General features: G+C 42.4%; 1 protein-coding gene across 1 annotated transcript; it reads right to left on the reverse strand.

Annotated features, from left to right (window-relative positions):
- Positions 1-30,941: 30,941 nt before the first annotated feature.
- C23H18orf63 (chromosome 23 C18orf63 homolog) lies at positions 30,942-60,499 on the reverse strand. The gene is made up of 14 exons (XM_069568821.1): positions 60,449-60,499; positions 57,605-57,773; positions 55,554-55,632; positions 52,198-52,254; positions 50,154-50,265; positions 49,402-49,443; positions 47,034-47,110; positions 44,346-44,455; positions 43,355-43,451; positions 43,156-43,241; positions 42,066-42,249; positions 34,050-35,066; positions 33,777-33,863; positions 30,942-32,489 (listed from the first exon to the last, which is right to left on the reverse strand). The coding sequence occupies exons 2-13, from the start codon at positions 57,736-57,738 to the stop codon at positions 33,810-33,812; spliced, it is 2,049 nt and encodes a 682-aa protein (XP_069424922.1). The 5' UTR covers positions 57,739-57,773; positions 60,449-60,499; the 3' UTR covers positions 30,942-32,489; positions 33,777-33,809.
- Positions 60,500-68,266: the final 7,767 nt, after the last annotated feature.

Genomic DNA, 68,266 nt, shown 5'->3' on the forward strand with positions numbered 1-68,266 from the left:
CACTGAGCGTGAAGGGTTTCCCTGCCTGGCCATCACTAGCTGTGGCTCTCGTCATGGAATCCTGCCTCTGGAGGCAATTATGTTTGGAAGAGGGTGTGATTCAACACCCATCTCCTGAGTGTCGGAAGGGCAGGGTGTCCAGCAGTGACTGAACGGTTTCTTAAATATTACCTGACCCAGGGAAGCTGCAGGGACACACTTAGCCATAAACAGAGTGAGGCAAAGCTCTCAGAAGAAGGAATATTGGCAAGCTCACAACAGTGCTTTTCCCAGCTGGCCAAGCCCAAGACTCTCCAAAACAGCAAACGGCCAGGCTCCATCCCAAACTTTCTAAGTCAGACACTATAAGGGCGACACCAGAACCCTCCCCTGACCTTTTTGAAAAGCTTCCCCGTGTGATTCTGACGATCAGCTAGGTTGGTCTGCCAAGCGTTGGTACAGAAAAGCAACCCAGTGCGATGCCTTTACAAACTGGCTGGTCTTTCAGAGTGGTCTCGGTCAGTCCCTTGTGGAGGCTGAGGGCCAACCTTATGCCAGTGAGCTGAGGCAGGTCGGCCCGGTCAGGACGCCCCTCACGAAACTGCCCTTCATTCTGCAGAATGCTCCCCCTCAGCAGAGGAGTCCCCCACTCCAAGGACGCGGACAGAAGCAAAAGCTGCATTTGTGGGAGAGGAAGCCATCAAGGCCTTGCTGTCACACTGAGTTTACTGGGTGTTGCTTCCATAACCGAGGAAATAGGTGACTGGGTACAGAGTGTCACAGGTTCAGGTCCTGTGGAAGTTTTCCTTTACAAGAGGGTTGAGTAAGTATCCAGCAGTTGTTGCTTGCATGGCATGTGACATTGAAACAGACAACACTTTGTACCAGAAGACCCTGGGTAGCTTACTGTCATCACGGGCCCAGAGACTACAGAGAATAGGAGGTGTGTGCAGAGCTTCGACCAAGGAGTCTCCAGGAGGCACCAAAATAAGTGCCTATTAGGGACTTGTCTTGTGGCTCAGCTGGTAAAGAATCCACCTGCAATGCAGGAGATCTGGGTTCAATACCCGGGTTGGGAAGATTCCCCTGGAGAAGGGAAAGGCTGCCCACCCCGGTATTCTGGCTTGGAGAATGCCATGGACTGTATAGTCCATGGGGTTACAAAGAGTTTGGACACGCGACTTTCACTTCACTTGAACTATTACATGGTGTGTGCTAAGTTGCCTCAGTCATTTTGTCTGACTCTGTGACCCCATGGACTGGAGCCCACCAGACTCCTCTATCCATGGAATTCTCCAGGCCAGAATACTGGAGTGGGTAGCCTTTCCCTTCCCCAGGGGATCTTCCCAACCCAGGGATGGAACCCAGGTCTCCCGCATTGCGGCAGATTCTTAACCGTCTGAGCCACCAGGGAAGCCCAAGAATACGAGAGAGGGTAGCCTACCCCTTCTCCAAGGGATCTTCCTGTCTCAGGGACTGAACCTGCCTCTCCTGAGGCTCCTGCCTGGCAGGTGGGTTCTTTACCACTAGCTCCACCTCGGACACTATCATATGGCACACCTGCGCTTGTATCTTGCGGCTGCTGTAACACATCTCCACAAATCCAGTGGCTTAAAGCAACCAAAGCTGATTCTCTTACAGTTCTGGAGGCCAGAAGTGCAGAACCGGTTTTCCTGGGCTGGACTCACAGTCTGATCGGGCTGGCTCTCCTGAGCCGCTGGTACAGCCCTTTCCTCGCTTCCTCCAGCTCTGGGGGCTGCCGCTGCTCCTGGACTCCAGGCCACGCCACCCCCACTCCGCGATCATCGCCTCGCCTCCTCCTCTTCTGGAGTCTGACAGCCTTCTGTGTCCCTCTTAGGGAGGCACTTAGTATCATTTAGGGCAACCAGATAAGCCAAGATAACCTCTCCATCGAAAGGTCCTTAATGTGGTCACATCTGCGAAGCGCCTTTTGTCACCTAAGGAGGCATTCGCAGGTTTCAGGAAAGAGGATGTGGACGTCTCAGGGAGGTCACTGGTCAGCGCTCTGCAATACCGGCCTGAGCAAAGGCCCCAAGGCAGGCACGGAGCAGATTCACTGCCTCCCTAAATGTAGCCAGTCAGCCACAGGGAGTGATGCACACTGTTTGATGAGGAGGATTACGGAGCTGAAGGAGGCCTGGGCGGGGCACGCAGAGACAGGGGCTGCGGGGTTCTGCGGGAGTTGAGTGGACTCCAGACGCGGGTCTGAGAAGGCCCAGCCCAGGGGAGGCAGCGGGGAGGAGGGCAGAGCAAAGGCCTTGCCTCTGCAGGGGTGTGATTGAGGGGCCTGCTCCACTCAGCATGGCCGGGAACCTTTTAGGTCACATGGTTATCAGTGGGTTTCCCCGAGGGTCAGTGAGGAAAGAATCCGCTTGCAATGCCGGGGACGCAGGAGACGTGGGTTCCATCCCTGGGTTGAGAAGATCCCCTGGAAGAGGAAATGGCAACCCACTCCAGTATTCTTGCCTGGAAAATCCCACGGACAGAGGAGCCTGGAGGGCTATAGTCCATGGGGTCGAAAAGAGTCGAACATGCCTGAACGAGTAAGCACACACAAACACACACACTCACACTCACACATACACACACTATCACTGCTTCAACCTGCTCTGAAGATCATTTGTGGCCTGAGCTATCAGGTTCCTGAAAGGAAATACTCGATTTTCACTTGGTTTATTTTGTCCTTTTAACCTACAGCCACACTGCTCTGAGAAAATTTCTCCATATGTGAAGCAGGAGTTCACTCATGCAAACATTGGGAGAGGGGGCAGTTTCTGCGTGCTGCAGCTGTGGCTGTTGAAACAGAGACCAACAGCTTACAAATCACTGGAGCCTGTCCACAAGTCTTCCTGGGGAGGTCGCAGTGAGGGGAGTACTTTTCAAAAGTACCTCAAGACTATGAATAGCCGGTCACGGAACTCAAATGACTGTATTTTAAAAAGAGACATTCTTTTCCTTAAAGCCATACGTGAATAATACTGTTTTTGTCTTGGACCCCAAATAAAGTCTTTTAGGATGAAAGACTCCTTCGAGCTGCTAATGCCTGGAACTGACTTAGACGCTGGTGTCCATGCCCCCCGCCCCGAGTGTGTGGGAATGTGCTCCCCGCAGAGGCTCCCAAAGGGCCGGTGAGCTGTGGGGCCGGCCCGAGGCGCAGAGAAGCCGGGCAGGGTATCGCCAGCTTGGGCCCAGGGGCCGCAGGGCGCGGCCTCGGGGCGCCTCTGCCTCTCGAGTCTGTGTCCTCAGGGAGGAGGCTGGGACCGGCCGCGGGAACGGAGGTTCCCGGCTCCTGCGCTCCCGCCTCACAGGCAGCGCGCCCGCGTGTGGCTGGAGCCCCAAGCCCCGCACCCAGGCCGCCCTCAGCCAGAGAGTGGCCCTGTGGCTGGGCACCAACCGGGGAGCCAGGCCTGGGGCGGCCCTCGTCCAGGCCCAACGCCCGAGACGGGGCCAAGCGGACCCGGGGCCGCGGGGTCGGAAGGAGTGAAGCCACAGGGCCGCTTGGGCCCCATCTGCACCCATCAGGAGCTCAGGGAATCTAACCCGAAAGGCTTGTGAGTGGTTCACAAGACCACGTCTGCTTGGAAGAAGCAAAAGGAACAGACATTTTGCCAGGAACACACCCTGCAGGGCCCCAGGATTTGAAATGCTCTCAGCGGGCCCTGGTTCCCAGGAGGCCTGTCCCGTCCTGGGCTTAACCTCCCCTGACTTCAGAATCGACCTGACCTCCTCCTGAGAGGTGAATTAGCCCCCACCCCCGAGGCCTCGCAGCTTCCGAGGCCCCAGGGGCTCTGCAGGCGCCACTGCCAAAGGCCACAGGGACTCTCATCTTGACCGTGGGGGGCTGCCGGTGACCTCGGACGACCTCTCCCCTTTCTACGGGAAACCTGGGCCCGGAAGTGACGCCGGTCAGGACTGCCTGGGAGCCGAGCTGGTAAAGAATGCACCTGCAGTGCAGGAGACCTGGGTTTGATCCGTGGGTGGGGAAGATCCCCTGGAGAAGGTAACAGCTACCCCCTCCAATGTTCTTGCCTGGAGAATCCCATGGACAGAGGAGCCTGGCCGGCTACTGTCGGTGGGGTCGCAAAGAGTCAGACACCACTGAGCGATTCTCACTCATTCCCTCATTCCCGGAGCAGCTGCACCCCTGCGGCTGTAAGATGGAGGGTTGACGGGCTCTCCATCTCTGGAACCCGGGGTGTCTCCTTCCCTCCAGGGTTCTTCCGTCCCGTCTGTCCCAGTGCTTGGACCAGGGTGACAGTGGAAGGCTGATTCTAGTGCAGAGATCTTCGCCTCAGCGAGTGGAAGGAAATGTTTGCTGTTTCAGTGGTTGTGGACAGTTCTCTAGAGTAAGCCCTTGGCCTGCCTGTGAGCAGCGCTCAGGATAGATCAGTCAGCACTTTACACGTCTTCACCCATGCCGGCTACTGTGGCAGACTTTGATTGACTGGCGGGGTGCGTGTGAAGGGTTATAAACAGCAGACATTTATGCGGTTCTGGAAGTCCATGGTCCAGGCGTGCCTGGTGAGCACCCTCCTGCTGGCGTCCTCTGACTGTGTCCACGTGATGTAGGGGGACGGGAGCTCTCTGGAGTCTCTGATGAGGAGCTAATCTCACCTGTGAGGGCTCCAGCCTCATGGCCTGTGTGTGTGTGTGCACTCAGTCATGGCCAACTCTTTTCGACCCCATGGACTGTAGCCCACCAGGCTCCTCTGTGCATGGGATTCTCCAGGCAAGAACACTGGAGTGGGTTGCCATTTCCTTCTCCAGGGGATCTTCCAACCCAGGGATCAAACCCACATCTCTTGCATTGGCAGGCGGATTCTTTACAGCGACTACCACCTGGGAAGCCCTCATACCCTCTCACCTCCCAAAGGCCCTACCTCCTCACCCCACCACCTTGAAGGTGAAGTGTCAATGTGTGAATTTTCTGGGAACCTCAGACCTTGGTATCCTCTTTCAAACAGCCATCCTGGAAGCCTCTGTCCACATGCAGCTTCCAGGAAGGGGAGGCTTCCTAAGACAAGAGTCACAACAGCGTCTACCGCCTTCCTCTCGCATTGCCAAGGTCAAGGACCCTGGAGGGGAGAGGAGCGCTGGAGGCCAGGGCCCCAGAGGCTAATGGTGAAGGTACTACGTGGAGCTGCATGGAGGCTCAGGTGGCACAGGAGGATGTGGGGGAGGACCCCATCTGCTCCCACAAAGGTGATCCCTGATCCAGGCTCAGATTCAGGTCGCTGAGCTCTGTGTGTGGCTGAGAGGAAGTGGAGTCACTGGACCTAACGGCCCCGGGCATCCAAAGCCTGCAGGACAGTAATGCTCAGGGCTCCTCCACCTGGACAACAGGCACGTCCTGCCTTGTGGACCCCGGAGCCAGGAGCTAACCTGTCTCATTAGACTGGGGCTAATTGTGCATCAGTGCTGTCACCCGAGCCCCTGAGTCAGCACACGCACCCTGCCCCTCCCTACCCCGCTTTCTCTTCTCTTTCTTCTCCTCCTTCTCATTCTACTCCTCACGGCTCCCTGGTGAGGTTGTGGGGACAGGCTGGGGCCCTACAAGCCACAGGGCTCCTTCATCCAGACCCTGGTGGGGCGCCGGGCTGTGCCCACGATTCGGTCTGCCGCTCCCTGAACTGGATATCCTGCACACAGGCCGGGCCACCCTCTGAGAGCTGCTCAGAGAGATTTGGGTCATCAGTTAGATCAAAGAGGCATTATAGTCCAGTGAATGGCCGGCTCTGAATAGATGTGAAAACAGCTTTTGCTGGAGTCCCAGGGTCCCAGAATCCAGGCGTCGCATAGGACCGAAAACAAAACCTTCCAGTACTATAGGACCCCTCGGCTCAGCCGACTGCTGGAATTCTGTCTGGCAACATCCCAGCAGGGTATCCAGTCAACATCCCAGCTCTTTTAATGCCCGGGAGCTCATTACCTTCCGAGGAGGCTCATTTGGTTATTTTAATTGGTATAAAAATTTCTCATATGAGTCAAAGTCAGTTTCCATTTAGCTTCTGCCCATTAACCTCATTTGACCGTGGAGACTGTGCAGAATACATTTTCTTCCTGCTCTACACTCTGTTGGCAAACATTTGAGAAGTTTCCAGAGAGCAGTAGTGGGAACAAGGGGCTCAGACAAACCTCAGAATTCTCAGACGGAATTTGCTGATTTCTGGCTGAGTGACCTTGGGCAAGTGACTTAATCTCACTGGGTTCCAGTCTCTGCCTTGTTAAGTTGGGGGTTAAAAACACACTGAGCACTGAAGAATTGATGCTTTTGAACTGTGTTGCTGGAGAAGACTCTTGAGAGTCCATTGGACAACAAGGAGATCAAACCAGTCAACCCTAAAGGAAATCAACCCTGAATATTCATTGGATAGACTGATGCTAAAGCTCCAAAACTTTGGAGCAAAGATGCCAAATGATGCAAAGAGCCAGCTCGTTGGAAAAGACTCTGATGCTGGGAAAGATTGAGGGCAAGAGGAGAAGCGGGCAACAGAGGATGAGATGGTTGGATGGCATCACTGACTTGATGGAAACTTATAGTAGAGTAGCCCACCAGGCTCCTCTGTCCACGGAATTTTGCAGACAAGAATACTGGAGTGGGGTGCCATTTTCTTCTCCAGGGCATCTTCCCAACCCAGCGATCAAACCCACGTCTCCTGCATTGGCAGGTGGATTCTTTACCACTGAACCACCTGGGAAGCCCTCGCAAACCACACGAATTTATAAAAATCCTCTTTAAAATATTCTTTCTCCAAGATCCTTTTTCCTGTACCAGCTGTTTCACTCCTGCTCTTATTCTTCCACCCCTCATCGCCTCTTTTTTTCCCTCTTATCTCCTCTTAAGCTTGGCCAACAATTCTTTCCTCCCACTCTGCCTCAAAGTTCTGTCACCCTGCACGCTCTGGCCCGGCCAGAGCAAGGCAAGACCACCAGCTGCTCACCCATCCCTCCCTGTAGGGCCCCACCTCGTTCTTCCACGTTTCAGGTCTTAGTTAATGGTTTACACCTCCAGCAGCGCCACTCCCCACCCCTCCCAGCCAGCAGGATTCTAGAGAGCACAGAGCCCCACCTGCCTCTGTGGCCCCACTGCCCAGGCATCGGGCAGCTGGTGGCATGGATGCCTGGGGAGCTCAGCAACACCTGGTCCTCTTCCCTGTGGCCGCACTTCCTATCGTGCCGCTGATCTCTCTGCTACCTAAAGAAACTGGCTGAACCAAAGTTTTGTTCCGAGCCACTGGGAGTTCCTCATTCCTCTTGACCTGCACGCAGGGGTCGTATATTCCCTCCTTTTGGTCTCCTTTTAGTAGGAAGCAGGACAGGGTGGACCAACTTCAAATGGTTGGTAAGCTACCAGTTTTGAAGCAAATGTATGTCAGAGCTTCATGTGTTTCTGTGGGCTTTGCTCCCTGCTTTTGTTGACTTTATCCCAAGCCTCTTGGGCAATTATTTTTGGTTCATTCAGTGAATAGCTTTAAATCAACTTCTTCTGTCCCGAGTGCTTAATTTAGGGCTTGTCTGCATGTAGTATTCAGAGTACTACTGGAAAGTGTCCCTTGTTAATAAATCTTTCTGTTGCTCAGCGGGCACCCTCCTCGTGGGTGCTGTGCAGCCTGTTCGCCTAGGCTGATGGAGAATCCTAAGTGGTTCTCCCCTGGAGAAACTGTTTCTCAGATTCCATTTCCGGGGGTGGTGGGGGGATGGTCTGAAAAATACGGCACTAAGATTTCCATAATATTTAATCCCTCCTGATTAGCATAATTTTCTAATTAGAAAATTAGAGATACCAAGGGAACATTTCATGCAAAGATGGGCTCAATAAAGGACAGAAATGGTATGGACCTAACAGAAGCTGAAGATATTAAGAAGAGGTGGCAAGAATACACAGAAGAACTGTACAAAAAAGATCTTCACAACCCAGATAATCACGATGGTGTGATCACTCACCTAGAGCCAGACATCCTGGAATGTGAAATCAAGTGGGCCTTAGGAAGCATGACTATGAACAAAGCTAGTGGAGGTGATGGAATTCCAGTTGAGCTGTTTCAAATCCTGAAAGATGATGCTGTGAAAGTGCTGCTCTCAATATGCCAGCAAATTTGGAAGACTCAGCAGTGGCCACAGGACTGAAAAGATCAGCTTTCATTCCAATCCCAAAGAAAGGCAATGCCAAAGAATGCTCAAACTACTGCACAATTGCACTCATCTCACATGCTAGTAAAGTAATGCTCAAAATTTTCCAAGCCAGGCTTCAGCAATACGTGAACCATGAACTTCCAGATGTTGAAGCTGGTTTTAGAAAAGGCAGAGGAACCAGAGATCAAATTGCCAACATCCGCTGGATCATCGAAAAGCAAGAGAGTTCCAAAAAAGCATCTATTTCTGCTTTATTGACTATGCCAAAGCCTTTGACTGTGTGGATCACAATAAACTGGAAAATTCTGAAAGAGATGGGCATACCAGACCACCTGACCTGCCTCTTGAGAAACCTGTATGCAGGTCAGGAAGCAACAGTTAGAACTGGACATGGAACAACAGATTGGTTCCAAATAGGAAAAGGAGTACATCAAGGTGGTATATTGTCACCCTGCTTATTTAACTTCTATGCAGAGTACATCATGAGAAACACTGGGCCGGAGGAAGCACAAGCTGGAATCAAGATTTTTGGGAGAAATGTTAATAACTTCAGATATGCAGATGACACCATCCTTATGGCAGAAAGTGAAGAACTAAATAGCCTCTTGATGAAAGTGAAAGAGGAGAGTGAAAAAGTTGGCTAAAACTCAACATTCAGAAAACGAAGATCATGGCATCCGGTCCCATCACTTCATGGGAAATAGATGGGGAAACAGTGGAAACAGTGTCAGACTTTTTTTGGGGGAGCTCCAAAATCACTGCAGATGGTGATTGCAGCCATGAAATTATAAGACACTGCTCCTTGAAAGGAAAGTTATGACCAACCTAGACAGCATATTAAAAATCAGAGACATTACTTTGTCAACAAAAGTCCATCTAGTCAAGGCTATGGTTTTTCCAGTAGTCATGTACGGATGTGAGAGTTGGACTATAAAGAAAGCTGAGCGTTGAAGAATTGATGCTTTTGAACTGTGGTGTTGGAGAAGACTCTTGAGGGTCCCTTGAACAGCAAGGAAATCCAACCAGTCCAGCCTAGGGGAGATCAGTCCTGAGTGTTCATCGGAAGGACTGATGCTAAAGCTGAAACTCTAATACTTTAGCCACCTGATGAGAAGAGCTGACTCATTTCAAAAGACCCTGATGCTGGGAAAGATTGAAGGCAGGAGGAGAAGGGGATGACAGAGGAGGAGATAGTTGGATGGCATCATTGACCCAACGGACATGAGTTTGGATAAACTCCGGGAGTTGGTGATGGACAGGGAGGCCTGGTGTGCTGCAATTCTTGGGGTCGCCAAGAGTCGGACATGACTGAGCGACTGAACTGAACTGAACTGATTAGCGTAAGGCCTTTTAAGTCTCTAAAATATTTTGGTAAACAACGGAGGCGAAGGAGCCAACTACATGTTTTGGGGGTGAAGAAACCCCTTGGGCAGGGCTGCTCACCCTACAGATGAGAACCCAGGCCATGTCCCCCTCGCTTACGTGGGAACAGACTCCTGTGTCCAGGCCCTGATCAGGGGGCCTGTGTGGGGCACCCGGGCTGCTTGGGGTTTTCTAATTCCCTGTCCCTCTGATCAGTTTCTTGTTGCCAGTGTAGCAAATTGCCACCAACTTATTCTGTGAAGCAACACGTATTAGCCACCTGACAGCTCTGGAGAAGTCTGAAATGGGTCCTGTGGGCTACATCAAGGTGTCAGCAGGATCAGGTTCCTTTTAGAGGCTCTCAGAGCCCTGCTCTTTCCAGCCCCTCATTCCCTGGCTCCTTCTTCATCTTCAAAGTCAGAAACATAACCATCCTCACATCTCCTTCTCTGACTCCCCTGTCTCCCTCTTGCCCTTAGAAGAGCTTGCCCTTGTGATTACACTGGATCCACCTGAATATTCTGAGATGATGCCCCAGACTCAAGATCTTCGACTTAATCATGCCTGCAAAGCACTTTATGGCACATAAGGTGATGTAAGTCTTCCCTGGTGGGTCAGCCAGTAAAGAATCTTCCTGCAATGCGGGAGACCTGGGTTCAATCCCTGGGTAGGGAAAATCCCCTGGAGAAAGGCATGGCAAACCATTCCAGTATTCGTGCCTGGAGAATCCCATGGACAGAGGAGCCTGGCGGGCTACAGTCCATGGTGTCACAGAGTCAGACATGACTGAGCAACTTACACACACAGGTGACATACAGGTGGCTCAGGGTAACGACCCCATTTGCCGATACAGGAGACACAAGAGGCCTGGGTTTGACTCCTGGTCAGGAAGATCCCCTGGAGGAGGAAATGGCAACCCAGTCCTGTACTCTTGCCTGGAGGATCCCATGCACAGAGGAGCCTGGAGGGCTACAGTTGCAGAATCGGACACAATTGGGCACACATACACACGCTCACGTTTACAGGGTGACACACTCAGAGTCTCTGTGAACTGGGTTGGTGCCTCTGGCCAGGTCTCCATTCTGGCCTCACCCTGTGCACTGAGGGACGCTGAGGTGAGGCCGGTGTTGGTCCTTCTCATTCCCACCTTTCTTGCCCTGAAGTCCGGCACGGGCGGCGCCGCCTCCACCGGCTGGATGCTTGCTAAGTGTTCACTAACAGTCTGATACAAGGCTTCTCTGGGACCTTGACTTTGCTCCATAGAAGGATGACAGCTCCGTCTTCAGAGGGCCCATACCTCTCCCAGCACCTTCTTTGGTTTTTATCTTTCTTTATTATCAACTTCTTTATTCTTTATTACTTCTTTGTTATCAACTTCTACCTCATGTTCGTATTGTTGGATTGCACGAGAAGCCTCCAGGACTTAGCAGAGGAAAGGGAGGAGAAAGACCACTAATGGCAAGGCAATGTTTCTTTCATTCTCCAAACGCAGCTGTGAGTAGAGTCAGGAGGGGGTTTTGGAACAAGTCGGGCAGCCTGGCACTGGGTTTTTGTAAGCACAGAAATATGCTAGAATTTCACATCGCTTCTGCATCTTTTTCCTCGGTTAGATGTGGCGTTTTAATATCCCTCTCTCTTTCCTTAAAACAGTAACAGCCCTTACATAATTTGGTGGCTGGACAGACAAGATAAGCTCAGCAGTTAGTTGTTTCGGAAGTGTGTATTTTAAGATTAGGAAGCAGGAAAGGAACACGTTGCTCGGGAAACTTGAGACTCTCAACAGGGATAGATGGGCCTGCTTCCATTTTCAAGGTGACCATGCCAAAGCCTAGGAATTTTCTTTAAAACAGAACCCAAAGCAATTCATAGTCTCTCTCTCTGTTTTTAACCTTAAAAGCTTCTTTTTTCTTCCCTTGACTTGTTTGACTTCCATCACTTTCAATACAGTAAGCAGAAAAGATGGGGGTGGGATGGGGCTGGGGATGGCCTTCGGGTCCCCAGACCCAGTTCCAGGACACATGTGCAGGCTTCCTCACACCAACACACCATTCTCAGACTCCAAGTGGACGAATTCAACTCAACTCTGAGGCCCTCTACCCCGAGACAGACTCCAATTCCACAGGCCAAGGCCTTAGCCCCAGAAGGCGGCCTCCACGTCAGATACCAATCTCAAGTCCAGGTTGTTAGCTGCACTTCTGACCCACTGGCTATAAATCAGGGGCTCCCACCACCCCCACCGCAGGTTCCATTCATGTGCTAGAATGGATCCCAGAACTCGGGACACCTGTTTTCTCACTAGATCATTGATTTACTCGTTGTTTAGTTGCTAAATAACAATGCGCAGGCATGAAATTAAAAGACACTTGCTCCTTGAAAGAAATCTATGACCAACTTAGAGAGCGTATTAAAAAGCAGAGGCATTACTTTGCTGACAAAGGTCTGTCTAGTCAAAGCTATGGTTTTTACAGTAGTCATGTATGGATGTGAGAGGTGGACTATAAAGAAAGCTGAGTGCCGAAGAATTGATGCTTTTGAACTGTGGGGTTGGAAAAGACTCTTGAGAGAGTCCCTTGGACAGCAAGGAGATCCAACCAATCCATCCTAAAGGAAATCATCCTAAAGGAAATCAGAGTCTTCATTGCAAGGACTGATGCTGAAGCTGAAACTCCAATATTTTGGGCACCTGATGCGAAGAACTGACTCGTTTGGAAAAGACCCTGATGCTGGGAAAGATTGAAGGTTGGAGGAGAAGGAGACGACAGAGGATGAGATGGTTGGATGGCATCAATGGACATGAGTTTGAGCAAGTTCTGGGAGCTGGTGATGGACAGGGAAGCCTGGCGTGCTGCAGTCCATGGGCTCGCAAAGAGTCGGACACGACTGAGTGACTGAACTGAACCCTACTCAGGCATGATGGCATACATCATTGGCGACTGGTGATTGATTCATCAGCCAGCCCCCTCTCTTCCTGGAAATCGGGGGCGGGACTGAGGGTTCCATTCTCTAATCACATGGTTCTCATGGCAACCAGCCCTGACCCCTGCGTGCGGTTCCCTGATGTGTTTTCAGGAACTAAAGACAAGAGGCCACATATTATCTCATTGCCCTTATTGCTCAGGGAATTCCAAGAGTTTGGGGAGCTGTGAGCCAGGAACTGTGGATGAATGACCAAGTGTAAGTGTCTCGTACTAGTTCTCATCTGAATGGCCAAATACACTTTTCCAGGGATCGAACCTGCCTTTCTTGGGTCTCCTGCAATGCAGGTCTTTACCACCACACCACCTGGGAAGCCTGTATTTCTGCTATAAAGCACAATACTGCCCGCGGGCACTGTGGCACACGCTATGGTTCAAATCTGGTGCTTGTCAACACAACAGTGAGTAAAGAGTGAAGGCAGGCTTAGATGCATTTACAAGCACACGAGGTTACCTGAGGAAGGTGTGCCAGCCCCGTGGTTCTCAGAGGAGCATCACCTGGGAGTTTGTGGGAGATGCAGCTTCCCAGCCCGGAGTCGTACATTCGAGAATCATCCTCCTCTGGGACAGTCAAGAAGTCTAGTCTGCAGGAACCATTGCCATCCCTAGGCCCAGCTTCCACTGTCTGAGTTGAGACGTTCACAGACAGGATCCCTCTCCAGCCTCCATAACCCCTGCAGGTACAGGCAGTTCCACCGTTAGCAATGAAGTCCTTTTGTTGTCCAGTTGCCCAGTCGTGTCCGACTCTTTGCAACCCCATGGACTGCAGCACTTTGAGGTTAGGCATTACTGCCCTCTTTTTTAAAAAGGACACTGACAAACACTTTCACTTATACTGTCTTTCTGTGGCTGCTGGGCCTCCTCAGACCCAGGGATATTTTGACTGTACAACCAAAGAGAGTTACAGCTCCTGCAAGGACATCTTGTGCCATTTCAAAGACTCTGGCCCTCTGAATTATTTTAATGTCACAGAATGAGATGAAAAACTATGAGGAGGTTGGGACTGACCATGTCAGAAAACTAACACAAGTAATCTGCATTTTCTGCACACAAACCTCTACCTGCGTGAGGGGTTTCTTTCCTCTGTTGCTCGCAGGGTGGCAAGCTGCAGAGAGAGACCCCTTGATTCCAGGTTTGTGCCGGGCTTTGTGCTAAGGAAGTGTCCCCTACATTTTACACAAGGAGGCGAACCTGGACTGAAAACCTGGAGAGTTCTAACCTCCCTCGTCTGTAAAAATTACCCAGGTTACCTTTTCTGGAGCCAAGCTACCTTCTCAGGGGAGAGGTGCTGAGAAATACATATTTGAAAAGCATTTAAAAGTGCTTTTTGCAACTGCAAGGCCCTTTCAGTCTTGAATGGTTGCTAATCACTGTTTTCCCCAGGCTCCTAATTTCTTCAGGTGCCAGAGACCTGTGAGATTAAATGAAACCTTAGTAAATACCTTGAGTGCTGCGTGTGTAATGTGGATAATTAACTGTGGTATTTCAAGTTGGGAAATCTGAAGCCATAAAACGTAAACTGGAATCCTCCATCCCAGCCCCCGCTCTCCCTTTGGAGCTCTTATTTATAAGAGACGGAAGTAGCAGCGTTTCTTGAGAACACGCCCAGAGATCTGGGGCTGGGCAAACGTTGGCAAGCCTGAGAAATAAGACAATGTCGCAGGTTACAGTCCTGAAGCGTGTCCCTTCCCCTCGTGCCTCCTGGTGTTGGGTTCTGTCCCTCGAAAGTTCTGGCATGCCTCTGGCAAGCCCCAGCTGGTCCAGGAGCAAGGGCATGACGCTCGTGTGAGCTGTGTGCTCGAGCAGTCCCCAGTGCAAGCTGAACGGTGAGGCAGGGGTGGGAGCCGAGGCAGTATGGAGAAGCCAAGTGCCCGGAGCCTCAGGGAGGGGTGAGAAGCCCGCGGCCAGCGGCTGAGAGCGCCGGCTGTGCAGTCAGCGGGAGGGCAGTACTGCTGAGCTCCTACTGCCCCGCCGTCCACCCGCAGGAGAACCCAGTGCTGTCTGCCGACTCCGGGTCTCATTAACGCATGAGCATCTTTTCATGTGTTCATTAGCCATCTCTATGTCTTCCTTGGAGAAATGTCTGTTTATGTCTTTTCCCCACTTTTTGACTGGGTTGTTTGTTTTCCTGGTATTGAGTTGTATGAGTTGCTTGTACATTTTGGAAATTAATCCTTTGTCAGTTGTTTCAGTTGCTATTATTTTCTTCCATTCTGAGGGTTGTCTTTCCATCTTGCTTATAGTTTCCTTTGCTGTGCAAAAGGCTTTAAGTTTAATCAGGTCCCACTTGTTTACTTTTGTTTTTATTTCCTTCAATAAAACAATAAATTAAAAAATAATGCTTGAGGATTAATGCTTGAAAACACACAATGGTAAAATTTCAAGGTGAATCAAATTGAGTAAGAACTGCTAAGCTGCTTCAGTCCTGTCTGACTCTGTCCGACCCCATAGACGGCAGCCCACCAGGCTCCCCCCATCCCTGGGATTCTCCAGGCAAGAACACTGGAGTGGGTTGCCATTTCCTTCTCCAATGCATGAAAGTGAGAAGTGGAAGTGAAGTTGCTCAGTCGTGTCCAACCCTCAGCGACCCCATGGACTGCAGCCTACCAGACTCCTCCGTCCATGGGATTTTCCAGGCAAGAGTACTGGAGTGGGGTGCCATTGCCTTCTCCACTAAGCCCTATAAAAATATAAAATATGGGCATTTCATCAATATGAAAAGTGAAAGTGATAGTTGCTTAGTCGTGTCTGACTCTGCGACCCCATGGACTGTAGCCCGCTGGGCTCCTCTGTCCCTAGGAGTCTCCAGGTAAGAACACTGGAGTGGGTGGCCTCTCCCTTCTCCAGGGCATTCTCCCAACCCAGGGACTGAACCTGGGTCTCCTGCATTGCAGGCGGATTCTTTACCGTCTGAGCCTCCAGGGAAGCCCGTCATCAGCAGAGCTGGTCCTGGTTTCCCCTCTTGTTTTAGCTCGGCATCTGCGGGATGGCCATGCCCAAGTTCAAGGGGGAAGACGAAACAGAAGAACAGCTGTTCTTTATATGGGCGTCGAGCGGTGCTGATGGTTGGGAGGGCGCTGACACCGGCCTGGCCCGGCCAGTCCCCACCCCCCCTTTTCCCTGTGCTCGCGAGGCCCAATCAGGAGTGCTTCACACTGAGGAATGTGTGTGTGAGTTTCTGAAATCGTGAGAACCAGCAGCCTCTGACCTTAAGCTCCACGTAGAGAGGAAAACGCAATGTTCTCAGCTTGAATTGGGAACGTCCTCACTTGGGGCCTGGCAGGGAGAGCCCGATGGGTGCCAGGCCATGGAAAGGAGCGAGTGCTGTCAAAGGGGGCAGAGGCAGCCACCGTGAGGCCAAGAGGGCTGTGAGCACCGCACAGCCTGGGGCTCGCTCCCCTGTGTCCTGCCTCACCTTCCTGTAGATCCAGGTGCTCTGCCCACCTGAGAGGTTAGATAGGTTCACACAGTTCATCCGTTCACAATTCCTATTACAAGATAGGGTGGAGATGCTGCTGCTGCTGCTAAGTCGCTTCAGTCATGTCCAACTCTGTGCGACCCCATAGATGGCAGTCCACCAGGCTCCCCCGTCCCTGGGACCCTCCAGGCAAGAACACTGGAATGGGTTGCCATTTCCTTCTCCAATGCACGAAAGTGAAAAGTGAAAGTGAAGTTGCTCAGTCATGTCTGACTCTTAGTGACCCCATAGACTGCAGCCTTCCAGGCTCCTCTGCCCATGGGATTTTCCAGGCAAGAGTACTGGAGTAGGGGGCCATTGCCTTCTTCAAGGGTGGAGATAAATAAATGCAAAATGTTCATGGAAGAACTCAGAACTCTTTTAAAGAAGGTTGTTGTATTAGTCAACACTCTCCAGGGAAATAAAACCCATTGGGTACATGTACTTCTCCTGTTAAACACACACATACGCATGCAGATATGGAGATTATGGGGAATTGCATCATGAAATTGTGGAGGCTGAGTAGCCCTGTGATGTGACCCCTGGACTGTAGCCCGCCAGGCTCTTCTGTCCACAGGATTCTCCAGGCAGGAATACTAGAGTGGGTTGCCCTTTCCTTCTTCAGGGGATCTTTCCCAACCATGGATCACTCCTGGGTCTCCTACATTGCAGGCGGATTCCTTACCTCCTGAGCCACCAGGGAAGCCATGAGCAGCTGGTAGCCGCTGGGCCAGCAGCTTAAGGACAGTGACAGACAGGCCTCTGGAGAGAAGCTGAGTTGTTGCCCTGGCTCCCCAGCCTGTAGGACGTGGAGGTTTCCAGTGTTCACTAGAGAGACTAGAGGAATGCATGACATCTGCTCTCGTCAGTCTGTGGCTAAGTCAGGACTTGTGGAACTCAGACTGGAGCCTGGAGGAGAAATACAAGTCAAATGTGAGGGCGATGGCTAGCGTGGAACTTGGTGTGCCAGCAGAGCCCCGGTGTGACCTCAGATGTGGGGTGGAGGCGGCTGACCATTTCCAGTTAAGCGGTGCGGAGAGATTCGGTTTTACGTACCCCAAGAAGAAACAACCATCAAAAGAGAGTTAAAACAACCGTCAAACATCAAGCTGTTCTATCTGAAAGTTGATGCAGGCTGCAGCATGACTCTGCAACCCACTTCACAGCTCATTCTGTAGCCCACTTCCTCTCTCAAAGCATAAAATTCTGAATGATGGGAAAAAAACATGTCCCTTGTGTTCTTCCCTTTAAATATCACTAGATTCCTCAGAATTCGTGACTTTAAGGACTTAAAATAATTCACCCTACCTCTGCCACAGTGTCTTCCCCTACTTTTATCAGCTGCTCCTTTGTTAATTTAAAAGGCAGAGACCTGCACAAGAATATCTATGATCCAACTCAAGGGACTCCGTCTTCTGCAACAAGAGAGCTGACCAGTATCTTAAAACTTACTAGAATTCCAATGTCGTGAGAACTAAGTGGAATAAGTTCTTAGCTGAACTTCCCAGACACTATTACAATTACAAAAGGAAGAAGGTAACGGGGTTAGGAGCTGGCATTAGATATCCGTAGGTACCCACCTGAGTTTGGAGGTTATTTTTATGTTCTAACCACTCATGGAAAGCAAGGCAGAATCTGTAATTCCCAATTCAATACATGATTCTCTTCCTCACTGAAAAAGAGCAGTAAAACACAATGACTGTGCCTGAGACCAGCTTTGTAAAGAGAGATGAATGGAGAGAGAACAGAAAAATGCAACGATTTCCTCCCTCTTGAGAGATGAGAGTTTGAATTTGTCCTTGAGGCTGAACGTGTTTTTCTTCTGGGAAGCCACCGCAATGTGGAAAGACCCTCTTCTGAGAAAGGAGATATTTGAAGCCATGTGGCTCTGGCTCCAACCCCTCTGCATAGTAAAATGAAGGTTGTAATTATTGTGGCCAGTCACATTTCTGCAGATTGTGATCCTTTAGAGTAATTTTCTTTCCCAAATATGAATTTATACTGCAACATATTGTTCAGTTGCTAAGTCGTGTCCTACTCTTTGTGACCCCATGAACTACAGCACACCAGGCTCCGCTGTCCTTCACTATTTCCCAGAGTTTGCTCAATCTCATGTCCATTGTGTCAATAATGCCATCCAACCATCTCATCCTATCGTCCCCTTCTCCTCCGCCTTCAATCTTTCCCAGCATCAGGGTCTTTCCCAGTGAGTCAGTTCTTCGCATCAGGTGGCCAAAGTATTGGAGCTTCAGCTTCAGCATCAGTTCTTCCAATGAATATTCAGGGTTGATTTCCTTTAGGATTGACTGGTTGGATCTCCTTGCTGTCCAAAGGACTCTCAAGAGTCTTCTCTAGCTCAAGAGTCTTCAAACTTTCACCACAGTTCAAAAGCATCAATTCTTCCCTGCTCAGATTTCTTTATGGTCCAACTCTCACATGCATGCCAATATGTTATTATTTATTTTAGTGAAGTTGCTACATTGTTCCTCAAAGGCAGTGTTGAGAAAAACCCCCAGACCGTAGGAAATCTGCGCAGGTCTAACCTTCACTTCTCTGCACTGGAGGATAGATCATTGAAAAAGAAAGAGAAAGAAGGAAAAGTCTGGATGGCAAGGCCCAATAAAAAGGGGAAAGTGTCAGCTGGATGCAAGCCGGCGCATTAAGCGCAGGCGGCTGCGGCTGCCAGCCAGCACACTAAGCACAGGCGGCTGCCAGCCGGGGCACTAAGCGCGGCCTAGAGGAGATTTCCCACATCCAAGGTCAGGGGCAGCGGCCTAGAGTGCCAGGCTGCGTTGGCGCAGGAACGGCTGAGAGGAGCTACCCTGCGTCTGAGGTCAGTGGCGGCTGGGAGGAGCCACGCCGAGTCCGAGGTCAGGGGCGGCGGCCGGGAGGAGACACCCCGCGTCCCAGGCCAGTGGAGGCCGGAAAGAGACACCCCGTGTCCTACGTCAGGGGCGGCAGGGAGAAGTCACCTCGCACCCAAGGCCAGGGGCGGTGACCTTGAGGAGCCATCCCGAGCCCGAGGCCAGGGCCGACAGCTGGAAGGAGCAACCCAAGGAGGGGTGGCTGCGCAGGCACAGGAGGGCCTAGAGAAGCTATCCCACGTTGAAGGTCAGGAAGGGTGGCTGTAAGGAGATACCCCTCGTCCAGGGTAAGGAGCAGCGGCTGTGCTTTGCTGGAGCAGCTGTGAAGAGATACCCCACGCCCAAGGTAAGAGAAACACAAGTAACATGGTAGGTGCTGCAAGAGGGCATCAGAGGGCAGACACACTGAAACCATACTCACAGAAAACTAGTCAATCTAATCACACTAGGACCACAGCCTTGTCTAACTCAATGAAACCAAGCCATGCCCACGGGGCCACCCAAGACGGGTGGGTCATGGTGGAGAGGTCTGACAGAATGTGGTCCACTGGAGAAGGGAATGGCAAGCCACTTCAGTATTCTTGCCTTGAGAACCCCATGAACAGCATGAAAAGGCAAAATGATAGGATATCAGAAGAGGAACTCCCCAGGTCATTAGGTGTCCAATATGCTACTGGAGATCAGTGGAGAAATAACTCCAGAAAGAATGAAGGGATGGAGCCAAAGCAAAAACAATACCCAGCTGTGGATGTGACTGGTGATAGAAGCAAAATCTGATACTGTAAAGAGCAATATTGCATAGGAACCTGGAATGTCAGGTCCATGAATCAAGGCAAATTGGAAGTGGTCAAACAAGAGATGGCAAGGGTGAACATCGACATTCTAGGAATCAGCGAACTAAAATGGACTGGAATGGGGGAATTTAACTCAGATGACCATTACATCTACTACTGTGGGCAGGAATCCCTCAGAAGAAATGGAGTAGCCATCATGGTCAACAAGAGAGTCCGAAATGCAGTACTTGGATGCAATCTCAAAAACGACAGAATGATCTCTGTTCGTCTCCAAGGCAAACCATTCAATATCACAGTTATCCAAGTCTATGCCCCAACCAGTAATGCTGAAGAAACTGAAGTTGAACAGTTTTATGAAGACCTACAAGATCTTTTAGAAGTAACACCCAAAAAAGATGTCCTTTTCATTATAGGGGACTGCAATGCAAAAGTAGGAAGTCAAGAAACACCTGGAATAACAGGCAAATTTGGCCTTGGGATGCAGAATGAAGCAGGGCAAAGACTAATAGAGTTTTGCCAAGAAAATGCACTGGTCATAGCAAACACCCTCTTCCAACAACACAAGAGAAGACTCTACACATGGACATCACCAGATGGTCAACACCGAAATCAGATTGATTATATTCTTTGCAGCCAAAGATGGAGAAGCTCTATACAGTCAACAAAAACAAGACCAGGAGCTGACTGTGGCTCAGATCATCAACTCCTTATTACCAAATTCAGACTTAGATTGAAGAAAGTAGGGAAAACCGCTAGACCATTCAGGTATGAACTAAATCAAATCCCTTATGATTATACAATGGAAGTGAGAAATAGATTTAAGGGCCTAGATCTGATAGATAGAGTGCCTGATGAACTATGGAATGAGGTTCATGACATTGTACAGGAGACAGGGATCAAGACCATCCCCATGGAAAAGAAATGCAAAAAAGCAAAATGGCTGTCTGGGGAGGCCTTACAAAGAGCTGTGAAAAGAAGAGAGGCGAAAAGCAAAGGAGAAAAGGAAAGATATAAGCATCTGAATGCAGAGTTCCAAAGAATAGCAAGAACAGATAAGAAAGCCTTCTTCAGCGATCAATGCAAAGAAATAGAGGGAAAGAACAGAATGGGAAAGACTAGAGATCTCTTCAAGAAAATTAGAGATACCAAGGGAACATTTCATGCAAAGATGGGCTCGATAAAGGACAGAAATGGTCTGGACCTAACAGAAGCAGAAGATATTAAGAAGAGGTGGCAAGAATACACAGAAGAACTGTACAAAAAAGATCTTCACGACCCAGATAATCATGATGATGTGATCACTAATCTAGAGCCAGACATCCTGGAATGTGAAGTCAAGTGGGCCTTAGAAAGTATCACTATGAACAAAGCTAGTGGAGGTGATGGAATTCCAGTGGAGCTGTTTCAAATCCTGAAAGATGATGCTATGAAAGTGCTGCACTCAATATGCCAGCAAATTTGGAAAACTCAGCAGTGGCCACAGGACTGGAAAAGGGCAGTTTTCATCCCAATTCCAAAGAAAGGCAATGCAAAAGAATGCTAAAACTACAGCACTATTGCACTCATCTCACATGCTAGTAAAGTAATGCTCAAAATTCTCCAAGCCAGGCTTCAGCAATATGTGAACCGCGAACTCCCTGATGTTCAAGCTGGTTTTAGAAAAGGCAGAGGAACCAGAGATCAAATTGCCAACATCCGCTGGATCATGGAAAAAGCAAGAGAGTTCCAGAAAAACATCTATTTCTGCTTTATTGACTATGCCAAAGTCTTTGACTGTGTGGATCACAGTCAACTGTGGAAAATTCTGAAAGAGATGGGAATACCAGACCACCTAACCTGCCTCGTGAGAAATCTGTATACAGGTCAGGAAGCAACAGTTAGAACAGGACATGGAACAACAGACTAGTTCCAAATAGGAAAAGGAGTACATCAAGGGTGTATATTGTCACCCTGCTTATTTAACTTCTATGCAGAGTACATCATGAGAAACGCTGGACTGGAAGAAACACAAGCTGGAAGCAAGATTGCCGAGAGAAATATCAATAACCTCAGATATGCAGATGACACCACCCTTATGGCAGAAAGTGAAGAGGAGCTAAAAAGCCTCTTGATGAAAGTGAAAGTGGAGAGTGAAAAAGTTGGCTTAAAACTCAACATTCAGAAAACGAAGATCATGGCATCTGGTCCTATCACTTCATGGGAAATAGATGGGGAAACAGTAGAAACAGTGTCAGACTTTAATTTTTTGGGCTCCAAAATCACTGCAGATGGTGATTGCAGCCATGAAATTAAAAGACGCTTACTCCTTGGAAGAAAAGTTGTGACCAACCTAGATAGCATATTCAAAAGCAGAAACATTACTTTGCCGACTAAGGTCCATCTAGTCAAGGCTATGGTTTTTCCTGTGGTCATGTATGGATGTGAGAGTTGGACTGTGAAGAAGGCTGAGGGCCGAAGAATTGATGCTTTTGAACTGTGGTGTTGGAGAGGACTCTTGAGAGTCCCTTGGACTGCAAGGAGATACAAGCAGTCCATTCTGAAGGAGATCAGCCCTGGGATTTTTTTGGAAGGAATGATGCTAAAGCTGAAGCTCCAGTACTTTGGCCACCTCATGAGAAGAGTTGACTCATTGGAAAAGGCTCTGATGCTGGGAGGGATTGGGGGCAGGAGGAGAAGGGGACGACAGAGGATGAGATGGCTGGATGGCATCACGGACTCAATGGACGTGAGTCTGAGTGAACTCCGGGAGTTGGTGATGGACAGGGAGGCCTGGCGTGCTGCGATTCATGGGGTCTCAAAGAGTCGAACACGACTGAGCGACTGAACTGAAATGAACTGAACTGATATATATACCATACACGGGTGTAACAAGTCTTGTATGAAACAAGTCTCGGTAAATTTAAAATAAATGACCACAGTAGACTTCCTAGAAAGCAAAAATAGAAAAAACATCTTGAAAAGTCATAAATATTTGAAAATTAATCAAGCTTCTATGGAGAAATTTAGAAAAACTCAACTTAAACTGAATTGAGATGAAAGCACACGTTAAAATTATGAGATATGCTTAAAACATTGCCTAGAGGGACATTTATAAATGCTAAAAATGCTTGTGTTGGAAAAGAGAAAGCTCTAATACGTTCTGAATCAGTTTACTCTCTGCATCATGCTACCACACCCTCCTAACAGGAGCCCTCCTATCCAGCCTTGTCTTCGTCTAATCCCAAATCCTCCATCCCTTCTGTCCAGCAGCATCTCTCACTGCTCCTTCCTCCTTGCCTCCTTCTAGCCCCACAGACCTGCTTTAGTTCCTTAGACTTACCATGCCTTTCTCTGGTCTTCTCACACACAGGTTTTCCTCTGTTTAGACCACTCTTTCTGGGCTTCTCAGGTGGAACTAGTAGTAAAGAACCCATCTGCCAATGCCGGAAACGTAAGAGACGAGGGTTTGATCCCTGGGTCAGGAAGATCCCCTGGAGGAGGGCATGGCAACTGACTCCAGTATTCTTGCCTGCAGAATCCCATGGACAGAGGAGCCTGGCAGGCTATATGGTCCATGGGGTCAAAAGAGTCAGACATGAGTGAAGCAATTTGGCACGCATGCAGACCACTCTTTTACCTCCAGGACACACTACGAATTCTCACCCACAGAAATATCCTTAAAAGTCTCCTCTTTCTGGAAGCTTTGCTGCGGCTCTAGATAGCTTCCATAATAGCTCATTGCATGGGGCCCGCCAAAAGTTCGTTCAGTTTTTTCTGTATACTGTTGCAGAAAGAACTCTTAGGCCACTCAACACGTCCTTTCTGGTAGCATTTGACATCTCTTCACGGCCCGATTGCTCTTCCCTGCTGGATTCGGGGAGGATTGACTGGGTCTTTTACATCTGATACACGTCTGGCGCAGAGCACAGTTCCTGGCACATGTGTGTTGCGTTTTTAGTCGCTAAGTTGTGTCCGACTTTTGTGACGCCGTGGACTATAGCCTGCCAGGCTCCTCCGTCCATGGGATTCTCCAGGCAGCAATACTGGAGTGGGTCGCCATTTCCTTCTCCAGGGTCCAGGCACATAGTAGGTGCTTTCTAAATATTTGACAAATGAATGAAAGAAAGCCCATTTTTAGTGGAAATATGACCACTAAGTTTTTGGTTACAGGTCGATGAGGTCAGGGTTCTGGGGTTACAGCTTGCAGCCAACATTGATTATCTCCCAGCACCCACTTGCTGCTGCAGCTTAACAAGGCCCCTGAATTCTGTTTGAGGATCCACATGGTTCCCAGGAAGCGTATATTTACCTATGCTCCAGTAGTTACTTAAATACTCACCTTTGAGAAAGCTCATCAGCTTTTGTGGTTTCAACTGCCTGAAACTGCAGTTTCTCAATTCTGAGTTACTGGGACTCCCTCTGAGGCCCAAGGGCCCTCCCATCTCCTCGTCTTCCCGTGCTGAGAGCTAGTGTGTGTGACATTGTCCGGCAGCGCCCCTCTCATGCTTCCTGGGAGGAGGGTTGGGAGGGCCTGGGAGGTTGCCCAGTACCCTCGAAAGAGCAAAAGCAGAAACTCGGCACACATCCGAGGGAAGCATGCCTGATGCCGTGAAGATGAAACTGATAAGAATAAAAGAGGAAAGCCAAGTGGAATTAACCTAAACATCGTCAGTCCCGTGATATTTTTGTATATATGAAGCAAAAGGAAAAGGCTGTCTGGCCAAGAGAAAAAAATACTGTGTCTTGCTCCGTCTAATTGTTTAAAAATTTTGTGTCAGAGTATAGCTGATGCACAATGCCGTGTGAGTTTCAGGTGCACAGTAAAGTGAATCAGCTATGAAAGCAAGAGTCGCTCAGTGGTGTCTCACTCCTTGCAACTGTCTAGTCCACGGCATTCTCCAGGCCAGAATACTGGAGTGGGCAGCCTTTCCCTTCTCCAGGGGATCTTCCCAACCCAGGGATCAAACCCAGGTCTCCCGCATCGCAGGTGGATTCTTTACCAGCTGAGCCACAAGGGAAGCCACACATTATCCCCTCCTTTTCGGATTTCCTGTCCACATAGGCTGTTACAAACTACTAAGGAGAGTTCCCTGTGCTGCTTCTCGGGGGCAGGAAAGGCATGAGGTCAGGCAGAGACACTGAAGACGCTCTGAGGGGGACTTCCCCAGGGGTCCAGTGTCACCGCACCGCCAGTGTGGGGGGCCTGGGCTCAATCCCTGGTTGGGGAACTAGACCCCACATGCTGCAACTCAGAGTTTGCATGCCACAGCTAGAGATCTTCCATGCTGCAGCTAAAAACTAGGACCTGCATGCCACACCAAAGACGGAAGACTCCACATGTGGCAACTAAGATCCAGCACAGCCAAATAAATAAGTGAATGAATATTAAAGAAGAGAAGCCACATGTGCACCATGGCTGATCCATGTCAATGCATGGCAAAAAACACTACAATATTGGAAAGTAATTAGCCTCTAATTAAAACAAATAAATTATTTTTTTATAAAGAAGAGAAGCTTCTGAAGTACTGAACCTCGCATGTATACTTTATAAACTCTTTTGAATCCATGTTATCTTTCAGAATGAGAAGATTTTTTTAAAGAGCAAGATGGGACTGGAAAGCAACACTTATTTTTTCCTCATCATTATCATAATAGCATGAACAGCATTTACTCTGTGCCTCAGCTCCCTCACCACTCTGTTGAGGACTTGGCCCCCTCAGACATGATCTCTTTCTGGTCTTATGTTCTGTCCTTCAGCAAAGAGCAGGCAGGTTTGAAGGAAACTTGAGGGGACATTTGGTCTATTTCCATACTTCCCAGAAGATTTGCCAGTTAATTAAAGCCAGTCCAGGCAAAAGTGACTCAGTTTGACTTGGAGATTCTACTCTCTCCCTCTCCAGGAAGAGATTACATAGCTTTGTTATGTAATCAACTTTAAACGTCTGAAAATTCTTCCTTCTGAGTTACCCAGAGGCTCTATGCTTTGCGGTCTGTTTTCAAACAGTGAGATGATGCATTCGAAGTTGGAACGCTTCTGGAGACTGACTCTAACGAGAGCTGCCTGTTGGAAACCTCACGGTCTCCAACATCCAGAGGGAGCCGTCTACCCATTCCTCGAGCACCGCAGGGTGGAGACACCACAGACGGAGACGTCGGTGTAGAGAGGGGAGCAGCAAGGACTGCTGGGCTGATGCTCTTCTTGACCAAATAAAATCTTTGTCACGTTGGCAGTACAAATACAACTCAGTGATCTCTCGAAGGAGAACCCGCCTGGTGTGTGTTAATGTTCCTATATGCGAGGGAAACTCAAAACCATATGTTTCAATATAAATATTTTCTGATCACGTAGAGCAAGCATTCTGGTTCTCATAGCCCCCAGATTTGAACTGCACTTGAAATCAGGTTAACTAGAGCTAAATGTAATCATTGTGCAACCGGATTGGGTGTATACAACCTAGGGTATTGAATGTCCTACTTCATGCTGGTTTTATTCTCAGTTTCATCTAGTTATTTCCTCAGGGACTGCAGAGCAATAGTAGGCAGCAAAGTAATGAAATGTGGTAAATCTGGTTAAAGAGAAATATGACTAAAAATACTTTCCTTTGTTTCATCTCAGCAGCCCCATATATAGCGTGGCTTTATTTAGTTTATGAAGTACTAAAACTAGTTCTTAGGAGAGAAAAGGCAGGCTGGATTTATTGCTCTGGGAAACAGAGCTCGTTTAATGTTATAATATATAAGAGTTCTTTGTTTTATAGATATGCCGTAAAAGTCTAGGTCATAATCATTAACTGCCTTGTGTGCATCTGTGTGCACGTGTGTGCGCTCGGTTGCTCAGTCATGTCTGACTGTAGCCCACCAGGCCCTCTGTCCATGGGGTTTTCCAGGCAAGAATGCTGGAGTGGGTTGCCGTTTCCTTCTCGGTAATAGCGTGTAGGGACCCATTAGAAGGACGTGATGTTGCTTTGATGAGTGTCTGAAGTGTTAGCGTCTGTAGTGCTAACAATGTTAGCAAGCATGTATACGTGTGCTTGGTTTCTTATCCAGTAACTTTATCACGATGAACCTCTAGAAACTGCCTTGCTGGGTGGAGGCATGAAGCAGTGCATCACTCTGGGCAGGAAGAGACGAGCCTCACAGGTCTGCCTTGTGAATCCCACACCCCAGGCGCTATTGCTGCTGCCCTTTGCCCTCGCCGCTCACCCCCATTCCCCCAAAGGCAGCTCACTCTGCTTTCAAACTGCTGTTATATTTTGGGAGCCCTGGGCGCCCACCATCCTTCAGAGAACTCTCAGAATGCAATTGTTATGGGCCCCATTTTACTACCTTATAGCCCCAAAGGTAAGAACTTTCTGGCTTCTACGCTGTGTGAGGGGTTTTATTTTTTTGGTATTATTTTTCTCAAAATAACACACACACATACCCCATGAAATATAACCTATACATTAAAAAGTGCATAAACATATAGATAAGAGTTTAATGGACAATTATAAAGTCACTGCTTGTATAATATCACCCAGGACAAGAAATGAAGTGGAAATTACCACTGTTCGAAAAGGACTTCCCTACCATCTACCTGCCCAGGTTACAGTCCCTCCCCTCCCTTGGGAGGCACCGCTGTACTGGATTTTTAAACAACAATTTGTTTTCCTTTATAGTGTTTATACTTATATATTCATCCCCGAGGGCTTTCCCCAGTGGCTCAGGAGACGCAGGAGACTCAGGCTCGATCCCTGAGTCAGGAATATCCCCTGGAGGAGGGCATGGTAACCCACTCCAGTGTTCTTGTCTGGAGAATCCCATACACAGAGAAGGCTGGCAGGCTACAGTCCATGGGGTTGCTGAGTCAGACAGGACTCAGGCAAGCATTCATCCTTAAACAACACGGTTGAATTTGTCCTCTCTTTGGACTACTCATGAATGGAAGCTATTTTGTTACTTTGCTTCTTTATGTTTGTAAAATTCATAGCGGTCATTTAGATTGTTTGAGCTATTATGAACTGAAAGTGAAAGTGAAGTCGCTCAGTCGTATCCGACTCTTTGCGACCCCATGGACTATAGCCTCCCAGGCTCCTCCACTCATGGAATTTTCCAGGCAATAGTATTGGAGTGGGTTGCCATTTCCTTCTCCAGGGGATCTTCCTGACCCAGGGATTGAACCTGAGTCTCCCACACTGCAGCCAGACGCTTTACCATCTGAGCCACCAGGGAAGCTCACTGGGATAGTATGAAATCTTACATGTATTGGTCCCTTTCTGGACTCTGTTCCAGCGGTTTGTTAATCTGCATACCAATACCGTATTGTCTCAATTAGCACCGCTTTGTATAAACCTTGCTATCTGGAGAGCAAGTTCTCCCTTCTTATCTTTTTCCTCTAAGAGTCTTGACTTTTGCATTCCTGTATCAATTTTATAAGAAGCTTATCAAGTTCTAAGACAAATATGTTGAAATTTGGATGGAAACCTCTTTCAATCTTTCCATCATTGAGTTCCAATCTACGAACGTGACATAGTTCTCCACTTACTTGGATAGTTTTCTTTAATATAATTCAATAAAGTTCCATTTCTTCCCAAAGGTTTTCGCATTTCCAATAGTTTTATATGTCTGGTATGATTTTAAGCTAATTCTTGGTTTGAGGTTTCTTGGATTACCTTGGTGATATACCTTTGGGCAGAAATCCACTGGGGAGCCCTTTACAGGTCCCTGGGGGAAGAGAGCCTGAAGCTAGTTACGAGGGCATCCCTTCACTGCGGGCACAGCCTTCAGGGTCCAAGAAAGCGCGTGTGCTGCAGGGCGTGCCGGCACCTCCCTCAGGCTCTCTGTCTCTGCGGGCTCCGAACTTTGACATTTATCTCCCCTCACTCTTCAGCGTCATGGAAACCCAGCTCCACGTCAAGTCTGTATTACCACATATCTTAGGAGCAAAAGTGATTTTGAATTCTCTGTTTACCCTTCTGGCTTTTTTCTTAGTGTTTTTTGACTGTAATTCCATATGTCATTTTGGTTCTTGGATGTTTCTACGAACTTTAAGAAAATTCATCCAGCATTTTTAGTTGCTTTCCATGAGAGGGTTAGCTTGAATAACCTAGCGTGCCAGCATCAAAAACAGGAAATCCAAAAAGGCAGCTAGTTTTCAAATTCTGATCCAGACCAAAACAAGCGTTCACCAAGCTGAGAACCAAAGGGAAATGAGGGCAGTGAAGCAGCATTTTCTTCATAAAAATCCCATATTTCTTTCTTTTTGGTAGTAATGGTAAGGGGCAGAGCTAGAACTGGATTTGGAAAAGGCAATTTATATAAAATCCTTACTCTTAGAAATAAAACCTTATAATGATTTGAATAGCATGTTTTAAAAATTCCATTATGTTATTCATCTTAGCTAAATGATTATACTTCTCTCTACGTGCAGACCTAGGATTTTACTTTAAAAGCTGCTTAACTCAGAGATTTAAATACTTTATTCCCAAACTATTTTAATGGTGAGATAAGTAGATATATAATAAACCACAAAGCCAATAATTTTGCCAGATTTCTCCTTGAATATGATTGCAGGTTTCTATTTTTATATAGGAATATATATTTCTTTTTTCCTACATTTGTCACCTTCTAAAACATAATTTATTTGTTCTGTTTACTGTTTGTCTCTTTCTGCCAGTGTTCACTGGTGTATCCCAAGCATCTGCAATAGCTCTTGCAACACAGCAAATACTAAATAAATGTTTGTTGAATGAAAGAAGGTGAGACTTGGGGCTTCCCTAGTGGCTCAGTGGTAAAGAATCCACATGCCAACGCAGGAGACATGAGTTTGACCCCTGATCTGGGAAGACCCCACATACCACAGAGCAACTAAGCCTGTGGGCTGCAACTGCTGAGCCTGTGCCTGCGCGCCCCGGAGCTGCCACACTGCGCCTGCGCGCCCCGGAGCTGCTGCTCCACACCAAGAGAAGCCACCGCGACCAGAAGCCAGGACACCACAACCAGAGAGGAGCTCCCACTCCCTGCAATGAGAGAAAAGCCCACACACCAGCCAAGACCCAGCACAGCTGAAATAAATAAAACTGTGTTAAAAAGAGGGATGTGCAACTTTGAGAATAAAGGTTTTGTTAAGGGGTGAGAACCTAAAATTGTTTACATGGGTCCAGCAGTAAATGCGTGCAAAGAAATGGAACCACAGAGGTAAAAGAATTTATTATTTATTCAAGCCTTTCCAGTCCTACGTACAGTCACTCTGACATAGGGAAATACATCTATTTGAAATACAGTTTTTTCATTAAAAATAAGACACTATGACACCATGTAGGATACAACATGAGTATTTTAAGCATCAATAAATAAAGGCCATGACATCTTTAAGCACTTATCAATACTGACTGTTCTTAAGTATCAGCAAATACTCAATATAGTCAGTTTCAGCATAGCAGCAGATGATGTGAAATTTGAAAAAGAGCAAAAACTGGGTAGTCAACTGGCTAGTCAGATAAAAGCTAATCATTGACTAACTCATATTTCTTACTTGCTATGTGAGCAACAAATAAATTATAAATGAGATATAAAAATTATAGTAATATATAATAAAATACAAATAAATAGTGATATAGTAAGCAATATTGTGAAATTTATAAAAGGTAGAAAAAAATTTTTAAATGTCTATGAAGGTGACTTTTATCATTAATTTCAGCATATTTGGTTTTTAAATGCAATGGCTGATCTTTTCAGATTCTGTATTTAGGCAAACAAAATCATTTATTTATGGTTTTAAAATTGTAACTGTATTAAAGCTAACATACAATTGGAATGTGAAAAATGATCTGGGGGCAGAGTTAGGGGTATCCCACAATGCATACAGATTACCAAAAATTTAAACAAGAAAATAATTAACCTTTCCTTAATTAGATTTGGAATTATTCTGGTTTTCAAAATTATAATCTTTAAAATGAATCAAAAACTTCACTGATTTCTCCAGCGAATTTGAGCACAATGTGGTCTGAATATCGACTAGTAAATTATCAATCAATTTATCTTTACATTAAATCATATATATATACACATATATGTTTGTGCATTTATATGTTATATGTGTATATATATATTTGGTAAATTTTCATTTAGATATTATAAATATTACAAGATGAAAAATAAACCTACTTTATACCAGAAAATAGACTGATCCTAACATAAGCAGGCTTTTGCCATGTAGGTTAATATTTATCTAAGGAAATACTTTCCTATAAATTCTAAGTTTTAGACACTAGTGGAGTATATAAATTCTAAGTTTTAGACACTAATGGAGTGGAGGAGGGGCTATCAAGATTTTTTATATAATGAGCAGGAAGATACAATACACTACCTGATCAAGTGGATTTATCTTTTTAAATTATTTTGCTAAGTCTAATAGTAAAATAAGTTTTAACTACCTGAGGCATGATAACAGAACAATAACAGGAAGGCAGTCTAGAGATACATGGAACAGAAGGAACACTGGTTTCAGCAATGAGTGTGTTGTGGACGACTGATCAAGTGATCAAATATTTATCCTTATTAACAGCACTTTCAAAAACAAATATTTTCACCATAGCCTCACAAAGTGACATACCGTTTTTTACTGCAGTCTACTAGTTGTCCATCATACTAGTTTTAGAATGAGAAAGGCATATTCAAAATAGGGTTTAAACCAGATGTACTTTCCTATGAAAATGGTAAAATAATTATAAAATAGAGATAACTCTATTAGAAATGTTTACAGCAAAGGTATATAGTAAACTAACAAGGTACAACTTTAAGAGCAATAATTATATTTACAGTTTTGAAATAAAATGTGTTCACTTTTGCCTTTAATTGCAATGGTTTAGGGAAGTAGTAAAAGCAGTAAGTCACTATAAAATCTAAGCTCAACTTATATTTGACTCTCTGCTGGCTCTTTTTAAATGAAGGATTATTTCAGTGGAACATCAATAAGGATTTTTGGTTTCTTTAGATATCTTACCACAACAATTATACCACATTTATAAATTAAATACCTAAAATGTTTGAAAGCCAGAATAATACTAGAACAGAAGCTCCATTTCAGTTTCCCTCTTTTAAAATATTAGACCAAATGTCGTTGTTGACATTGGCTTCGACATATTTATACTTCTGCATCTTGGCCAGGAACCCAGAATGGAATGGGACTGCTGGACACCAGACCACATGGTCAACTGCAGCCTTATCATTTTATCAAGATTAAACGGATAAAATCTCCCTCCAGTATCCTGATTATATGACTGAAGGCTCTAGTTCTTCCGAGAAATTGATTTTATTTTTATTGAGGGTTTCCTGTTAGTTTGCCTATTAAACTAAAATGAAATTTAGTGACTCAACAAAGATATGGTAGACCTTCAAAATGTAATGTACATAAACACATTCTTTTTTTTCTTTAAAAATATTCTATGCTTTATCTGTAAGAGAAAACATATTTAGGGTAAAACCAAATGATGTGCTGAATTTGCTTTAAATTAGCATAGTAAAAGAGTGTATCAGTGAGAAATAGATGAAACAGAGTGGCAAAATATTAATAATTCTTGAAGCAGGATGATAGGTACTCAGAAGTTTTTTACATTATTATCTGTATGTTCTGTGGTTGAAAATTTTAACAGTAAAAATAATGAATCCAAGCAAGTTTCAATAAGTTACTGTATAACTGGACATTTTGCAAAGATCTGTACTAGACTAATTATGTAACACTTGTTGTTATAGGGAAAAGTTGGGAACAACTTAAACGTCAATCATTAGGAACAGTCAAGTATAGTATATCCACATGCAATGGAATCCTGTCCAACGACGAAAAAGCCTGTTGAGTGAAAAAAGAGCTTCCACAGCAGCATATGGAGCCTGATTCCATGTTCATAGGAGTGTGTGCATGTCCATCCATTGTTCAGAGTGGTTATCTCTGTAAAGAGGGATTGCAGGTGGTTTTTTATTTTTTACCTTTTCTTGAACCTGTTTTGTATCATTCAAAAATTTTATAGGCATATATATTAATGTTATATTTGGGGGATATTATTTTCTATAATAATATCCTATGATTTTTCTCATCATGTTATTCTTCCTAGCTGATGGAATGATTATTTAATTGTTAAAAATTGTGTTAGGTCTTATATAATTCAAAGAGGGCTTCCCAGGTGACTCTAGTGATAAAGAACCTGCCTGCCAATGCAGGAAACTCGAGAGATGTGGGTTTGATCTCTGGGTTGGGAAGATCCCCTTGAGAAAGAAATGGCAAGCTACTCCAGTATTCCTGTCTGGGAAATCCCACGGACAGAGCATGGAGCGCTATAGACCATGGAGTCGAAAGTGCAATACTTCTAAAACAATATGAAACCCAGAGTAGATTTCATTATCTTACACAATGGAAATAAAACTTTTTCCTCAACCACCTACTGGTTGTTTAAAGAAAGATATCAAAAACTACATGAAACATAAAATTATAAAATAAATGAAAATAGACTTAATTATCTTTCAGTTAATTCAAATCAGGCTAAAATTCTATTAATTATGGAGAGAAATAGCATTTGGGAGAGAAAATAAGAAAATGCTTTCTAGTTTGTTCACAATAAATTTGAATTGAAAATATTCCAGCAGTTCTACGCAGAAAAGTGTTTGTGTATATTTTAGTCATATGTTTGCTCTTAGATTAACCAGATGGCAGGACAAAATAAAATGCTTTTTCCAGATGCATAGTTTTGTGATTGCAGAGCTGTGGACTCAGCATGTTCAGCTAAATCTCACGTTTAACTTTAGCCAGCACTGTAAAATTCTTTGAGTAAACTTGAACTTAATGATTAACTTTGGAAATATCATCTGAAGTTAGTTATCTTGGGTGAGAGTCCAAAAGGTAGGTGCTCTGACAGCTGTGGAATCTTACATCTTTAGGCAGTCTGTTGCTGCAGCGCCCTCCTCTTAGTCGGCTGAGAGCCCAGAACACAGTGGGTGAGAGCCAGCGATGGGACCCCTCTACGTTACCCCTCTGTAGGGCCCTCTTACAACGCACCGCAGCCGCTGCGCACAGCCCTTCGTGGGCTGTACTGCCCCCACCATTTACTCTTTCCTAGATTTTAAGGCTTCAAGGAATTAAAGGTAGCTCCTTTGGTACATGAGACGGGGGACCCCTAATCTTGATGATTCCAATTTGGGTAACGTCATAAAAACACGACTCAGAAGATATCACTGAAGTTACCTGGTGGATATTTCCTTCTTTCACATCCATGTCCTAAGCTTTAGGAACGAGAGACTTCTTGGGTTTTGATTCGTCCAAGTGATGTACCTGTAACCAGATTGAAGAATCACTTTTTACTATAAATTAATCATATATACTTGCAGGTGTGTTAGATACTCTGATTCTCAGTGTGTTTCTAGGATATCTTTGGCAAATCATTTAAATCTTTAGGGGGTTTAAAAGTGTATCACATGATGAGTGGCCCCAGATTAAAACTGTGTTTTGGTTTTTTACCTGTTTCCTAGCACGGGACTGTCCACAAAGGACAGTATTGGAGTGAGGCTTCTTTGACGTTTTTGGAGAGTTCTGACATAACTTCTTTTTGGACTTGGGGGCTGCTCTGCTTCCTGTTAATTGGTGGTCAGTTACATCAACTTCTTTAGTTTGGTCAATTGATTGCGGCTGTAGTGGTTGGGAATCTTCCGGATCTGTGTCTGACTCAAAAATATGTGGTCGCCTTTTCACTTTTAGCGACTCATGGCTTTTCCCTAAAATTTGTGTTATATATTTGCTTGTCAAATTCTCTTTACCATTCACTTGGGAGCCAGCAGCACTTTTTATTACACCTAAATTGCTAGTTGGCATCTGAAATACTGAACTATTAGACAGCTGTTTACTTTCACTTAAACTCGTGATCAATGATTTTCCACTAGAAAGGGGATTTTTTGTCATATTTCCATAGGATTCAGTGTTTTTTTCTGGCAGAGATCTACAAGCCTTGAGATTCAGATTTTTAGCCTTCATCTGAATGCTATGATTAGGTCTTTTTTCAGTAGTTGGATCTAAATTCAGTTTATCATCCGGGATCTCACTAGATTTCAGTGAAAACAACTTAGATTCTTTATTAACACGTTCTTTTCTTCTCGGGTTCTCAGGTGCTAAGATACTTTTGGTCATCTGTAACGGTCGACTTTTGAAAACTGGTATGAATCTAGGGGCAATATTACGTTGGGAGCTAAAGTTTGTGTCTTGAACTTGAGCATTTCCTCTGGTGGGCCTGGGTACTTCCAGCACTTGTGCGGCCTGGTCAGACGGCGGTTTCTTGCTGCTCAGAACAGACTCTGGTTGGAGGCGCAGAGCGGAGGACCCCGAGGGCTTCGGCGGGCTGACCGAGCGCGCCCCCTTGTGGCCCGCAGCTACTGAGCACGGCGGGAAGCCTGGGGCCCCCGCGGGTCTTGTGGAAGGGGCTTGAGCTGGAGAGAACCTGAACCTCTGTTTAGCGGTTAGATTGGGCGGCTTGACTTTGTTTTCCTGGAAGGATAAACATTAGAAAATATAAAACTGCCCTTAAAGGAAAATAAATAATTTATAAAATATCATCAAGGTAAGAATAGAAAGTAACACTACAATGTATAGAACAGCTAAAGAAAAACAAAAAACAAATGGGCCTTATTGAGGACATGTGTGCGTTTCTTATGATTTGTATCCTACTTTCGATACTATCCATTCAAGAAATGTTTTAAGATGAAGCTGTGTTCCAAACTGTAAAAACTATACACTTAGCTACTACCATTGTGTTTCAAACGTGCTCATGCGTCTTTCTCCCTCAGAATGTCTCTCTTCTCTCCGTTTTTTTCCCTTTCAGCTTCCCAAAGATCATTTATCAGTCAGTATTTGTCACCAAAAAAACAAAAAAAGAGGACAGTGTAGCGCTCTGGTCTGTTAGGGTGCGTATTCACTCTCCCTAAGTAAGTACTAGACTCTTTGAGGGTAGGAAAACCATGCATTACTTATTCTTACATCCTTCACATTCTTAAATCCTCCACACAGTTACTAACAAAACACTTTATTCAAAGAAATTAAAATAATGGAAGAGGCATTTACACTGGGCCTTTCAGAGTAAGTATGATATTGACTATAGGGCAGTGACTGTCTTAATCATTTTGTCTTCTCATTGCCTATTAGAGTTCCTGGTACCTGGAAGCGTTTTGGAAATATTTGTCAAACTGACTTGTCAGATATATCAAGGAGAAACAAGTGTTCATAGTCTTCTTAAACAAATTGTGGTAAAAAAATATAAAATATCAAATATACCATTTTAACCATTTTTAAGCACACAATTCAGTGGCATCAAGTATATCCCCCACTGTACTGCTGTGTAATCATCACTATTATTTATAAAAATGCCAAACAGGAACTTTGGAGGCTTTAAGCAGTAACTCCGTTTCCTTCTCTTAGCACTCTTTCTAGAGCCTAGAAATCTAAAATGAACATTTTCTCCTTTGCAGCTAGGGTTCAGGATGTGATTTAAGATCAACCAATCAGATGCACTCATACAATATTTGGAAGAAAGAAGCGAGGTAAAGTCATACTTCTGTAGTTTCTGCTGAAAGGTTTACTTATGGATGACTTTGGAATTTTGGTGGCAGACTTAGCAGAAGTCCAGGTGTCCACTCACCAGCTCTGTAGCTGTCTGGAAACAGAGCTTAGGACTGTCACTTTCCGGGTGTGCATAATATTAGGTAAACATACCACATGCACTTCACCCCACACCACCAACCTCACCCCACGAGGCTTTCCTCTGTACACAGATGCTACCATGGGGAGCATGATTTCTAAATTTGCATAAAATTCTATCTCAGAAAGATGCTCTGTCAGAAGTGATTAAATCATCTTGAAGTGCCTAGACTGAATATTTTCTGTTTGACGAAAATATGGTTCAAGAATTAAGTTGAAATCAATTACAGAAAATCCAAGAACATTTTTAGACTCTTGGTTTTTATAAACTGTAATAACTGTTAAACAGCATACATTCTACTTGAGATACAAAAAGAAAAACTCAATCTAGGCAGATTTATATAAGAATAGGTTACTTGTATTCTGATATAAAACTCAAACGTTTTATAATCTGTATCTGAAACGTTTACATTCACATCCAGTTTTGTCTTCAGGAATATACCTAAATATACCTGAATATTTTCCAGGAATATACCTCTGATGGAAATAATTTCCAGGGGCTTTTTTTTTGCCCCCTAGCCTGTCAATATATTATTTATGCATCCTTTCAATTTCTAAAATATAGTAAACAGCCCAAAGGGGGAAACCTCTAGGTTTATATTCAAAAAAAAATTTTAAGGCTACAAAAAGGGCTTATGTAAACAGCAGATGAAATCATAAATAATTCACAGAACTTAAAATACGTAAATTATCAACAAACCAAAGCTTTGTGAAATAATAACCTAAGAGAAAACACATGCTTTACCACATGACGACCACTATTCTGCCAGGTGTCACTGTGGCTTAGGTGACTTTTAACTTCTAGAACTGTATACAATTTATATAACTTTGTACATTAATGTAAAATTATAGAGGGAAACAAAAAGCTTTAACCTATATTTAAATAGACATCTAATAGAGGCCTAGAATTAAGGAAATATTTAAATAAAGCTTGAAGACTAACCAAAATGATGGATCAAATGTGCTTTATCTATTAAAATCTGGTTCTGTGCCTTGTACCACCCGAGAGTTTCTTTGATTAAAGTCGAACCAGGATTCAGTTAAGCTCAGATTTAGCTAGCGGTTTGTAGGAAATATGGGTCTTGGAAGAAAGTGTTAAGTTTAAAAGACATGACAAGGAAACCATCATTCAAATGCAAAATATGGAACATTTTCCAGGGTAAATGATCCATTTTCCCCAGCAAATAATTGGCATAAATAAAAGGGAAAAGAACCACTTGTAAAAGAATGAAACTTTAACACTTTCTAACACCATTCACAAAAATAAACTCAAAAGGGATTAAAGATCTAAACGTAAGACCAGAAACTATAAAACTCCTAGAGGAGAACAGAGGCAAAACACTCTCCGACATAAATCACAGCAGGATCCTCTATGACCCACCTCCCAGAATACTGGAAATAAAAGCAAAAATAAACAAATGGGACCTAATTAAAATTAAAAGCTTCTGCACAACAAAGGAAACTATGAGCAAGGTGAAAAGACAGCCTTCAGAATGGGAGAAAATAGTAGCAATGAAGCAAGTGACAAACAACTAATCTCAAAAATATACAAGCAGCTCCTGCAGCTCAATTCCAGAAAAATAAATGACCCAATCAAAAAATGGGCCAAAGAACTAAATGGACATTTCTCCAAAGAAGACATACAGATGGCTAACAAACACATGAAAAGATGTTCAACATCACTCATTATCAGAGAAATGTAAATCAAAACCACAATGAGGTACCATTTCACACCAGTCAGAATGGCTGTGATCCAAAAGTCTACAAGCCATAAATGCTGGAGAGGGTGTGGAGAAAAGGGAACCCTCTTACACTGTTGGTGGGAATGCCAACTAGTACAGCCACTAGGGAGAACAGTGTGGAGATTCCTTTAAAAACTGGAAGCAGAACTGCCTTATGACCCAGCAGTCCCACTGCTGGGCATACACACTGAGGAAACCAGAATTGAAAGAGACATGTGCACCCCAATGTTCATCGCAGCACTGTTTATAATAGGCAGGACATGGAAGCAACCTAGATGCCTATCAGCAGATGAATGGATAAGAAAGCTGTGGTACATATACACAATGGAGTATTACTTGGCCATTAAAAAGAATACATTTGAATCAGTTCTGATGAGATGGATGAAACTGGAGCCAATTATACAAACTGAAGTAAGCCAGAAAGAAAAACACCAATACAGTATACTAACACATATATATGGAATTTACAAAGATGGTAACGATAACCCTGTATGTGAGACAGCAAAAGAGACACAGATGTATAGAACAGTCTTTTGGACTCTGTGGGAGAGGGAGAGGGTGGGATGATTTGGGAGAGTGGCACTGAAACATGTATAATATCATATAAGAAATGAATCGCCAGTCCAGGTTTGATACAGGATGCTTGGGGCTGGTGCACTGGGATGACCCAGAGGGATGGTATGGGGAGGGAGGTGGGAGGGGAGTTCAGGACGGGAAACACGTGTATACCCATGGCGGATTCATGTTGATGTATGGCAAAACCAATACAATATTGTATTGTAAAGTAATTAGCCTCCAATTAAAATAAATAAATAAATAAATAAATTTAAATTAAAAAAAAGAAAATCAGTGTTAAGAAATTTAAAAAAATAAAAATAAAAGGGAAAGGAGTTTGGGATGTTATATAATAAAAGAGATTTAAAAGATGTAACAACCAAATTAAGTGGACCTTGCCTGGATTCTGATTTAAACAAAACCTTTAAAATAAACCTTTGAGATAAATAGGGAATTAGAGTATGACTAGGCTCAGATGGTAATAAATCTGCCTGCAATGCAGGAGACCCGGCTTCGATCCCTTGGTGGGGAAGATCCCCTGGATAAAGGAATGGCTACCCACTCCAGAATTCTTGCCTAGAGAATCCCAAGACAGAGGAGTCCATGGGGTTGCAAAGAGTCGGACATGACTGAGCAACTAAGTACACACACATACATGGGAATTACTGTTAAATAAATTTTTTAAAAAGCTCTTATCAGAGAAAGACATCATTAATGCTAAAGTCTCTATAAATTAAATAATAGTATATCCTGGATTTGTTTTAAAATATTACAGTTTATACCACACTCCAAAAAGATGTCAAGGAGTAACCAGATGGTAGGCATGTAAGAGTTCATTATACTGTAGTAATTACTTTTATGTATATTGGAGAATTCTCATGATTATTTTTTAAAAGCTAATTGGGCTAGGCACTCCTGCTAATTTATGAAATCCTTTTTAAAGTCAGTTGAGTTTTTTCAAGCAGTTTGATCCATTTATTTTTCATTTTTTAAATTTATTCTTTTTAAGTACTGCATGACTCTTAGAGCTAACAAGGTGGTAGCAATAACAGAAACTAACATTTACTGAAGGCTTAAATACAAGCAACTGTTCCAAGGAGGATTATCTAATCTAAAAATAAAAACCACAAAACCCCGTGTAGTCTGGTTCTGGGAAGGAAACGGTGATGTGCTGCATAGGGCTCCTTCCAGGAAGGGGGATCCCCGCTGCCAGGTGTTATCAGCAAACCTCCTTTGGCAGTCAGCCCCTGCAGAGATGGCCTTGGCTACTGACGCCCATCTCACCCTAGAATTTGCCTGTCTCGAGGTAGCCCAAATCTAACAACAGACTGGAAGGGGGGATACAGGCCTGCTATTTTGGCCAGTGCAGAACCACTGTGATTGGCAATTTCAGTACCTGCCTTGGTTTTGACTTCTCCCTTCACCCAGTCTTCTTCCCTTGCCTTCCACAGGTGTTGATTCCAAGGGTGGTTCTCAACAATCATCACACACACTGGACTCTGTCTCAGAGCAGGCTTACCGGAGAGCCCAGTTTGTGATGAGCACTAGCATTATCACTACTGTGGTGCCCCATTTTACAGCTGGGGGAATAGAGGCACAGAGAGACCAAGTAACTTGTCCAAGATTATACAGGGGCTTCCTGTGGCCCAGCTGGTAAAGAATCCGCCTGCAATGCGGGAGACCTGGATTCTACCCCTGGGCTGGGAAGATCCTTTGGAGAAGGAAAAGGCTACCCACTCAAGTATTTTGGCCTAAAGAATTCCATAGACTGTATAGGTCATGGGGTCGCAAAGAGTTGGATATGACTGAGCAACTTTCACTTTCATTTTCAAGATTATATAAGTAATAAGGGGTTCAAACCCAGGCAGCCTGTCTCCAGAGCCTGACCTCTTAACCACAAATCTAAACTTTCCAATTTTAGAATTAAGAATCTGATTCTTCAGGTTTCAGTTTTAATTTTTCAATGTATTTAACTGTGTGCCTTTGGTTGAATTACTTGAATGCTGTGAGCTTCAGTTTTCCTTTCTGCAAAACTGAGAAAACAATTTTTTACCCCAAGAGTCTATTTTACCCCAAGAGTAATTAAATGAGAAGGCATACAGAAGGCGCTCAATAAAACTGAGTAGGAGAAATTCTCATTGTCAATGTTCCAATTGTCAGAGGCAATACAAAGATCAGAAATTCCATTTAAGTGTTATTTTACATTTAAGAAGCAAATTTTCACAAATACATTGTCTGCATTCACCATTTCCAAAACAGACATGGGCTGGAAATATTAGGTAGTCAATAAATATAGAAACATATTTGATAAAAGTACATGATGTAATGACATGTCTTCTAACTTCCTCAGATTTCGACTTGGCCAACAACTAAACTCTTTAAAATGTTATGTCTGGCCAAAATTTTAAGATTCATAAGGTTCAAAAAGATGTCAATTGATATTCACCCACCCACACTACCTTCCAGTGAAATGGCCTTGCCTATAGTATCTGATATCTTGCCTGTCATGTTTTTATAGCATTTATATGAGATGTTGACCCTTAACCCAAGGACACCAGACCCCCATCTGCCTAGTGACAGATGATATGATCTGGCTTGAAAACATAAAGCAAAAAAATGTCATGAGGCATACTGTTGGAGCCATAGCAAGTCAACGTACATGAAAGCCTAAGTCATTTGAGCAGTGGAGGCTACAATAAAACAAGGTGCTAGTAAGTCAAGAAAGGAGACTCAGCAATATTCTAGTAATCCATATTATATTTCAAACTGCTCAAATTATTCAAACCTTTGTCTTTCCTTCTGATGAAAACATATTATATCTGTCACTTAAAAGAAAGATTCTTGTTGAAAAATTTAAATTAAATTTCCATTTGTTCTTCCAAAGCTTCCCTTTTGATTTTGTTGCCTTTTGACAAAGAAATTGTATCTTATTGAGTGTGAAGACAGTCCATCTTATTTTCTTCATCAGTACTGCTTAAACTGCTTATTATTTTTTTTCATAAATAAGATTTCACTTAGCATATCATCTTACAATAAAAATGTTCTCAAGTTAATTCAATTTCTATCAATTATTCAAAGGCTTTCTCAATCAATTGGACTGGAAATGACAAAACTTCAAAGAAAACTTGGATTTGTATGAGGCAGACGTTTCCAAATTATCCTGTAATATCATTTATCATTTATTCTTTGATTCTTTGAAGAAACATGTAATGAACAATATTAAGTACCAGGAACTTAGGATATGTTCTCTGCCTTCTAGGAAGTCACGCTATATTAATTAGAAGAAACAGACCGATAACTACCATAATACCAAGGTAAATACAATAATAATAGGAATGACAGTACAACAAAAACAAATAGCAGCAGGGAAACACCGAACTGAGGGAAAAGACCTAGCACAGTGGGTTAGGCTGTCCATCGCTGACGGCAAAGATCCGAGTAATATAGGTGCAGAGCACGTCTTAGAGAACTTGGTAGGGCATGAAAAACTACTCACCTGCAAATGCAGTGTGGTTAGTTCTTGTGTGCAGTAGCACGGTTTCGTTGTCATCTTTATGGGAAATCCACATATACGGGGCAGTTTAGATTTTAAATCTGAAAGAAAACTTTTCAACACACCTTCCATATCTACCCTTGGAAAGAACTGTATGGGTTGACTTCTGATGCAACTGAGAGGGTACCTGAACACTGTTAAAGAACAATGGGACATTTTTTTGCAGATAGGAGATGGCATTTTTTTTAACTGATGTAAAAAGGTCTGAAAATTGTAACTGCTAAAAAGATACAAATAACTAAATCCTAATTACTTTAAATTTTAACTTCCACAATAAAAACAACTCACAGTAGTACCCTTATTACTATATGGCTCTCGCCACAGACAGGCAAACTAAGCTATCCAAAAAATGATTTATAAAAAAGACATTATGATCTTCATAGATTATAAACATAAATATTCACAGCAAACAATAAACAGGTTGCATCTCCAAGAACAGTAAAAATTCAGCACAGAGAAACACCACATATGAATTGCATTCAAGGTCTGAATGTGGTTCTTTGAGCAAAGCAGTTAACTTTTTCTGATATAAAACATTCTGAAGACTTAGAATAATGTCTTGGCATCTAATGAAGGGGAATAATTGATAGCTGTTAACTTCAACTTTATATTAAGATTTGGGTTAGGAGATACAGAATACAGAAAGAGAACACTAGGTTCCTCTTTCTTCCTTTTAGAGAATGCAAAGAAACAAAAATGATGCTACCAGTGTTAATGAAGATGGGAGAGTTTCACCTGAGCACTTGTGCTCTGTGTGTAGACTTTTAAAAATAACACCAAGAAAAGTATTTTCTCAAATCAATGAGGTGCATTAAGTGCAATTTAAATCTTCTAAACTTTGCCTGTGAAATTATTCTCCAAAAAAGAAATTTTCATTAAGTGACATTCTTTCAATTCCACCCTTTCAACAGTGTCCAATACGCCACCGGAGGGAGCCCTTGGCTAGGGAGAATCCTATACAATTATTTTGTTCCTTTCTACTAGGAGTCATGCCTGGATCCTGGGGTGGGCAGAGAGCACCTGTAAAGGATACGTGAAGAGCCTCTCTCCTATCATTTTGAAGTAGACGCAGCAGTATATTTCAGTAGTTCCAAGGTCTTCTGGAAGCTTATAGCCATACTAAAAATTAAGAACAAAGTTGAAATTCTCTTGAGTGAAAGCTAAACTTAAGGTTAAATTACAAGAAGCAAAATTAAATAGCTACTAATGTAATATATATTTCTATTCCTTACCAGGCCATCCCAGTGCATCTGGAAATCTTCATATGAGTGAAAAGGACAGTCAGGGGGTATGGTGTGAAGAATACTTATCATTCGTCCCATTTTCATACTACGAAAAATACAGTTGGTAAAATATCATGAGCCAGTGCTTAGACACGGAGCTTCCCAGGTGGCACTAGTGTAAAGAAACCAGCTGCCAAAGCAAAGAGATATACGAGAACTGGTTTTGACCCCTGGGTTGGTTTAAGTCAACTATGTGATTTGGAAAGCATTCAAAAATTTTAGCAACTATCAACACATAAGTAATAAGCTACTCATTTGCTCCCAGTTCTAAATTAACATTGTATTAAATTCTTAACAAAGAAATGTTAGGAAAAACAAGGTTGAACTGATGCAAACAATATGCCAGTTACAAACACAAAACAATGACTAATAAATACAGTGTTGCCACACAGAGGTATGCCTGGTAATTTTAGACTTTAGGGAAAAGTTTGTTTAGAGTTGATGAATCGGAAGCAAATCTATGTTCCCTATCTACCTCTTCTCTGCTTCAATGACCAAGTTATAATGCAGATGCCACTACTTAAAGTTCTAATCTGGTTAAAATTTTATGCTAATAGTCATATTTATGTTAATAACAAGTCATTCTTTCCCTTGAAGATAGTATAAACTTATAACTTAGCTCATATCAAATGATAATGAATCATTAATTATATGTACATGTTTATAAGGTTCTATTGATGTTATATATAGTTGTATATCTAGAAATTTTACTGTTTTAAAATGAGGTCTAATAAATATACAAATGTGTAATAAAATTATTTTAGTAATTTGATGGCTTCTGCAAGTATGACAATATTGTTTCAATATCTTTTTAGAGTTATAATTCAGTTTCCAAAACCACAAAAATGGTTTATACTTTGCACATATCAATGTTAAAGCAAAATAAGAGAAAACTACTATATCCCAAACCCACCCTAGATATGACAAACTGAAATCTCACCTTGGCAAAACATAGCACCAGTTGCTTAAAATGGACTGTTCCTCAATAACAGCATTCTGGTTAGTTTCAAAACTCTTTATAATACTCTGAGAAATATCAAATTCTCTTAGCTTTTGATAGAAATAAGAATTTAATGCATAAGTCCTCCAAAGAATTTGGCAAACAAAAGGAAACATTTAAAAACACAGATTAAAAACAAAGATTTATCACACATACACCATCAGTTAAGAAACAGTTTCAAAGCCTGTTACACTGAATCATGTATGACCACTTTACACAAGGTAATCAGTGTTTCAGCTCACCCCTGTTTCTCCTCTACACAGTTTATCAAATATTTCATACTTTCCCTCTTATTGTCCAAAGCCAAACTCCTATTTTGTACTTATTTGAACTGGCTTTCAGTTTCTTTAATTATGTTAAGTGGGAGCTGACTCTCTGTCCAAAGGCAGATATTTACATTGTCAGAATAGCTTCTTAATTAAATTTTAAACAGATTTTTTTAAAGTGGAGGACGAGGATGTGTTAGGGAGTTATGCCTTCCTCTGATTTTCTGGAGGCAAGCGGGCAGAGCCAGCACCTGCACTCTCCTTTTGAATCCCTTCTCCAGGATCTGGAGTGCTGTTTTCTGTGTCCTCAGGTGCCCTGTCTGGCAACTACTTGCCACTTACAGTCTCCTCATTCTGGGTAGTGTGGGTCATTTTCTTATAGCGAGGCAGAGGTTGGAAAGACCTCAAGTGAGGTGCAAAATAAAATATTAAAGGGTGGAGGACACTGTTTATAGAGAACGTTTCACATCTCTCGCTCTTATTCATTCATCTTCAGGGAAACAACATTCTAACTCTACTGCCTGCTGCTTCTCAATGAACTCCAGCTGACCCAGCCAATTTTCCAATTCCTGGACAAGCCATCAGCATTGTAACAAGGCCCTGGCTTAAAGCACTGCCCCCACACTGATTTATCTGCATTCTGCCGATACAAACCTTACAGGCCTAGATCTAGATCCTTTTCCTCCACATTCAATGACTAATTGTGCTCTGAATTTCCACTGCGTTTCTGAGATTAATGGAGATACTAGAAATATATGTGGTGAGGCATAGTGTGGAGGTTTTAGTGCGTGAAAGATCACAGCGGGTTTGGAGCTTTAGGGAGGTTCCTTGTCAGTACAAGATATTCACATTATGCCACTGTCTCTGTGACAGAGAAGAACCAACCTGAAATATATGTGATAGCCCATTCTCAAGCCCTGTCTCCCAGGCCTGACCTTGAAAGGTATAACACTTTTCATTCATATAGACTTAGAAAGTTCTGGAAACTTTGTCTTGTTGGAGGTTTATAGGAAGATCGTGACTTGACTGACATGGACAGCTGCAAGAACAAAGGATTCGGGCACCAAGGGGTTTGTAACAACTAGCCACACCTGCTCCCTCTTTAGTATAAAAGCAACCTGAGCTGAAACTTGGTAAGATGGTTCTTTGGAACGCTAGTCCACCATGCTCTCCATCTGCTGACAAGTCTTTGCCCAAACACCTCGTGCTTCAATCTACTGGCCCGCCATGCAGGAGCAGTAAGAGCATGGACTCAGCAGCAACTCCAACTACTCATATTCAGGTCAGCTTTCCTACTGGCTTACATAACTCTTGAGGGCCAGAACAGAGATCCTATTAATTTCTGACTTGTCTATTGCCTTAACATAACAAGTAATCAAAAAGTTATAGAGAAATGAATGGAGCAGCGTTTGAGCTGGTCTCTGAAGAACAAGCAGAGTGTATAGCACCTCAAGGGGCACTCTAAGCAAAGAAGAGTCTTCTGTCCTGTGCCTAGGCTTTCTTAGTGTGGCCACTGTTGATCATTTGGGCTGGAAAACTCTTGGTGGGGATGGGAGTGGAGGTGCTCCGGCGTGCTCTAAAACATTCAGCGGCATCCTGGCCCCTATCCACTTAATGCCAGTAGTAACACACCCTCCCACCTAGTGATAGCCAAGTTTTCTGCAGATGTTACAGATGTCTCACAGGGAACAAATCACTCATTTTACCCTCCACCTCTCTCTGCTGAGAACCACTGTCACAGAAGAAGAAAAATAACACTGAGTTATCATTAATATGAAAGTTTCTATACGGGGTGCTATGAGAATAAGCAAAACAGAAGACATGTCCTTCTACTAAGAAGGCAAAAAGTGTTAGGTGTGAAAAAAAAAAGATGAAAAAACTATAATAATGCCAATGTGGGTTTATTATTAATATATTTAGTATGAGCTGAAATAGCACTTCTAATATTTGGAGGTGAAAGAAAAGGCAAAGAGCAGGTGCTGAGGCAAGGCAGCGTTGTGGAGTCTTGAATGCTACCTAAAAAGATTTTTGAGCAAAGGAATAACATAAGTAGATCTGTGTTAAACTGACAGAATGATGTTTTCTTTGGTAAACAGATTTAAGACAATATCAATATGTCAAGTATTTAATAATATGGATTTATGGATTTTGATAATAAAAAATTTATCATCACTCTTATTAAAAACTAAAACCTCCTAGCATATCAGCTGTCATCTCTGGGGTCGCACAGAGTTGGACACGACTGAAGTGACTTAGCAGCAGCAGCAGCAATAGCAGCATATCAGTAATGATAATAAATTTATTAATTATATAGTAATAAAAATACATTAATTATATATTAAGAAATGAAAATATGTGGTACCTGAGGTGGTGGCAGTCTGATTGTGTGAGCTTCTATGCTTAGACAAACTTGAGTTGATGTTACATTGATATCTAACACTGAAAATAAAATTATTAACCATGAACTTTCTGGAATTATTACTCCAACCTAACAAATTAAGTATTTTAGTAACATAAGAAATCAACTCAATTTATTCAAGTTAGAAATTCAGTTAAGAATTGATTTTTTTCACACATGGTAAAATTCAAATAGTCACCTTATATGGTGAATATATTATATTATTTGATGGTCTACAGATGAGACATCTAAAAGAAGACAAACGCACAGAACAGTACATATGTGGGCATAATGTGTAGGGCACAGTTACAATGAGAAAAATGAGACATCCCACAGTTGAGAGGAAAACTCAGCAAACACCTCCTAGAAGCCTGACATTTATTATATGTGAAAAATGAAGACTCTTCTTAAATTAGAATAGGTACCATCCCATGTTTTTGACTTACTAACAAATGTCCTCAAATATACTGGCAGATATATTTCAAATCTTTCAGAGCCCCAAGGCATCTATCTTGCTTTCTCGTAATTAAAATATTGAGGGCAAAAGGAGAAGAGGGCTGCAGAGCGTGAGATGGTTAGATAGCATCATCGACTAATGGACATGAATCTGAGCAAACTCCAGGAGATAGTGAAGGAAAGGGAAGGCTGTTGTGCTGCAGTCCATGGGGTCGCAAAGAATCGGACCTGATTTAGTGACTCCACAACAACATCTAAGTCAGATGGTACTACTTGAAATGAAGCATGCGGGGGCTTCTGGTGTACTGGTAATGTTCATTTCTTGATCTGAGAACTGGTTATAAGGATATTATTAGTTTGTGAAAATCCAATGAGCTATACATCTACAGTTTGTAAGTTTTGCTAGAGAATATTACATTCAATAAAACTAAAAGAAAAAGTTCTAACACGAGTGAGGAGTGCTCTCCAACAGCTGAGTCTCCCGATAGCGTTTGGGGACAAGTAAAAGAACTCATTCATCCAGAGCTGAAGCACAGCGACTGCCACTGCCCAACTTACACACAAACCCAGAGCAAGAGGGGCAAACGGGCTTCAGCTTGAAAGCCAACTCAGATGGAACAGTCTGTGGATTACATGTAGATTTAAGGCGATGGTCAAATGCTGGTGAAAACCACCATGATTGACAATGTCTATTTGGTTCAGGATTCCCCTCTATCTGCCATCTCTGGACTACTGATAGGAATCTGTCTACCTGCAATAGAGCCACGTGTCTCAATGAAAGAGTTAGATTAGACCAATCTGTGTCTCCTTCAGTTCAGTTCAGTCGCTCAGTCGTGTCCGACTCTTTGCAACCCCATGAACTGCAGTATGCCAGGCCTCCCTGTCCATTACCAACTCCCAGAGTTCACTCAGATGAGTCAGTGATGCCATCCAGCCATCTCAACCTCTGTCATCCCCTTCTCCTCCTGCCCCCAATCCCTCCCAGCATCAGAGTCTTTTCCAATGAGTCAACTCTTCACATGAGGTGGCCAAAGTACTGGAGTTTCAGCTTTAGCATCATTCCCTCCAAAGATATCCCAGGGTTGATCTTCAGAATGGACTGGTTGGATCTCCTTGCAGTCCAAGGGACTCTCAAGAGTCTTCTCCCACACCACTGTGCAAAAGCATGAATTCTTTGGTGCTCAGCTTTCTTCACAGTCCAACTCTCACATCCATACATGACTACTGGAAAAAACATAGCCTTGACTAGATGGATCTTTGTTGGCAAAGTAATGTCTCTGCTTTTGAATATGCTATCTAGGTTGGTCATAACTTTCCTTCCAAGGAGTAAGCATCTTTTAATTTCATGGCCGCAATCACCATCTGCAGTGATTTTAGAGCCCCAAAAAATTAAAGTCGACACGGTTTCCACTGTTTCCGCATCTATTTCCCATGAAGTGATGGGACCAGATGCCGTGATCTTAGTTTTCTGAATGTTGAGCTTTAATCTTTTTTAAAAAACAAGAATCATGTACTCATAAAAAAAAAAAAACAAAGCTTTTACTTACAACAGTACTAAAGAATTCTTATAATATGGTTCTAGAGACTATATATTATAAATACCTACAAAATTAAACTATTTTTTAGTTATAATTTTAACTAGAGAAATTTAAAATGCAGCTTTTATTTCAACTAAGAAAAGTGAATTTTTTTCTCATGAAGAATATATATTTTGAATCAGAAGTGATTTCCTGAGTGAAACTGTTATTATAACAGTATCTGATTAACTTTTGATACAAGCTAATCATCAAGATTTTAATAACCCAACAATCTATAACACTTTTTAAACAACTATTTTATTAATGTTTTATCTATTAACTTTTATATTTTTACTTACCAACAGCACTTTGTTTTCCCATCTGAGAAAGAAATTCTCTTCCTTAAAAAATTCATAGGATATACCATATTATTAAAACTCATAAATCATGCTTAATATAACTTCCTTATGCAAAGTTATCAAAGCTGCAGAAAATGCTTCACAATGCAGTTTTATACAAATGAATATATGATGATAGTTCAGAGAAAAAAAATTAACACTCAAAAATATCTCTTATATTAAAAAGACAGAAATACTCAATTCTTCCTGCAAATATTTTTTCTTGGTGTAAAATATTTAGAAAACAGATCACAACACAAAATTGAGAATAGACTTTTGGTTCCAACAACACTAATAATTTGTGTTTATTACAGTGCTCCATAACTTACATTTATTCCTTTTTAAACATCAAGTATTCTATAATAAAACCACTTTTTTCCATAGAAACACTAGGAGACCTCCTCTGGATATAATCGCAAAGGAAGGAGAGGACACTTTTGTTGATGGGGTCTTGCTTAAGAATGTTTGGTTGGGGCTATGCTTTAAAAACCATTCCCTGTGGATACATGTATAATATATGTATGGCTGAATGTTTTTACTGTTCACCTTGAACTATCACAACATTGTTAATCAGCTATGCCCTAATACAAAATAAAAATTTTTTTTTGAAAAAACATTCCCTAAAAACAATATATTTTGAAATTAAAAACAGACGTACATAATAGAAGTAATCTGGTTCAGAAAGCCCTAATGATTGAAAGAGATAAAGTCACCTTGTATCAAGAGATGGCCAGCTTTATTCCAGGCTGGAGCAAGTCTAGCTGTGAGTGAATATGAAAGGCAGTTTTGAAGAATTACAGGAATTACTTGTTGTGGAGCCTCCACCTAAAAATATTAAAGCACAAAATATGGGCAAGTTCACAGTAATTGTTATACTATCCTAGAAACTCAGAGAAAATGTCTGTGTGCTTAGATCATCTCCCAACAAAACTGGGCTATCCTGGGTAGAAGTTACAGCCATCACTCCAGCTAATCCTATCTGGTTCTGAAGTTAAAGAAGTGTTAAAATATATTCACATTGACACTATGACTGTAATGGCCAAATGCTACCAGTTTATCCTGCCTCAATAAGCCTAAATCTTTGGAGCTCATGTGCTAGAACCTTACACTTTACTTTGTACTCTGCTCTGCACAAAGGAAGCCGGCCAGAACTATGTTGTAACATGTTTCATTACTGTTCACTCTAGTCCAATATCAAAAAAGTTAAACGTTTACATGCACACACATGGAACCAGCAGTTTGTATGTGTTTGTACCAGATATAGTGCAACAAGTATCTCTACTTGCACACAATTTTCAAAGGTCAGAATATTCACTTATGACCAATGGGATCCAGACACACTGTCCCACTTGAAATAATTAAAACACTGGGTAAGTTAAATGAAACAATGTTTCACAACACACAGGCCATCTAGCAACAGAAAAAGACAAACCCCTAGGAGTTGGGAAACTCATGAGACCCCAGCATATTGATTAAAGAGGCTCTCCAGGCTGCAGTGCAGGGAGGGGGAATCCTGGAAGAGGCAGCAGGCTCCCTGGGTTGAATGGACAGAACTGAGAATCCATGGAGGCCACGGTAGCTAGAGTTTGAAGGGCAGAGTATTGAGAGAAGAGAGCTGCACAGAGAGAAAACTCTGAGATCAGCAGAGTCCCTCCTTGAGTATTCAGTTGCATATGCAATAGCATATTCACATGAGCAAACACTCTTGCAAATGCAGCTCAGATGAAAACATGATGAAAACTTCTGCATTTGTTACCAAGACAAAAGTGAGAGAGCCAAGAACTATCACCCAATAAATAAAAAGGAGGAAATTATTTTTCTATGTTAAGATTCCCAACGGCAAGAAGTTTATCAGGTCCCTAGCTTTATCTCCAGAAACAAGCAAAGTGCTCAGTATATCATAGATGTTCAATAACTATCTGCTGTGATTATTACTCATGTACAAAGTATCCAGATAAAGACAATTTGAGCATAATTGTGCAGGCTCAACACAGGTGAGAAGAACACTGCTTTCCCACAGATGGTATATGATGGCTAAAATCAGCTTTCAGGTTATTCAGGTATTTCTCAGGGAACTGCAAAGCATCTCTGGGTATTATTGAGACCTCATCATTCTCCTAGATCTTAAAGCATTTCATCTTGAAGATGACCAAAAACCTCATCATTCCAAACTCCACTAGATCTAGGAACAGAGGCCAGCAGTGATACCTGGACAGGCTGCTAGAATAACCAAGGATACAGTGCCTCAGACACCCATGCAGAGACATGATGGGAGCTCTAGCAAAGTCTCAGCAGCCTGACTATTGAGACATGAGAGGTGCTCTACTTCAAGTACTCATTTCTTCTTTTCTTTGCTAAGATCCAGACACTCATCACCATGGGGAATACAATCTATGTTTTTTTGTTCCCTTACTTATAAGCTATATGATTGTGGACAATTTTTTTTTTTTTTACCTCTCTGGGTTTCAGTTTCTTTATCTGTAAACATGTGATATTCACTTCTTGGAAAATAGAGATGACAAATGAAATTATGTCACATAAAATGCCTGCAATAAAGTACCCAACAAAATTAAGCCTCTTCCCCTTTCTCTATTAAATGTGCACAAAAAATTGTCCTGAGAGAAAATATTAGTTTTTTCACATGCATAGAAACAACTTATGAGAAAGATATTCCAATTTTTGTTTACTGACAAAATAAGTTGAATATACAAAATCAATAAAACAACATCTGGAATTATTATCCTTTTAAAAACTTACCTTAGCTTCATATTTTTCCAGATAAGCATTAAGTTTTCCAGCTTTATAAAATGTTATCTATTAAAAAAATCCATATTTATAAAAATGACTTAAATATATTATTAAATAATGCACTACATAAAGAATTTAAACATTTATACAGCAGAACACAGCAGAGGACCATCATCCTAACAGTTTCTATGCTCTTTCACTTTTCACTTTCATGCACTGGAGAAGGAAATGGCCACCCACTTCAGTGTTCTTGCCTGGAAAATCCCAGGGATGGGGAAGCCTGGTGGGCTGCCATCTATGGGGTCCCACAGAATCAGACACGACTGAAGTGACTTAGCAGCAGCAGCAGCAGAGAAAGAAGCAAGTGATAATCATTCTCTTCCTGAAATATTGGGTTGACCAAAAAGCTCCTTTGGTTTTTAAGCAAAACTAAAAGACACATTTCTCATTTCACCAATAACTTTATTGAACAATGTATTCATCATTTTGTTCTGCTACCTTCTGCCATTTTCTAGGCAACTTCATAATTCCATCCTCCCAAAACTTTTTATCTTTTTGAGCAAAGAACTATTCCAGGTACCTTTTACAGTCTTCCAGGAAATTGACATTTTTTTCCATTAAGAGAACTTTGTAAACAAAAGGAAATCTTAAAGTCCAGTTTCTGGTGTGTATGGCAGACGAATCAGAATTTCCCAGCCAAGCTGTAGCAGCTTTGGCCTGGACATCAAAGAAACATGCGGTCTTGTATTATCCTGATGAAGATTACACCTTTTCTGTTGACTAATTTCAGACACTTTTTGTCGAGTGCTGCTTTTAGTTAGTCTAACTGGGAGCAGCTTGTTGGAATGAATCATTTGATTTTCTGGAAGGGGTTCATAATGGAGAACTCCCTTCCAATCCCCACCCCCTCCCCGCCCCCCATATACACAACATCACCTTCTTTGAATAAAGACCAGGCTTGGTTCTGGTTGGAGGTGGTTCATTTCATTTGTTCCACAGTCTCTTTAGTCCCACCTTATTGTATAGTATCCATTTTTCATCACTCATAACAATTTGTTTTAAAAACAGAAGCTTTTCATTATGTTTAAGTAGAGAACTGCATGTAGAAATACAGTTAAGGTTTTTTTTGCTTAACTTATGTGGAACATAAACACCAAAGTGATTAACATAACCAAGCTGGTACAACTGATTTTCAGTGCTTGATTTGGATATTTTGAGTATGTCAGCTATCTCCCCCATGGTATAACATTGATTGTTCTCAATTAATGTCTCGATTTGATCACTATCAACTTCAACTGATCTATCTGGCCATGGAGCATTGTCTAGCGAGAAATCTCCTGCATGAAACTTTGTAAACCACTTAATATGTTCAGTCAATCATAGCACCTTCTCCATACACCGCACAGATCTTTTTGCTGTTTCAGCTGCTTTTTACCTTTCTGGTATAGTGTTAGTCGCTCAGTCACGTCCGACTCTTTATGACCCCGTGAACTGTGGCCCACCAGGCTCCTCTGTCCATGGGATTCTCCAGGCAAGAATACTGGAGTGGGTTGCCTTCCTTCTCCAGGGAATCTTCCCGACCCAGGGTTGAACCTGTGTCTCCTGCATTGCAGGAAGATTCTTTACCATCTGAGCCACCAGGGAAGCCCACCTTTCTCATATAATAAAGTATAATTTACTGAAAGTGTTGCTTTTTTCTTCCATCTTCAATATTAAAATGGCTACACAAAAATGTATCAATTTTGATTTTAAAAATGCATATTGATATGCCAGCTGTCACAATTAAGTCTAACAACTGTTTCAAACGAAGTTAAAGACAATGAAGTGCTACGAATGTCGTCTTACAGAAAAAACCAAATGAACTTTCTGGGAAACCCAATAGAACCTATGGGTACATTTCTAAGTGAGGAAAGTCTTTCTTGAAATGACCTGAATCCAGAAACCATATAAAGGAAAAGGCCAGTAAATTTCATGTAATAAATATTTAATACTTTTCTTATTAAACAATTATTTCTTAGACATGAATAAGGAAAATAGACACAAGTGGAAGATCAAGAGAAAGTTCAAAACATATTTTTATATAGTGACTTTCTTCTTCTTCTTGCTAAGATTAGGATACTCTTTTCCTAAGTTTTTCAGGTAGAAAAGAATATAGAGACATTACTGTCTACTTGATCACTAACATCTTGTCTTTCTTAAAAACCATATTAAGAATGAGAAGATAAAAAATAGATATAAACCTAAAACCTAGAGAAAAATAAAAAAACTAAAGATTTTGAACTATCTATCAGCATTGTTAATAAATATTAATTTCTGGGAAATTAAAATCTCAGATTAAGGGCTATATACAGCACCAGAAAATATATTTCTTGTTCTAATTTTACTAAGTAAGAAAAACATTGTAATGAAATTTCCAAAATAAAAAAACATGTTGGCCCAAGTTCTTTAAACACAACTGGAGATCTATTGGAACAAAGAACTTCTTTTATATTAAATGTAATTCTAAAGAATAAAATATAAAAAAGGATTAAGTCTGTGCTATCTTAAAAACTATGCCGTTAACATATTTTATTCATTGATAATCTTTATTTTTTATTATTATTTTTTATTTTACTTTACAATACTGTACTGGTTTTGCCATACATCAACATGAATCCGCCACAGGTGTACACGTGTTTCCAATCCTGAACCCCCCACCCACCTCCCTCCCCATACCATCTCTCTGGGTCATCCCAGTGCACCAGGCCCAAGCATCCTGTATCCTGCATCAAACCTAGACTGGTGATTCATTTCTTATATGATATTATACATGTTTCAATGCCATTCTCCCAAATCATCCCACCCTCTCCCTCTGCCACAGAGTCCAAAAGACTGTTCTATACATCTGTGTCTCTTTTACTGTCTCGCATACAGGGTTATCGTTACCATCTTTCTAAATTCCACATATAAGTGTTAGTATACTGTATTACTGTTTTTCTTTCTGGCTTACTTCACTCTGTATAATCGGCTCCAGTTTCATCCACCTCATTAGAACTGATTCAAATGTATTCTTTTTAATGGCTGAATATATGTACCACAGCTTTCTTATCCATTCATCTGCTGATGGACATCTAGGTTGCTTAATCTTTATTTTAACATCAACAACAGAGAAAACTAAATATGAATTCAGAGCCACAAAAATGGATCTTAAACATGAGGTATATCAAAGTTAAAGTCTGTTAATGTTTTGATCAACCTACAACACAATGTAATTAGTTCTCATAAACTGTCTTCAGTTTGAGCTATAATTAATACCCAAATTAATGCTTATCAATATTGTTCTAAAGGATTATAAATGATACTGTATAAAATGTTACAATACTAACCGCCATCACCACCCAAATTTGGGTAAATATGCCAGGTACAGGTGATGTAAGGATATCTTGGTGCAAAAACAGCAACTGCCTGTGGAGATGAAATGTATTAATTTTAAAGCAGAGTGCCCACCCTCTGTTTTCATTGTATCAGAACGTTTAGAAATTGCTAGTTCCAATGAAAAGTTTAAGCTTCTTCTAGGCAGGGACTGTATTATAGATTTCTGTATGTCTCTCCACACTTAGCATGGTACCTCGAATACTGTAAGCAATTAGCCAAGATTTGAATTGAGAGAACTATAAAGTTTTAGATATGATATTAATATAAAAACTTGTCTGCACATTTGTTTCCTAACCCTTTCATCTGTAAACTAAAATTTCTCTTTTAAAACTTCATTTCTATTTTAAGTATAGACTTGAAAAAGTCTAAGCACTATGAAGACTTCAGCTCTTCTAACTCCTATTTCTTCCATTGTCCTTTTTTTTCTTTTTTTAAAGTGGTGGTCAGAAGCACTGGAGAAAAGAGTCTAAGGAACAGTGTAGTTATCAACTACTTCAGTGTCAGAACTATCGACTAGATTCTTTTCCTTCAAAAAGGAAATTTTTTGAAGGGAAATGAAGTGGGTAGTGGTTTTAGTTTAGTATTCAAAAGACAAATGAACTTATAGCAACAATCATTACAATTCAAATTACCATCAATAATTTTACTAGAAAAGATGGGAAAAACACAAAAGGGAACAGATGTAGAAATACAAAAATTTTCAAAATTATTAATCATCAGGGAAACAAATTTTAAGGGCTAGGAGTGCATGTGTGTGTGGGGTTATGTCAAAACGTGAGATGGGTCAACGTGTTTCTGCTAGGCTCATCTTTGTTGGAACTGTGGTGCAGCAGGCTTTTTTTTTTTTTTTTCAATGTTTATGTATTTGGCCATGCCGGGTCTTAACTGAGGCACACAGGATCTTTTAGTTGCAGTGTGAACTTAGTTGTAGCATGCAAGATCTAGTTCCCCAACGGGGGATAGAACCGGGCCCCCTGCCCAAGGAGCACAGTCTTAGCTACTGGATCACCAGGGACATCCCCAGGACGTGCTTGTACAAGATGTGCCTTTGTCTGACACAACCACGTCTTTGTCCTTCTGTTCTAGCCTCTTTGTCAGTTATTGGGGCGATGAGTCACGGCACCCCTCTCTACGGGCAAGACCACTTTCAATATGAGTGAATGGCAGAAAATCTCTCTTAAGGTTTTCTACTTACTTGCTTCCCTAAGGGGTCACAAGTAAATGCTCAGTGGGTATTAAATTATACCTTAGCAGGAAGCATACAGATTCCTGGATGTACTTGAGTGGGAAAATACACAGTGGTCAGAAGACAAGTTTTATAAGTAAGAGCAAAATGGAGGACACCCAAGAGTATTTTACTTCTGACTCCTAGCCATCTTATAAGTGTTTGCTCCTCTCTAAGAAATTCAATTAGAGATATAATCTTGTTACGTATTCTAAGAGTTCTTCCTTGAGTGTCTCAAACAATTTAAGGGACTAATACATGGTGGGTCTTCAGTGTTATACTTTAGGTGTCAACTTCTAGAAGTGTTTTCCAAAGACTATCTTAGGTTAGATATTTCAAGATAATTCTTGGAGAAATACTCCTACATCAATCTGAAAATCTAAAAATTATATTAATCTAAAATGTTTACAGTATCTCCTGAAGTACTTCATAAACAGTAGGTACTTCATAAAGTTATTAATGACTATCTCCCAAAACTTAGGACTAAGTTTTGACTTAATCCATTGATTTAATTCATCAATGTCTATAAAATTTTTAAATTAAAATAACACACAAGAATATATCACAACAGTGATATATTCTATCTGAAGTACTTTAAGTCCTCCCTTAAATGTAATTCAATATACTTGGTCAGAACAATACTGAATTCCTTTATTCTAAAGCTGTATAAACAGATTTAGCAAATGAGTATCTTGCTTTAAAGGAGATACTATTAAAACATCTCTTACAGATGTAAAAAGTTTAGAAAGTGTTAGTTACAAGATTGTGCTTTTTTACCTGCATATCTTCATTTGTCTACTCCTAATCTCAGTGTCTGCCACTCTGTTACTCAATATTATCTTGACAGCACAGAGTTTGTGTAAATCAGGAAGTGTGATGAAGAACAGTGACTGCTGCTTAGAATCATTCATCTTTTCCTGTTGACTGAATGCCTCAGTAATCAGGCCTTTAAAAACAAACAACAATAAAAACATAGTAAACTTTTATTTAGTTTACCAATAGGGTACAGCATTTCAATCCATCACAGAATATTTGATATTGCATTGGTATACAATGGCAAAAACAAGTTTAGCAAATATTAGCAGTTAAATACCACTTACATTTTACCTTTGACGTTTTCTAATGATAATCCAGAATTTTGGGGGTACAAGTTTTATTAGGGTATAATTCATATCACATACAATTTGCCTATTTACCATGTATAATTAAATAGTTTTTACTACATTCACAGGGTTGCAACCATCACAATACACTTTAGAACACTCTTCCACCCCAAAAATAAAATCTAGAATTTTAAACCTGCAGTTCTATATAACAAATAGAATAATTTGAGAACAAATAGAATAATTTGAGTACAAATATTATAACAAACCACCAGCAATATGTATTAAATGCATATTCTGTTCTGGATACTAGATACGTTTCTGCTATATTGTTTTTATTTAACAAATTCTTTCTAAAAATTTTGGCTATTAAGTTTCTCTTTGTTTTCAGGAAAACAAAATCTTTCCTATGACAACAATGCTTCTTAAAAAATCAAAATGTATAGCAAAGCCTTCTGCTATTTTAAATTATCTCTATAAAGCATTTCAAAGCTGAAGAATATATTTTTCACCATTTTACACTAAAGAAAATTGTTCACTGAGATCTTTAAATTGTTATTTAGTTTCCTTTCCCACTAATCTCTGGCTTTCCAAATTCTCTGTGGGACACATTTCACAGTTGATAATTCACAGGGCATACCTTTGGGGTCTATCTTACATATAACAGAAAAGAAAACTGCAATGTGGAATGATTTCAGCTCAGTTTCTCTAGGATACACAAACATACCCAGGGAAGGTAACTGGTATTCTGGTACTTCAATCTTTTATGTATCCACATATTTTCTCTCTTTAAGAAGAGTAGTACCACAGTCCTGGAATCTGGAGTGTGACCAGCCTTAGGTCTGATCTCAGTAACCAAATCCCCTTATGGTGCCATCTGACCAATGGTGGCATTGCCCTTCTGGCTCCCACGTCTTTCTCACTCAAGTACCACAGTGCTTGAAATTTTCTTTATTAAAGATCATGGAATTCTTTTAAAACTGCAAGTACTCTTAGAAAGATTAACACAGTCACACAAGGTGTTAATTAATTTGGTGTACCTAATTAAGATGATTGCTGATAGTAAAAATAGAAACATTCCTTCCTTCTCTCTGTTTTTCTACTCTCTCTCTATGCTAAATGCTTACTGTTGTGGAAAAAAAAATTTTTTTAATGAAGAACAAAGTTCCAAGGCCAACTCAGTCTACTTCACCAAAGTAAAGAGCATCAATAATGAATGAAGTAAAATAAAAAACAAAGAACTGATTACGGCTTGGGCGCAGAAGTACAAAAGTGCACATTAGTGAAAATAGGTTAGACAGTTGAAATTTAGAGATTTGTTGCTTTCTTTTCTGAAACACATTTCCCACTAAAATTACTTTCTGCCTCATTCTTCCTTTAAATATCTTACAGCAAAATCACCAAAAAAGTCCTGTGAGTGGTCTTTCCCTTCTCTTGTCAGCTTCAAAGACTGATCAGAAAACTGTGTGTAAACAACTCTGACCTGTTCGGGAATAGGCAGGAATTTATTTAATTATATTATTTAGCATTACATGAAAACATTTTTTTCAATTCATAACTGGCAAAACTTACAAATTAAAATGTGCAAATTTCTTGCCCTAGATTGTGTAAGGACTCCATTGGAAGGCTCAAAATTCAGATGATCTGTTAACAGATTGTTTAGAGAGTAGCACCTTTCATATCCAAGCTGATTAATGGAAAACTTGCTGACTAAAAATAACATTTTAAACACATTTCTGCCCTGGTGGTAAGTATTACAGTAAGGAACAGGTACCTACAAAATTGTCCATTTGATGACTCAAAACCCCAAGAGAACCAAGGTCATCGTGAGCGCCCAGGCTGTGAAGTCAGTGACCTGCCGTCTAGGCAGCGTCCAGCCCCGCCGGAGCTTCACTGGTCCTCCCTCTGTGGGGCCTTGGTGGGAAGAAGCCTGACTGGGGGTCGGATTCCCACCGGCCCTACCCACCGCTTCCAAGGTCGACAGGCAAGTTTCCTCCCCTGGGGCCTCATTTTCTTACGCACCGCATGGAATTGGTGGAAATATCTCCAAGGTCTCTACCTACGTAAGTGCCTTATTTAAAAGGCGATTCTATAAATTACTGATTAAATTAGATGCCCTAATGTTGGAACCCGTGGGCCTTCGTGGAAGAACGAATCTTGGTTCCTTTCCTTTTCAAAAGCTACAACAATCTCTTCAGCAGGCGCCTCCTGTCAAAGCAAGGCCATCAAAACCGCTCAGGAGGCGACGCTCGAGCCTCGCGGTGAGGCAGCGGCAGGCTGGGAGGCCGGCCTGGAGCAACCTCCGCAGTTCCCTCTCTCGCTCTAGGCTCGGCAAGCAGTCGTCTTCCGGCCTCAGTCTCCTCAGTCTCCTGAGACCTCAGTCTCCTGGCCTGCGTGTTCTCGCTCCTCAGCGCCCTCTCCGTGGCTCAGGGGTACTGTATCCAGCATGCCTGGCCATCCCAAACCTCCCCTCACCACCCCTAGCGCCCCCAACGTACCCCAGCTTATCCCAGCGTACCCGAGCTCTCTCAGCTTACTCCGAGGGCTCCCAGCATACTCTGCGTGCTCCCAGCATGCTCTGAACATTCCCAGCATTCCGCTGTGTGCCCGGTTTTCCCGCCATAGCTTTTACTGGCATGAGCCGTTCATCCTGCACCCACGGTTGTCTGAGAGAAAGCTGGCTTTGGCATTGGTGTGGCCCGGCGCAAGGCCGTGGCTGTCTCCCAAACAGAGGTAGGATGCATCCTCAGGGTATGGCCGCTGGAGAGGGCCAGTGGCTGAGCCCCATGCTGACTAAAAGATGGGCTGTCTGGCCTCCTTCCCACTTTTGCTGTGTTTGTTTGAACTTGTCCATAATAAAAAGCTTTGAAAAAATATGTTCTTCAGAATTAAAATAGATTGAAGATACAGGTCACAAATTGGGAGAAGATATTTTCATGAAAGTAATCCACGAGTGGTTAGTTTCCAGACTATATAAAGAACTCTCACAGATCAGTTAGGGTAAGACAGTGTGTCATAGAAAAAAGCAGTAAAGTCATGAACAGGTATTTTGCAGAAAGAAGAAGGATGGCTTAAAAGCCTGTGGAAAGATACTCAACATTGTTAATTATCAAATCTAAATAAGACCACAACGAGATACCATAGTATTGACAAAATCGTAAGGATGCAGGATTAGATCTCCCATACACTGTTGAAATGCAAGAATGAAAATTTGAAAATAATGTAATGTAATCTTCTGAAGTTGAATACTGTAACATACCCTTAGATTTAGAAATTACTTATATACACTTCCTCTAAAGAGATTCTTGCATATGTGCACCAAGAAATATATTTGTAGCAACATTGTTTGTTGAATAAATTAAGTAGCTACAATAAGCAAACAAAATCCCAAATGTTCAGGGACAAGGGAATTGATAGATAAACTGAATTATATTTACATAATTATATAGCAAACAAAAAATAATGATCTACAGTTATGTGCAACAACATGAGTAAACCTTCAAAATTAAAATGTGAACATATCATAAGTACACACTTAGATGGTTTATCAAAAATGACCATCCTTATATACCTACCACCCAGATCTAACAGTAGAACATTATCTGTATCTAGGAAGTGCTCCTGGTGCCCTCTCCTAGCCACTTACCCACTTCATTCAAGGTAACTAGTGTCCCAGCTGCTAACACCATACATTACTTTTGCTTGTTTTGAAACCTTATATTAATGGACTCGTACAACACAAACTCTCCTGTGTCTACCTTCTTTGTAAATATTATGCTCATGAAATTCATCCATATTGTTGAGGGTGGAAGTATTTTATTCATTTTCATTGCTGGATAGGATTCCATTGTGTGTATATATTTATCCTTTCTGAGGCTGAAGGAAAATTAGATTGCTTCCAGTTTAGAATTATTATGAAGAATGCTGCTAAGACCATTCTTGTTCACTTGTTATGTTCACCTTCTATTCAATATGGATGAATTTTTAAAAACATGATTTTGAATGGGGAGGAAAGTTCCAGAAGACTGCAAACAGTATAATCCCATTTTTAGAAAGCTCAATCATTCTCCAAGAAAGCTGAATAAATTGTTGATATATCCATATGGTTTTTTTTTTCCTTATACTAAGCAAGGACATGATGAACAGAATTCAGGATAACAATGATTTTGGGGAGGCAGAAGAATGGGATATGGGAAGAGCCCACAGTCCCCAAATCAAGTGAAGTGTTCATTGGTATTTATTTATAGTACTTGGCAGAACTCTGTTAGGCCTTGCCCTGCTTTATTTTGTACTCCAAGGCCAAACTTGCCTGTTATTCCAGGTATATCTCGACTTCCTACTTTTGCATTCCAATCCCTTATGATGAAGAGGACATCTTTTTTTGATGTTTGTTCCAGAAGGTCTTATAGGTATTCATAGAACCATTCAACTTCATCTTCTTCAGCATTAGTGGTTGGAGCATAGACTTTGATTACTGTGATATTGAATGGTTTGCCTTGGAAATGAACTGAGATCATTCTGTAGTTTTTGAGATGGCTTCAAAATATATATGCATGTCCACTTACATCCATCAGTTCAGTTCAGTTCAGTTCAGTCACTCAGCTGTGTCTGACTCTTTGCGACCTCATGAATTACAGCACGCTAGGCCTCCCTGTCCATCACCATCTCCCGGAGTTCACTCAGACTCTCGTCCATCGAGTCCGTGAGGCCATCCAGCCATCTCATCTTCAGTCATCCCCTTCTCCTCCTGCCCCCAATCCCTCCCAGCATCAGAGTCTTTTCCAATGAGTCAACTCTTCACATGAGGTGGCCAAAGTACTGGAGCTTCAGCTTTAGCATCATTCCTTCCAAAGAAATCCCAGGGTTGATCTCCTTCAGAATGGACTGGTTGGATCTCCTTGCAGTCCAAGGGACTCTCAAGAGTCTTCTCCAACACCACAGTTCAAAAGCATCAATTCTTCGGCCCTCAGCCTTCTTCACAGTCCAACTCTCACATCCATACATGACCACAGGAAAAACCATAGCCTTGACTAGATGGACCTTAGTCGGCAAAGTAATATATAGTATCTATATACTATCTAGGTTGGTCATCACTTTTCTTCCAAGGAGTAAGTGTCTTTTAATTTCATGGCTGCAGTCACCATCTGCAGTGATTTTGGAGCCCCCAAAAATAAAGTCTGACACTGTTTCCACTGTTTCCCCATCTATTTCCCATGAAGTGACAGGACCAGATGCCATGATCTTTGTTTTCTGAATGTTGAGCTTTAAGCCAACTTTTTCACTCTCCTCTTTGACTTTCATCAAGAGGCTTTTTAGCTCCTCTTCACTTTCTGCCATAAGGGTGGTGTCATCTGCATATCTGAGATTATTGATATTTCTCCTGGCAATCTTGATTCCAGCTTGTGTTTCTTCCAACCCAGCGTTTGTCATGATGTACTCTGCATAGAAGTTAAATAAGCAGGGTGACAATATACAGCCTTGACGTACTCCTTTTCCTATTTGGAACCAGTCTGTTGTTCCATGTCCAGTTCTAACTGTTGCTTCCTGACCTGCATACAGATTTCTCAAGAGGCAGGTTAGGTGGTCTGGTATTCCCATCTCTTTCAGAATTTTCCACGGTTGATTGTGATCCACACAGTCAAAGGCTTTGACATAGTCAATAAAGCAGAAATAGATGTTTTACAAGTAATGTAATGTTTTATACATAATGATGTAATGTTTCATACATAAGAGTGGCCACCTAGGCTCCCAGGTGTTGCTAGTGGTAAAGAATCCACCTGACAGGGCAGGAGGCATGAGACACAGGTTAGATCTCTGGGTCAGGAATATCCGAATATCCCCTGGAGGAAAGCATGGTAACCCACTCCAATATTCTTACCTGGAGAATCCCATGGTCAGAGGAGCCTGGTGGGCTACAGTCCATAGGGTTGCAAAGAGTCAGACACAACTGAAGTGACTTAGCATGGCAAGAATTTTCGTTCAGGGAAAAACTTTCCTCACAGGATACATTTTGATGACAAGCCTGTTGGCAAGCCTATTCAGTTTTCCAGATGAGTTACTTAAGTTTCCCTTTATCTCACTCACAGGCATTCAAGATGGGAAAGAATCCTAAGAATTCTGCCTGATAGTTTGACTGTATATATCCCTTTTATGAAGATTAAGATCATTGTATTGGTTTAGATCTTGTTTAAATTGTCGGGACATGCAAAGATAAGACCATATTTTGTGAGTAGCCAAGTACCACATGAAGATGAAGGTCATTTCTAGAAAAATTACCTGGGGAAGAGTCAGCTGTTTAGACAGGAAACTGGAACTAAGATGACAAAACCTTGATGGTGTTAGGGCTGAGGTCAGCATGTACCTTTGCCTGGAATTTGAAGAATTTGGATGTCTAAGATTGTATTTATGGGTAGAATATAATCCGCTGCCCTCAAACACACAGAGGGAGAGGTGGACTCGGTAGGGTGGGTCCCTAAAAAGGGTCCTCACTGGGTATGCACCTCACAGTCACTTGAGGTTTGACAATCAGACAGACTTTCTGAATTGGCATCACTGCTTCATTTATTAAAGGTGAAGGAACTATGTCAGGTTCTCATAGTGGAAAATTCTTTTATGCTATCCTTTAGTAAAGTTCATTTGAATATTCTGGCCCTGCTGTAAAAAGCAAAGAAAGGGTTCTATCCACACGGATGCCAGAGAGTCAAGACGATAACGTAGTATTCATAGTAGGTGGTGGGGAGTGCTATCAGTAATCAGAGAGAGAATCAGGGACAGAAGGATATGGAGGGATGCAGTTGCGTACCTGGAAACGAACGTTTACTTCCTTCTGACATTAGCCTTAGGGGTCCTGTGCATGCGTGCGTGCTAAGTAGCTTCAGTCATGTCTGACTCTTTGTGACCCTATGAACTGGGCCCTCCAGGCTCCTCTATCCAAGGAATTCTCCAGGTAAGAATACTGATTGGGTTGCCATGCCCTCCTCCAGGGGATCTTCCCAACCTGGGGTCTCATTATGTCTCCTGCCTTGGCAGGCGCGTTCTTCACCACTAGTGCCACCTGGGAAGCCCTGGAGGTCCTGGATGGCACTTTTATTCTGGTAGGGAGCTGTGTTTCTGACATGGGGCTCCCAACTTTTGAGAACTCTACTGCCCTCTCCATCATCCATGTTACTTGTACGCTTAGGTGGCTGCATTGAGCACCTTGGACTAGTGTTAGATCCACTCATTCATTTAAAATTATTTACATGCTGCTGTTTGCTTTTAGCTTCTTTCCCCTAATTTCCTAGGCCTAGAAAGAAATAAAACAGTTTTACTTTTAATAGTGTTACTGAATCAGGTTTGTCTGACATGCAGCAAGCCAAATGAGGTTGGGTAGAGAAAGGGTTTATTCTCGAGGCCACCACGTGAGGAGATGGGAAAACAAATCTCATATCCACTTCCCCAAAGGCAAGGCACTTGGGATAGTTATGGGATCTGAGGTAGCAGGAGCATGGGGAAATTAGAAGCAAGAAAAATGAGGTAATCATCATTGTGCAGCTTAAGCCCCAGACTTCCTCATGGGACACTTGCTCAGAAAATGGTGGCATTAGTATGTTTTTAGGGTGGAGATTTTGGCCTTCAGATATCAAAGGTCACCAAGTGGACACTTTTACCTTCTAAACCAGTCTTAACTGGCTGGAGCTTGAACTGGACACAGCTGACTCCAAGTTCCTAATAAACAACTTGGGCAAACATTTCTTATTATTTAGGCTATGTGACACTTAGAGAGACACAAGATTTTGTAAAAACAAAGCAAATTTGATCAGTGATAGCAGGCTACAGGTTTAATAGAACTAACTGATGATTACCCCCAGTTTCAGTAGATGTCCATGGAAATATTTAAAACTTGGCTGATGTTCTTGCTAGTGACAGATAAATTTATCCACATTTCTCAGCATTATTATTGTATAATTATGATTTTTCCAAGTACTTACCCTCTTCTGTATCACTTTTATACCCTTATTCATTCAAAAACATTTACTAAGCATGTGCTGAGTGCCAGGCACTGTGCTAGGCTCTGAAGATACAGCTGTGACTAACCATTCCTGTCCTTGAGGAACTTTTGGTCCAGTGAGAAAGGCAGACACATAGACTGGTGATGTAGTGAGTGCGTAATAGCCATGACTGGAGAATAAAGGAGCAGAGAGCATTACTTGGAGGGGAAGCGTGTGGTCAGCACATGCCTCAACCACAGTTGACTCCTAAGCTGAGTCAAAAAGGGTCCTGAGTCATTGGCCAGGATAAAGGAGGTAGGGAGAATAAGGGGTAAGAGGTAAACTTACGGTAAGCGGCAGAGGACAGGGCTTGAGCAAGGATGTGAAAGAGAGCAAAGAATGCTACATGTGGGAGATCTAAAATAGCTCACCGTTGCTAGGCCATGAGGCTTGAGGGGGAAAGGTCAAAGGAGGAAGCTAGAGAGAGGAAGCAGATTTTGAATGATCTTGGATGATCTTCCACTTCTCGGTAAGGAATTTGAACTTGAGTTATTGAGAGACATTGCAAGGTATTAGACAAGTAGTCTCAGATGGTAAAGAATCTGCCTGCAATGCAGGAGACCCGGGTTTGATCCCTAGGTTGGAAAGATCCCCCTGGAGATGGGAATGACAACCCACTCCAGTATTCTTGCCTGAAAAATCCCATGGGCAGAGAAGCCTGGCAAGCAACAGTCCTTGGGATTGCAAAAAGTCAGAAACAACTGAGCAACTGATACTAATACAGACAAGTAGTGATGTGATCAGATTTTAATTTGGGGTTCATTATTGATGGAAGATGGGTCTGAGAAGTTCAAGACTAAAGGCTGGAAGAACATGTAAGGTAGTTACTGTAAACAGATAGGCAGCTAATCCTGAAAGACAAACCTGGGGCAGTGGTAGTAGGGATAAAGAGGAGACTGACCTCTATGATTCCCAGTCTTCTGACTTGGCAGACCTGATGATGATAACACCATCAGCTGTATTTCATAAAACTGTTTAGAACCCTGAATTTCTACAAAGTTAAATAGCATATCTGGAATTTTCCTTATCTATACTATTTTACTCTGTTCTATTTACTTGTGCTGGAGACAAAAAGATTTTAAAAATAAATTTAATATTGCAATCATGTACAATCAAACATTTAATCTTTTTATTTACCTGCTCCTGTTTAAAGATGGACATATTAAATACAAGGAAATATGTAGGAATATATACAAGGAAATATGCCTAAGAATGTATGTATAATAAACTTTCCTACATATAATTAGCTTGACTTGTCTGAAGTTACTGAGGACAGTTGCTCTACCTCAGCAGTGAACTTATGACATTTGTATTCTTTGTGATCAGATGATATCTGTTGCTCTCTGCTCCTCATTTCTGCCTCTGATAGTCAATTGATTAGAGATTATCAGCTGACATTCTGGTGTGTTATAAATATACATGGGTAAAAACAACTTCAAGTCCATTTTAAAATGAATGAAAATTTTAAAAATTTAGTAAGCTTTGGAAATTATTGCCAACAGATGGGGAGTTGTTTGGAAATCAACTACATAGGATATGTATACTAAAGAAATAGATATTTTTAGAAGGGAACAGTTAACCTATGCTAAATTCCAGTGGTCATGTATGGATGTGAGAGTTGGACTGTGAAGAAAGCTAGGCACCGAAGAATTGATGCTTTTGAACTGTGGTGTTGGAGAAGACTCTTGAGAGTCCCTTGGATTGCAAGGAGACCCAACCAGTCCATTCTGAAGGAGATCAACCCTGGGATTTCTTTGGAGGGAATGATGCTAAAGCTGAAGCTCCAGTACTTTGGCCACCTCACGCGAAGAGTTGACTCATTGGAAAAGACTCTGATGCTGGGAGGGATTGAGGGCAGGAGGAGAAGGGGATGACAGAGGTTGAGATGGCTGGATGGCATCACGGACTCGATGGACGTGAGTCTGAGTGAACTCCGGGAGATGGTGATGGACGGGGAGGCCTGGCGTGCTGCGATTCATGGGGTTTCAAAGAGTCAGACACTGAGTCAACTGAGTGACTGAATTGAACGTATTTAAAAGACACGGGTTTAATGCAAATTATCCATGTAGATAATTTGAGTTGGAGTCCATCTTTGTAGAGTGCCCATTTGTCAAGGGAGCCTGGTTTCTATGGTTATAGCAAATATAATGATTTGTCAATGGGAAGTAAAGAGCTGCTGAAGTGTGTCTTGTGCATGAGTGGCAGGAGGAATTAGAAAAGGAATAAAAAACGTAATGATGTTTGCTTATTTTGGCTTTTTAGTAGAAGAGTGAGTGCTTTCTACAATATATTTCACCTGAGGAACT

Source organism: Ovis canadensis, chromosome 23, assembly GCF_042477335.2.
Source record: "Ovis canadensis isolate MfBH-ARS-UI-01 breed Bighorn chromosome 23, ARS-UI_OviCan_v2, whole genome shotgun sequence".
Lineage (NCBI taxonomy): Eukaryota > Metazoa > Chordata > Mammalia > Artiodactyla > Bovidae > Ovis > Ovis canadensis.

Excerpts from the sequence above, each read along its gene's own strand:
- C23H18orf63 (XM_069568821.1), bottom strand. The coding sequence starts at position 57,738 with ATGAATGATTCTAAGCAGCAGTCACTGTTCTTCATCACACTTCCTGAT. Across the intron at positions 49,444-50,153 it reads TGGCCATCTCTTGATACAAG|GAAGAGAATTTCTTTCTCAG; the intron begins GTGACTTTATCT and ends GAATTTTTTAAG. Across the intron at positions 35,067-42,065 it reads TAACCACACTGCATTTGCAG|GAAAACAAAGTCAAGCCGCC; the intron begins GTGAGTAGTTTT and ends TTATCCTTCCAG.